Source organism: Ochotona princeps, chromosome 11 (genome assembly GCF_030435755.1).
Source record: "Ochotona princeps isolate mOchPri1 chromosome 11, mOchPri1.hap1, whole genome shotgun sequence".
Classification (NCBI taxonomy): Eukaryota; Metazoa; Chordata; class Mammalia; order Lagomorpha; family Ochotonidae; genus Ochotona; species Ochotona princeps.
The window spans coordinates 6,893,763-6,959,236 of record NC_080842.1 but is presented as its reverse complement, the minus strand read 5'-3'; the positions used below and the strand labels follow the sequence as shown (position 1 = coordinate 6,959,236).

The window sequence follows — 65,474 nt, the reverse complement described above, 5'->3', positions numbered from 1 at the left end:
ACAAATGTCACCCAAACTAGATACTTCCTATGATTCCTTTTGTAAGCATTCTTTCCTGCTCTTTCACATGCAGGGGTCTAGGGAAGCTCTGTCCACCCCCAAACTGGTGTGTTTAAAAAACATGTCCAAGGGCCCGGTGGCGTGGCCTAGTGGCTAAAGTCCTCGCCTTGAACGCACTGGGATCCCATATGGGCGCTGGTTCTAATCCCGGCAGCTCCACTTCCCATCCAGCTCCCTGCTTGTGGCCTGGGAAAGCAGTCGAGGACGGCCCAATGCATTGGGACCCTGCACCCGCGTGGGAGACCTGGAAGAGGTTCCAGGTTCCTGGATCGGCACGCACCGGCCCGTTGCGGCTCACTTGGGGAGTAAATCATCGGACGGAAGATCTTCCTCTCTGTCTCTCCTCCTCTCTGTATATCTGACTGTAATAAACTGAATAAATCTTTAAAAAAATTAAAAAAATAAAAAACATGTCCAGGAGCCTGTTGTGGGTCATAGCGGGTCAAGGCACCACCTGTGATGCTGGTATCCCATATATGGGAAAAGTCCCGGCTGTTCCACTTCCAATCCAGCCTTCTGCTAATAAGCCTGGGAAAACAGTGGAAGATGGTCCAAGTGTTTGGGCTCCTGCCACTCATGTGGAAGAGCAGGAAGAAGCTTCTGGCTCCTCTCTTTGGTCTGGCCCAGCCCTCACCATTGCAGTCATTTGGGGAATGAACCAGAGATAGACAATCTCTTTCTTCCTGTCACTTCTTGTCTCTGTAATTTTAGTTTTCAGAAATGACTAATTTTTAAAGAAGAAAATGGACAGAAATGCATGATATGAGTGAGAAATTGAACAAAGAGATAGGAATCATTAACAAGAAGAATGAAATGCAAACTGAGTGTAGAAAACTATAAGTCATGAAATAAAAAAACATAACTGAGAACTTCCACAACAGAACAGCCTGAACAGAAGCAGTTCTGATCTTAAGCATAACAGTCTTGAAATAATCCTGTCGGTGTGCCAGTGTAATGGCACAGCAAGTTAAGCAGGTGCTTGCAACACTAGCAATCTCACATCAGGGTCCTGGCTACTCCACTTCCCATCGAGCTTCCTGCTAATGCACCTGGAGAGGTAGAGGAATACAGTTCAAGTCTTGAAGTCTCTGCCACAGATATGGGAGAATTCAATTTGGTTGGATGTGGCTACTATGGCCACTGGGAAGGCAGTCATAGGATGGAAGATCATTCTTTTCCTTTGTGGACATGTCTCTCTATTGTTGCCTTTCAAATAAGTAAATACATTTAAAAAATATTTTAAGCAGGGCCCAGCACAGCAGCAGAGTGGCTAAAGCCTTCAGCTTGCATGCTCCAGGATCCCATATGGGCACTGGTTTGTGTCCTGGCTGCTCTGCTTCCCATCCAGCTCCTTGCGTGTAGTCCAGGAACGCAGTTGAGGATGGTCCAAAGCCTTAAATGCTGCACTTGTGTGGGAGATCTGGAGGAAGCTCTTGACTCTTGCCTTCAGATTGACTTAACTCCAGTCATTGTGGCCACTTTGGGTAAATCAGCAGATTGAAGATCTTTCTGTCTCTCCTCTTCTCTGTATATCTGACCTTCCAATTTAAAAAAATCCTTTAAAAATTCAAGCAAAATAAAAAAAGTATTAAAAATGAAGAAACTCCATGGGACAGATGGGATACATTACAATACATTATCTGGATAACTGAAGAAAAGAAAGAAAAAGGCGTTGAGAACCCACAGAATGAAATAATAGTTGAAAACTGCCCAAGTTCTCTTTTCTTTATTACATGCACGTTTATTTAACGTACCTTTCTATTTCAGAATAGTTTTACATCTACAAAATATAAGCTCCAAAATGTACAGTTCCCATGTGCCTCACACTCCACTTTCCCTGTTGGTAACAACTTATGTAGTACATTTGTCAAAGAGATTTGGACCCCCAGCCACAGGAAGCTCAAAGGACTGCGCCCAACTCAATCAGAAAAGACTTTCTCCAAGACATACTATAGTCAGATTACTAAAAGTTCAAGACGAGGAGAGGATCCTAAAGTCAGAGAAAGTCATTAAGCTATAGATGAAAGAATAGCAATTATCGCTTGAGTGCGGAATGTGTGGCCCAGGGGCCATAGAGAGCTTGTGAAAACATTTGGTCTGGCCCTGGCGAGCCAATGACGGGTAGGATTCAAAAGCTGTTAAATCTATTGCAGGCTAATTTTCAGGTGACATTTTTGCAAGTTCTGTGGATGATATAAAACATCCAAGTGGCCCTTGGCAGGCCCCATCCCTAAATCAGACAAACAGCAGATTGCTTAGCAGAAACCCTCAATTCAAAGAGGACGGGCGGATACAGTCGAGATTTTGGAAGAAGACTTCCGCCCAAGAACAGTTATATCCAGCAAAGCTATCCTTCGGAAGTGAAGCAGAATGGTGTTCCCCAGACAAGGAAGAACTAATGACGTGACCAGCCACATAAGAAACCCTGAAGGTAGTCATGCAAATTCACTGAGGAAAAACAAAACATCTCTGAACAAACACCATAAGTAACCCAGTCAAAAAAGGACAGGAGTTCTTATCCATCAAGTTACCCCTCAGATGTAAGTGGAACCCATTCCCAGTTCATAGTATACAGTTTTGCTAAGTGATTAAAAAAATACCCAATGCTATGCTGCCCACAGGAACATGCTTAACAGGAAAAGAAGTACATAGACAGAGTGGAAGCTAGGAAAACACTGCACTACACGGTGGAAGTCAAACCAGATGGGACTTGCCTTGCTGATGTCAGAGGAAACAGACTTGAAATCAGAGACTGGAAAGGGAGCCAGAGAAGGTCATGACATAGTGACTAAAGGATCACTTCAGCAAGAAACTGGAATAATTATAAACACATTTGCACCCAACACAGAACCACTGACATAAATCAGACAGGAAGAGACCTAAGGGAAAACACAGACTCCGATGCAGTAATAGTGGAGGACTTCAACGCCCTTGTCCTCAGGAGACAGATGGGCCAGACAGAATGTCAGCCAAGACACAGCGGAGCTGTCACAGGAACGGGTCCTGTGACACTGTACCTGAGAGCTTTAGGGTACGCAGCCCTCTTTCAGCACACCAGGCACTCTCGGGAATAGACCAATAACTAACCTACACATCAAGTCTCTGGAAAAGAAAAAAAAATCACACTGTGTATCAGATCACAAAGCAATACAACTGGAGACAAACCATTTCTTCCTATGCGTGCCGTAATGTGGCTGTTACTTTCTCTCTGATACGGGGATGGTGTTTCAGAGCATTGCTGAGATCTCTAAGCCGCATGCTGGGGGAGGCTGGAGTTGTATTAGAAGCCCGCCTGCCAGCTGGCTCTATCCACATATGTCACCGTGTTCCCACAGTCCCACAGTGAGTGGCACAAGTGTGAGGGGCCGAGTTTGCCAGCTTCCTGAGGCTTCCTGTTGACCTGGGTGACCCGTGTGATCTATGTTTTGGGGGCTCTGCCATGTCGTTCTTCCGGGCAAATGTGAGATCAGGGTTTCTAAAGAGAGGAAGCAAGCTCTCCGCAGTCAGATAAACACCAGCTCATTTGCAAGTTCCAGTTCCCTCTGGTGACAACGGAGTTTCTACAGTTTGGCTGTATGTTTTGTGACATGATGGCATGTGCTCTGTGAGGGGTCAGTCCTACTGGTTCATTCCTTAAATGTTCCTAATGGTCGGAGCTGGGCCAATCCAAAGCCAAACACCAGAAGCTTCTTCTGGGTCTCCCACACAGCTGCAGGAGCCCAGGGACTTGAGCCATCCTCCACTCCTTTCCAACCATAAACAGGAGTTGGTGTGAAAGTGGAGCAGCTGGGATGTGAACTGGTGCCCATATGGGGTGTTGGTGCCTCAGGTGGAGACAGCTCCCTTGGCCCATGTTAAATGAAGAAGTCAGCAGTGAAAAGCAAAATGCCCAGTGCCCAGCAGGAAACCAGGCAGGGGCTATAAACAAACAACCATCAAGCTAGATTGCCAAGGAGTTGTGAAGTCCTTAGAATGATGGTGGGCTGCAGTTGCTTGATTTTCCGGTGTCTCTCCTTTTTGGCCTTGGCCGTGTTTAACCCTGTGTGACCCACCCCCCCGGGCGGGGGGTGGTGTTTGGGGGACAGTACTGTGCTTCTCTGGCCTCTCTTCTGGGCACCTTCAGTAGCTCTAGGGTTCCAAGCAGCTGCTGTTGTGTCCCGGCTGTGTTCTCTTTTCACCTTGGTTACTGCCAAGTGCCTCATTTGCAGCAACACCGGCGAGATTAAAAACAGACTAAAAGAGCAGCTGCAAAAACAGAAGTCTTCAGCGCACTTTGCTTTTTCTTGCTTTCTTCTTTAAACTGATGTCTTGATTTTTCAACTCTCGAAGAAACACTTTCACGCTAAGTTGAGGGAATCTAGGAATCCAAGAGAAGTTAATGCATGATACGATTATTATTGTACACTTACCAGAAGCTACTAGAATCCTGAAAAGGGCACACTATACATTTCACAGGTCTAGAAATATTAGCTTTGTGGTTGGTGTTGTGGTGTATCAGGTTAAACCTCTCTGTGCAGCACCAGCATCCCATATGAGTTGTGTCCTGGCTGTTCCACTTCTGATCCAGCTGCCTGCTGATGCACCTGGTAGAGCAATGGAGGATACCCCAAGTGCTTAGGTCTCTGCACACATGCTGGAGACGTGGATGAAGCTGCTGGTTCCTGGCTTTGGCCTGGCTAGCTCCAGCCGTGTGGCCATTTGGGGAGCAAATCAGTGGATGTAAGATTTTCTCTCTTTCTCTTTCTATGTCTCCTCTACCTTTCAAATAGATAAAAATAATATCCTTACAAACAAATCTGGGGCCAGTGCTGAGGCATAGCGCCCTTATCCTCTAACTGCAGCACCAGCGTCCCACAGAGGTGCTGGCTCAAGTCCTGTAGGCTGTATTTGCTATTCAATTCCTTGCTGATGGCCTGGGAACATAGCAGAGGCAGACCAGAGTCTTGGGACCCTGTACCCACATGGGAGACTCAGAAGAAGTTCCTGGCTCCTGGCTTTGGATCAGCTCACCTCCGGCCACTGTGGCCATTTGGGGAGTGAACAAGTAGATGGCAAATCTCTTTCCTTCTTTCTGTTTTTTTTTTTTCCAAAACAATTTCTTTAAAAAAAAAAAAACTTATTTATTTTTATTGCAAAGTCAGATATATAGAGAGGAGGAGAGACAGAGAGGAAGATCTTCTATCCGATGATATACTCCCCAAGCAGCCGCAACAGCTGGAGCTGAGCCAGCCCGAAGATAGGAGCCAGAAGCCTTTCCAGGTCTCCCACGTGGGTGCAGGGTCCCAAGGCCTTGGGCTGTCCCTGACTGCTTTCCCAGGCCACAAGCAGGGAGCTGGATGGAAAGCAGGGCTGCCAGGATTAGAACCAGCACCTATATGGGATCCCGGCATGTTCAAGGCAAGGACTTAAGCCGCCAGGCCACTGTGCTGGACCCTCTGTAACTCTGACTTTCCAGTAAAAAGAAACAAATCTTAAAAAAATTTATTTAAAAACAAATTCATGGCACATCGTGGAATAATGTTGACGTGACATTCACAAATCGCTTGAGATGTTAAATACTTCTAATAAGCAAGCGAGAGAGGCAGGTTTTTCTCTCCAGGACTCTCTGTACCATCCACCTGCACTTCTGCATTCTGTCACACTCCTGGGAGATCACTTACATAAGAGCTTCCAAAGACTACAACCTTTCACCCACAAAGGCCCTCATGCTGGAAGGACATCCTCAGGCACAGAGCTGGAAGACCTTGACCAAGCGACCTTGCCATTTAGCACAGCTGGAAGGTGGCCAGCGAGCAGGGCCAGCTGAGGAGGTGAAGCCAGCATGCTTTTCTGCTGGGCAGACAGCATGGGCTCAGAGCAGACGGGTTGACTGTGAGACCGATGGGCTAAGCGAGCCACCCTGCCCGCTGGTGACTGTGGAGGACCTGCAGTTTTCTGCTGCACATAGGACGGGGGTAACCATCTCCATGAACACAGCATTTAAAGTACACAGATAAAAATGTGTTAACAATTCATACCAGCATATGTATCATATTCATGTTTCAGAGTTCACAAGAGCATTTTAAAAGATTTATTTATTTTACTTGCATGTCAGAGCCATAGACAGAGGAAGAGACAGAGAGATCTTCCATCCACTGATGTATTCTCTACATGGCTGCAATGACCAGGACTGGGTCAAGCTGAAACCAGGATCTAGGAACTCCACCTAGGTCCCTAACATAGGCGTAGGAGCCCAGGTACTTAGGTGCTACGTTGCTTTCCTAGACCATTAGCAGTGTGGCAGGATTGGAATGGAGCAGCCAGGACTCGAACCAGCACCCACATGGGAAGGCAGCATCACAGGCAGAGGATTACCTGCTGTGCCACCATGCTGGCCCTCATAAAACCTTTTAATACTTCACTCACTTTTCCCTCACTCCTATGCTGGCATTTTATTATTATCTTAGACATAAGGAAGTAGCTTCTTCAAGGTTCCTTGGTAACTTCAAATGAGGAATTTGAACTTGAGGCTAGTTTTCCAAGCCCAGAATCCCGTTACCATATCCTTCTCCTTAAGAAAATGTTTTTAAAAGCAAACAGCACCTCACCAATGTAAGGGATTGGTACTGATTTTGTGCAAGAGGCAGGCAAGGAAGCATGCGGAAATCGGTGAGAGACTGCTGGGTAGGTGGAAAACTGGAAGAAAACTTGACAGATTTTTGCAGTCCTAGCCTTAGCATGTTTTAAGAAGGCAAGTAAGTGCTGGGCTCGGCATAAAGGCTCAGTGACTAAATCCTTGCCTTGCAAGCGCCAGTATCCCATATTGGTGCCACTTTGTGTCCTAGCAACTCCACTTCCCACCCAGCTTCCTGCTTGTGACCTGGGAAAGCAGTGGAGAATGGTCCAAAGCCTTAGGACTCTGCACCCATGTGAGAGACCTGGAAGAAGCCCCTGGTTTCTGGCTTTGGATTGGTTCAGCTCCGGTCACTGTGGCCACGTGGGGTATGGATCAGGGATAGAAGACCTGTCTGTCTCTCCTTCTCTTTGTAAATCTGCCTTTCCAATAAGAAAAAAGAAAAAGCAACTGTTTAAACCTTACAGAGTAGAAACAAGAATCTCTTATTTTTTGGCATTTTCAAGACCATGGCTTTATTTTTCAATTTATTTATTTTTATTTGAAAGAATTAGAAAGCAGGAGAGAGAGAGCTATCTTCCATCTGCTAGTTCACACTTTCAAAGATTACAATGGCCCAGGCCAAAACCAGGAGCCAGGAGCTTTCTCTGGGATCCCACATGAACAGAGGCCAGAGCACCTGAGCCATCCTTTGTTGCCTTCCTAGGCCATAAGCAGGGAGCTGGATGGGAAGTGAAACAGCTGGGACTTGAATTGGAGTCTGTATGGAATGTTGGCATTACAGGGTGGAGGATTAGCCTTTTGATCCATGGCACTGGTCCCAGACCATGACTTTTTTTTAAAAATTATTTGATTTTGATAATCTTTACATAGTTGATGACCATGGCTTTCAAAGGCAGCCTTTTTTTTTTTTTTTTTTTTTTTTTAAGATTTATTCATTTTATTACAGCCAGATATACACAGAGGAGGAGAGACAGAGAGGAAGATCTTCCGTCCGATGATTCACTCCCCAAGTGAGCCGCAACGGGCCGATGCGCGCCGATCCGAAGCCGGGAACCTGGAACCTCTTCCGGGTCTCCCACGCGGGTGCAGTGTCCCAAAGCATTGGGCCGTCCTCAACTGCTTTCCCAGGCCACAAGCAGGGAGCTGGATGGGAAGTGGAGCTGCCGGGATTAGAACCGGCGCCCATATGGGATCCCGGGGCTTTTCAAGGCGAGGACTTTTAGCCGCTAGACCACGCCGCCGGGCCCAAAGGCAGCCTTTTTAAAGAGGTTTTTTTTTAAGACTTATTTATTTTTTTTATTACAGTCAGATATACAGAGGAGGAGAGACAGAGAGGAAGATCTTCCGTCCGATGATTCACTCCCCAAGTGAGCCACAATGGCCGGTGCGCGCCGATCCGAAGCCAGGAAACAGGAACCTCTTTCAGGTCTCCCACGCGGGTGCAGGGTCCCAAAGCCTTGGGCCGTCCTCGACTGCCTCCCCAGGCCACAAGCAGGGAGCTGGATGGGAAGTGGAGCTGCCGGGATTAGAACCGGCGCCCATATGGGATCCCAGGGTTTTCAAGGCGAGGACTTTAACCGCTAGGCCACGCCGCCGGGCCCCAAGAGTTTTTTTTAATTATATTTTTGATAATCTTTACATAGTTAATCAGGGTAAAAAGGTTCAAGGGCTATAGGGAAGTGGGTAAGACTATTATTTCCATATTGTTTCCTTCATGTATCTGAGGTAAACGGGGATATTGAGGGAGAAACCCCACCCAGTTTCCCACCCACCCCAAGTCCCAGATGTGGGGCATGCTCTGAGATACTTGCTCAAGTGGTTTTGATAGTTCACCAGTTATGAATCGCTGCCAGTCTCGCCACTCCAAGCACGATGAGGTCATTGAAGAATCCACTGATTGACATAGTCCATCATAGAGTCTCCATTTGCCCAGTATTTCGCTGCCAACATATAGCTGAGATGGTTGATTGACTTGTTCTGTCCTCTGTCTTTTCTTGGTTAGGGTTCTGAGTCCAGCATTTCGATTGGGGAGATCCCCAAAGAAACTTTGAGGTATTCCCAGATCAGATTCTTGTGTGTTCTAGCAAGCACAGGACCCGGCACAGTCCATCACCCCGATCAGCTGGTGTTTGCAATTACTGGGTTGGTTCTGTTTTCAGTCCCGACTTCCACTGGAACCAATGGGTGTTGCAGTCCAGCCTGGTTCTGCCCAGCACATACTCGGCCCTCACATCAACCAGTGGGAGCTGCAGCCTAGTCGGAGCAACCAATAATAACTCCCACCAGGCCCTCCCCCTACCCTGGTTTGCCAGTATGTGTAGCAGACTAGTCCAGTCTGTCCCACATCCCATTCTGCTCTCATACATGTCAATGGGTATTGAAACTTAGTTCCATCTAACCAGCTCAACTCTCTAGCCCTCACGGATGTTGTTGAGTGCCTCTCTGTCTAGCCACCCCAGCCCCTGTCCTAGTTTTTGTGCCCTCCCATGGGAGTGGTAACCCAAGAGGGAAGAGACTATTTCTCTCCCAGGTCGCTCTCACTCCCGGTTTATGCACTCTTCAGGTGGTTCTGTGGTTTGACTTGACAGAACTAAACCCCAGTGCCAGCTTCTGCCAGCTGATGCTGCGGCTAAGCCCAAACAACCCTTACCCACTCTTAATTTATGCTTGCACCAGTAGGAATAATCAGCCCAGCCTGGCTTTTCCCTGATCCAGTTCACATGAGGCGCACAGGTGTGGTAGCCCTGCTTAGTCTGGTCTGTCCCCATCCCAACTCATACTCTCCAGTGGGAGTAGCTGTCCAGCAAGGGGACCCCCACCTTTATTCCCCCTGCCAGCTCTGCACCCTCCCTTCCTGGTTCTCACACGTGCTGGTTGGGTGCTGCGGTCACATCCGGTACAGGCAACCTCACCTTGCCATTCCATATTGTGCACTGGTTTTTATCGCGACCGAACCTGGCCCGGCCCACACTCTGTTCTGGTGCTTGAATTTGCCAGTGGATAACGTGAACTGATTCAACCTGGTCTGACCCCGACCCATGCCAAATGTATGCCAGTGGGAAACTTTCCATGGCCTGTTCTGGGCTGTTTCCTTCCATGCTTCTTGCGCTTACCTGCAGGGGCTGTGTCCTGCCAGAGGAGTTGCCCAGGTTCCTCCATCAGAGCCTCTCCCAATGCCAGATTGCATATAGCAGGGGGTCCATGAGCCAGCCCTACTCAGTTCACCTCCTGTCCTAGCAAGGAACAGTGGCTTTTCCTGACTGGCCTTTGACCCAATCTGGTTCTTGCTGTTGGATATTTCAGCCCAGCCATGGCTCATCCATACCCACATACGGCTCACACATGGCTCAGTAGGGGATTGAGACCTAGCCTAGTCCGTCCCACATCTACCCTGGTCCTCCAGGATACCAGATGGTGTTGGGGTCTGGCCTGGCCTGGTGCATTCAGTCCCAGTCCACACTAGTTCCAGGAGAGACTACAACCATTTCCTGGTTAGAACACAGCCCCGATTCCAGCACACGCACCCCTTGGTGGGAGCCTCAACCCAGTTAGGGTGTCCCCTTACCAACAACCGAGCCTGTTCCCAGCCATAGATCACACACATGCCAGTGGTTGCTCCGACTCAGCTTGGCTCAGCCCCTCACCTGTCCCAGCCTCTGCCTTAGACACTATGGCTTAGCGTCCCTGGCTCATGCAGACCAGTAGGTGTAAGAGCCTAGCTGGGCATGATCTGTGCTTCATCTTGGTTTCTAGTTTCGCTTGTGGGCAAAGGTTTGCTCAGTCCTGCCAGTACATCCCGTTCCATTACCAATTTACACATTAGCCAGCTGTTGGAGCTACTTTGCCCAGCTTGTCTGACCCCTAGGTCTGGACCACATGTTCACCAGCGGTAGCTATGACTCGCCAGGGGAGTTTCCCCAGTTCCTCCACTTGATCCATTCCCAGACCCAGTTCTCATACATGCCAATGAATTTTAGGCCAGTGCCCGGCACAGTCTGGCCTTCCATTTGGCCGTGTATGAGCTGGTGAAAGTTGCAGCCCGGCCCACCCCCCACCCTATTAAGGATGCACATTTGGGTGCTGCTGACAAAGGCAGCTTTAATGAGCTGTTTTGGTGGGCCATTGCAGCGTTTCTTTACCATTCTTCAGGATACAGTGTAGTTGTCCTTACTTCTGAAGTAATATCCATCCTGGCTTGCTTGTGACCCTCAGACTCCTTGCCAGGCTGATGCCCGCTTTAAGGAGGCAGTCTCGGGGCAGAGCTCTTGCTCAGCAGTGAGGACACCTACATGCCACGTGGGTGTGCCTGGGCTCAGTATCCAGCTCTGGCTCCTGATCCTGCTGGCTACTAAGGTAAGCCGCTGGCAGGCAGAGTGGATAGCTCAAGGAGCTGTGGTCCTAGCTGATGTAGCTCGGGCTCTCGTGGGAGTGTGCATACTGAGCCAGCGTGTGGGTGCCCACCGTCTCCCTCTGTCTCAGGAGCAGGAGGGATGAGTGCTAGGATGTGGTGGGGATGCCAGCCTTTTATCTGAGTGCTGACTGGAGTCACATCCAGTTCTCTGTTAATGCATCTGGGGAAGTAGTGGAGGTTGGCCTGGCTGCTTGGATTCCTGCTGCCCCTGTGGGAGATGCAGTTGGAGCCCCTGGTTCCTGACTTCAGCCTGGCCATCTGGAGAGTGAATCATTTGGGAGCCGAGTATTTCTGTCTTTCAGATAAATCAATCATTTTATCATTTTTTTGGTAAAGAGTGGTCTGATTTTTGTTTATAAAATTCCTAGTTTATCCATTGCTTTCTTTTAAAAAAAAATCATTTACTTTACTTGGGAAGTCAGAGTTACAGAGAGAGGGAGATCTTCCATCTGCTGGCTCACTCCTAAAATGACCACAACAGCTGAAACTGAGCTGATCGGAAGCACCGCGCCCCCCCCCCCCCAGTCTCCCACGTGGGTGCAGAAGCCCAAGCACGTAGGTGCAACAGTAGAGAGCTGGATGGGACGTGGAGCAGCTGGGATCACACCCATCTGGGATGCAGGCTGCGGCTTAGCAGTGTGTGCTGCAGCGCCAGTCCCCACAGGTTGCTTTTTAAGGCAGGGCTCTCTCTCCCCTCCCCCACCCTAGGGCACACATTGGGGCTCAGGATGGGGAGTGCCAGGGAATGTGTGACATTGTCACGCTCAGCCCTCTGCACCGAAGGAGCTGTGAGGATCTCACAGCAAAGCCCCCTGGAACACCCACTGCCCTCCTGTAACTTCTTCCTCCCCCAAGGCAGGTCACTAAAGCTAGAAGTTCCCTTCCCAAAGGGAGCCACAAACACAAGCAGGTCCCCCGCTCAGTTTGCTAAATCACGCCTTTTGTTCCATTACATTTCTGCCCAGTTGCCAAGGTATAGATGATGGGGCCAGTGTCTGGCATCGTGATTAAGAGACTGTATCCCACGTTAGAATGCCTGAGTTCGAGTTCAGCTGTGCATCTTAAAAAGCAGACAGACACAAAACAGGCCATGGGGTTGCCCTTGAATCTCCTTCTTTCCTTCTTGAGGTTTCCAAGTCACTTAAGACCTGGATGAAATTGCTTGCTTTGTTCACTTGTTGCAGGAGCTCTGGCCCACTTCCCCTCACCCACGCCAGCATAAATCAGTGTGGGGGCGGGGCCCAGACGCTCCTGGTGCTGAGCTGAATATGGTGCTGTTTACCCTGCCTGGCTCCTGCTTCACCTGCCCCAGAAAAACAACTGAAGATGGCTTGGGCCTCTGCACCCACATGGTAGACTCACGTGAAACTCCTGGCTCTGGCTGGCCTAGCTCAGGCTGTTGTGAACACTGGGGGAATTAAACAGCAGATGGGAGTCTTCTGTCTTCCTGGGCTGGGAGTGGGCCTAGTAGCGGAAATGTGGTCACCCCTCTAATAGGCTGCAGCTCCCATCAGTGACAATGAGAACCAGGGCTGGGGGTGGGACAGGTGGGACAGGTGGTACCACCTACTGACAGTGGGTTGGATAGTGGGGTTGGTTGGGTTGAGCTAGCCAAATGGAATGTGGGATACGTCAGACCAGTCTGTTGCAAATGCTGTCACAGGCAGGGGCTGGAGGCAGGCCTGGTGGGGGTTTTTGGGGATAGCCCCAATTAGGTTGCAGTCCTTGCTGGTTTGCATGAGGGCCATAAGTGTGGTGAGCAGAGTAGGGCTGGACTGCAGCATCTATTGGTTTGTGTACATGCTGAAGCAGGTGATGGACTGAACCAGACCCCGCACTGGCTGGCACACATAGGAATCAGGTCCAGGGTCACCTCTGGTGATGTTTCTTTGGGGAACCCACCGATTGGAACACTGGACTTAAAACTCCAGCCATAAGGAAAAATCACAAGATTTGCGGTTTAAACATGGAGTGCACGTGTCAAAATTGGGCTCCTCAGCTGCTGAAGCCTGGGCAGTGGATAGCATGCTCAGATGCACATGGGACACATGATAGCTCATTGAGGCCTCAGAGGACATCTAGTACCATGGCAGAGAATGGAGGGCAGAACACAATGGACAACTCTCCTGGCCAAGCTTTGACAGCAAGTATCTGGGCAGAGACTCTGAGGCGGACCATGTCAGTCAGTGGACATTGGAGGAATTTCCTCAACCTTGGAGCAACGAAATCAACAGCATCTCAGAACTGTTGAAACCACGTAAGCAGTATCCTCAGAGCATGTTCCACATCAGGGACCCTAGGATGACATCGGGTGGCTGTCCTCATTCCCAGGTACTGCTGTGGTTAGGCTGCTGGGAGCAGCCCTCTCCTCTTCTCTCCCTCCTCCCCCCAGATACAGGAAGAAAAAAACATGGAAGTAGTTGTCTCATCCACTTTCCTCTATACCTTGACCCTTCCCATCTTAGTCAATGCTCCACATGTGCATACATCCTTCTCAACTAGGTAAACATCATCAAAACATAAAATAAATGTAAAAAAATAAAAAAAAAAAGCTCCTACTTGGCCCAGTCCTGGCCACTGTAGCCATTTGGGAAGAAAAAAGCAAATGGTAGACTTACTTTTTTCCCTCTCCTGCCCTTTCTCTGCTAGTCTGCCTTTCAAACAAAAAAATCATAGCTAATGTGATGGGTAATGTGTTGGCCATAATTTTCAAGACATGAGCTGTTATTCACATGGTTGTTTCTTTGAAAAAAGGAAGAAATCAACACAGGAGTCCAGGAATACTGGCTTCTAGGGTCAAAGTGGACACATGAAGCATCTTGGGGAACCCAGAGAAATGGTTCCCTCTTGTACAAATGTAGGTGTAGGGCTATGTTGTGCTGTGGTGGGGGAAAGCTGCCACCTGTGATGCTGGCATTCCAGGTGGATGCCAGTTTGTGTCCTGGCTGCTCCATTTCCCATCCAATTCTCTGTGAACGCATCTGGGAGAGCAGCAGAGGACAGTGCAAGTGCTCGGCTGCACCCATGTGGCTGATTAACAGGTTCCTGGCTTCAACCTGGCCCAGCCCTAGGTGTTGTGGCCATTTGGGTAGTGAACCAGAAAACAGATGACTTTTTCTCTGCTGTCCAAACAAATAAAACATACTTGGATTCATCAAAGGTACCCAAGGCACAGACTTTTTTAGTTGTTGAAGATTAGTAGGCTTCAGCCCCCAGAGGGGAGCAAGATCTATTACAGCAACAAGGGACGCTGACTAGCCTCAGATCCTGACACCTTGCAGGGTGTGTGTGTGTGAGTGTGAGTGTGTGTGTGTGTAGTGGGTTGCAGGCACGTGAGGATAGCTGACAGAAGGAATGAGATGTGGCAGGTGCCATCTCTCACCCTGTGATTTTCATGGCCTAAAGTGGAAATCAGACTGCAGTCAGGCCACTGGGCAGTTCACATCCCAATAGCCACGTTTACACACGTCACTAATTGGAAACTCCACCTCCTGGCTGAACTTCCCAGAGAATTTTGGAGGGTTTTATTCATTTTTAAAAGATTTGTAATTTTTATTTGAAAGGCAGTTACACAGAAGAGAGACAAAGAAATATCTTCCGTCTGCTGATTTCACTCCCCAAAGAGCTGGTCCCTACTCTTAGAACCTGACAGAGCAGGGCAGGACGCATGATGTAGGTGATTTGGTGCTGGATCTACTCTGAATGGGTTTCCTTGTCCTAGCTTAGTAACTAAGTATTAGGTTACATAGACAATAATCTGCCTAAACAGAAAGCACACCCACCTCCTCTACTGTAAAGTGAATGGCGTTGGTCATCCCCTCTGCTTAGCAGCCCTGTGGCTCATCAGTAAAATGGGACAAGCGTCCACTTATGATGTCAGGAGCGAACCAGAGCCGACCTGTTCCAATGGCAGATATGGCTTTATTCTCAGCAGGACGAAGTCCATTATCTTTGCCAAGGACAGGGAAGATCTGCATAGCCAGTCACGTTGATATCAGACTGCTACTACTAAAGAGTTGTAAAATGGCCCGCACAAAGCCATGGGCATAAGACAGACAGCATGGCCAAAGGCCCTGTATAATTACCAACTTAGATGTCAGTCTGGTGGGTGGGGGGAAGCAGCACAGTGGCTCAGCTGGCTAATCCTCCCCCTTCCAAGTGCCAGCACCCTAAGTGAGTATGGGTTCGTGTCCCAGTTGTCCCGCTTCCCATCCCGCTCCCTACATGTGGCCTGGAGGAGCAGTGGAGGATGGCCTGAAGCCTTGGGACCCTGCACCCACATGGGAGACCCAGAAGAAGCACCCAGCTCTTGGCTTCAGATTGGTTCAGCTCGGGCTGTTGCAGCCACTTGAGGAGTGAACCAGGGGATGGAAGATCTTGCTCTCTGTATATCTGAGTTTCCGATAAGAATAAACAAATATTAAGGAAAAATCCATCTTTAAATTCTCAATGTGTGGAATGCTCAGCTTCACAAAATGAATCAAGTACAGAACATTCTATAAAGAACTGATCAGCATCAGCATTCACTCTGAAAGCTTTAGGGCAGACCATCAGAGAAGGAAGCCCAACGCAGCTGAGGGTACGGAGGGTCATGCATGCTGGCTGCTGGGGCCTTGCAGTGAGGCTGGCTCCTGTGTGATGGTTACGCTGCGAAGAGCCCAGGTGCTCAGGGAGGGCTGCCCTGACAGCGAAGCGCATCCAGCGATGGCTGATGCAGTTCACTAGATGGCTCCGGCACAGCCCCAGGGAAGCTCCTAAGCACACCATGAGTCGAGGGCTAAGCCACACCACTGCCCCCTTCCCTCCTGGTGGTGGAGTGCAGCTTCCCTTAAATGTAACTATGCAACCTGTAACCCTGGGAGTCACTCAGCAGGGTGTTGGCAGACACCACACTGGGACGCAGCCTGGTGTGTGCACACAGAACAGGAGCTGCAATCTTGAGGGATGGAAGCCCCACTGTTCAAACTGTGCCTCCTGGACCAGCAGCCTTGGGGTCCCCGGGAATGGGGAACCTGGCCCACTGCAGGCTGCCAGCACCAGGTCCCACAGCTGAACAAGGTTTCTAGGTGTCTGGTGTCAGATTAGGGACTCAGGCACTTCAGGAGGTCACAGCCCAGCCCCCTTCCCTGACTGCTTAGTGCCATGCTGGGGACCTAGGCTCTGATCTGACTCAGCATTAAGCACCTGCTCTATTGCTCAGGCGCAACAGAGCTCCCAGCTACTGCAAGCATCCAACAAAGCTCCCCATTGCATAGGCTCTGTTAGCCTGTGGGATCTTCCAGTGGTCCGTTTGGCACACTGTGGGCAGGGCATTATTTCTGCCTCTCCCAGTATGGATGTTTCCACAGGTAGGACTAACCTGGACTGTCAGGTCTGGTCATGGTCTGGGAGTTTTCCAAGATAGCACCGTGCTGTCTTGGAACTGTCTTACTACTCTGGATCGCAGCCCCTTTTGCTTGAACCTTGCCACCTCCCCCACCCGACATGTTCAAATCTCATGAACAGATGAATGGGGTGAACACGCTGGAAGGCACAAGGCACTACTGGAGTGTTTATCTGCTGACCTTCCAGCAAGCAGGAAAAGGCAGGAGTGTAGGTAGCTTCTCACCACATTCCACAGAATTAATGCCTCACTTGTTGTCCAACAGCCTCCCTCTAACTCACTGAAGCTGATCCACATGAAGTCAGCATCATCCGTGGCCACTGACATGTGACATGTTTCAAAGAGAAGCTGCTACTACAGTGACAACATGGGAGAACATGGCTTGGGGCCAAGGCCAGCCTGGCCTTGAGGCCCAGTTTGTGGGCCCCCAGAGACAGCGAGGGTCACAGTTCAACAGCAGTGAGCGTGTGTTTCATTGGCTCAGGCTAGAGCCGCACAGACCCTCCTTCTTGTACAAACTTGGAGAGTAACAAGGATTTATTGGTTTGGTTGGGGCTGGAGGTTCAGTATGACAGATTTCAAACATAGTAACAGAAGTTCCAAAGGTTAGTTCCCACAACCCAGAGGGCCCAGTTGCGTTCATCTCTGTATTCTTTCCACTGGGAGGTAACAGGTCGATGCATCCTCTGGCTGCCTTCAGAGGAGAAAGGTGCCCGGCACAGAGCAATGGCCCCACCTGCTGACGCCAGCCAGAACGGCAGGCAGCTGGGCAGGAGCCTCCATCAGTCCCTTTCAAGGGAGCCACACAGTTCTGTGGAAAGGTCAGAGGTCTGCAGAGCCTCATCATCATCGTTGCCCCTCACAGAACGGTAGGTGGGCGTCTGGTATCCCTGCCCAGGGGCCCTGTCTCCGTGCCGGGGATTCACAGCTTCAGATTAGCTGTACAGCACCAGAAGCGACCAGAGGTGCAATGGTTTTGTAGCGGATCAGGTGCTGCGAGCCCTCCTCCAGGTCGATGACGTAGTCCCTGGAAAAATGGGAGGAGAGGTCACCTGCAGAGCCTGGCCGCTTCTCGGGGGAGAGGGACAGAGGGAAGGGCTGGAGAAGGGGGGATCGATGCAAGACACTCACCTCTGCTCATCAGACTCAGGCTCCACCAGGATGTTCTCCTGTCGCTCTTTCACTCTCAGAAACACGTATGAATTTAGGTCGGGCTTGGGCACTTCCAGAAAAACAGCAGCAGTGTCAATCAGAAAAGGCTCGGCTAACACGGACCATGCAGGTAAGACTGCGGGAACGTCAGCTCATCAGGGGCGGGGTGACAAGGAGACCTGGCTCCTTGGAAAATCACGAATGACTTCACACAGAGATCACTCGCTCCACAGGGGACGGATGCTCAGAATGTGCATGGCATCCTGCTGCAGTCACTCCTCCAAGACATGAGGCCACAGCAGCTGTGCATAGTACCACACCCTAAGCATACCACCTACACACCCCTGTCCACAACAAAGCAAAGGTAGGTAGGTGACTACAGGCACAGATGAACAATCACAATCAAATGCCATCTCCCTCATGCAGCTTACTGGAGTGGGAGGATGAGAAGGCACCATGGCCGTGTAAGAGCAGAAAGCAAAGGGCAGGAGGCCAGCACTGCGCTGTGGCCATCTGACAGGCAAGCTAGCTCTTACTGATGAGCTTTGCTCTGGGCAGTCCGAAGTGGATACACCCCACAGAGGGAATGAGTCACAGCCCCGTAGGCACAAGGCGGGGCTCTGGGAGATGTTACCACACTATTCAGAACAGCATGGAGTTTACAATTTATGAGCTGCTTATTTCTAGAATCTTCCACTTAGTATTTTTAAATCTGAAAGGCAGCTACTGAGAGAAAAGGAGAGACAGAGAGGTCCTTTGTCTCCTGGTTCGCTCCTTAAGTAACTGCAACAGTCAGTCTGAAGCCCAAGAGCTTTGTCTGGGTCTCCCACATGAGTACAAGGATCAAAACCTCTGGGCCCTCCATCCTCCTCCATTGCCTTCCCAGGCCATGAGCAGGGAGCTAGATGGGAAGTGAAGCTGCCAGGTCTCAAACCAGCACCCATATGGGATGGTAGCAATGAAGGCAGAAGCTCAGCCTGCTATGCAATGGTGACAGTCCCCTACCAGTATCTTTGCTGTGCGCAACTGCAGGGACCTAAAACTGTGGAAAGTGAAACTATGGGTAAAGGGAACTGCTGTGCATTGTGGAGGATGCTGAGTAAGAAACACGACAGCTACTGGCTCCAAAATGGAGCTGCTTGCATCAACCCTAACAAGCCAAACAAGCTGAGGGGTTACAAGAAGGTAGTTTCCTATGCGTGACTGCCTAGTTGACTGGCAGGGGAGACTGCCAAAACCACACACTTCCTCAGTCACTGCCAGCTGATACAGAAAGCACCCGGACCAAGGATACCTGCTGTCTGCTCAAGCTCAGACCAAGGTCACCCTGGTTACCAGCTGCTTTGGTCAGGGAGGACTGCTGCAACACATCTGCTGTGATCTTCTGCATTTCTGCCTTCAGAAACTTCCTTGGTGCTCACGCTGAGGTGTAGCGGGAAAAGCAGGTGTCACATAGGGGCACTGGCTGGAGTCCCGGCTGCTCCATTTTTAAACCACCTCCTTGTTGATGGCCTGAGAAAGCAGCAGGAGATGGCCCAGGTCCTTAGGAAGAAGCTCCTGCTGGCCTGGGGCTGGCCACTGCAGGCATCTGGGGAGTGAATCAGCAGATGGAAGACCTCCTTCTCTTCGTATCTTGCCTACATACCTCCCCCTTCATATTCTGCCTTTCAAATAAGTCATTTTTTAAAAATAAAGCATTTGCCTCACTCACTGAATGTGTTTCATATTTGCTACGGCATGGATTCCCCTGGTGGCCGTCTCCCAGTGGGTATCCTCCTTTGGAGCGTCTCACTATTGTTTACATGCACGTGGACGAGTGTGACCTGCAGACTCCTGGTGAGGCCAGGGCCCAGCAGTGCAAGATCCTCAATGACACGGGGATGCCATGGAGCATGTACTACGAAGGAAAGGTGTGCCTGAAAGGTGAGTGGGCCTGGGTGGGAGCAGCAGGGACGCACACAGAATCAGGCGTGATGTCTCCTAACACATAACTTCATATAAACGAGTGGCAGGAGGAATCAGACAGCCTGGGTCAGGATGCTGGGGTGCACAGGTTGAGAAGTGTGCAGGTGCCCTCCCTGACCAGCAGCCAGCTCAGGCCAGGCGGGGTGTGAGCAGGGCTCCTTCTCCTCTCCCTGGAAGTTCTGAGAGCATCGATTCCCAGACACTTTGCAGCTCTGAAAAGCCTGCTCAGCTTCCCGCTGCTCCTTCCCAGCTGTCACTGGCGTCTGACAGGCTCTTGTGGCCTCACAGGCACCACCTGACCCACTAACGGCAGGCCTATCTATCTCACTGCGTAGCTTCCACTCCACAGCCTCGCTCTCAGCCCCAGAAGGCAGCAGGACAAGAGCCATGTGAATGTTTCAGGACACAGGACAGTGTCCCCATAGTGCTGGGACAACGGGCCTGACTTGGGAATTCCTAGGCCTGCCTTTCATGTGACTCAATCAATGGGATGAGATGGAAGCAGGAACAATCAGCCCACCTGCTCCAGTCCCATACCCCAAAACTTTGAACTGCACGATTGCCTCCGGCTCACTCTTGTGATGGCCAACATGTCTCCCAGGACCTGAGAGTGGGAAGGGACCCCGAGACTAGTTATCCGCGAGGGCATCAGGGTGGGGCCTAGGGCACTGGGACTGTGTCCTGGGAAGTCTGCATCCACAAGTTTGCTTGAAATGCTGGATGCAGTGTGTAACCTGAACCCCTCCTGTTTGCTGCTGGTCTACATCCATGCGTCTGCATGACTGAGCAGGAGGAATGATGGCACGTCCACCTTGTAAGGATGGGCCCTGCTCACCTGCGCGGAGGAGGTCCACTTTTTGTAGATTGGGCGGCATATGCTTTAAGGCCACATTCTTGAGGTAGCTCTCTGTGCTGGCCATGTACCTGGAACACACAAATTCCAGGTGCCTGAGTTCCCCCCGCTGCCAACAGTGCCCAGGGCCATAATAGCTCTAAGGTGGGCATCAGGGATAAACCGGCCTCCCTGCTCCCCCAGACTCACGCTCAGAACCAGGACCAGCTGGCAGCCCCCGGCCTCTGTGCCCACTCACTCTTTGGCAAAGACTAGCTCTTCCAGAGACAGGCTGGACGGCTGCCCCTCAGGCCGTGACTGCTCCTTCTCCAGGATGTGAGGGAAGAACTTCTCTATCTGTGAGGATGGAGGAGGAGCATGCTGAGTGCACCTGTCAGGACTCCAGGGCCAGGCCCACCTGCTCTATGGGCATGCTGGGTCTTGAAGCTGCAGGGGAAACTCTTCCTCCAGGGGACTTTGTTCCAGACTGCCAGAAGGCAAGCTGCCCAGAACCCAAAGACGCAGTGAAAAGGCTCCAGAAAGGCAGAGAGCTGATAAGGGATGGGAGACTCCCTGTCTTTCCCTCTTTCTGTAAACCTGCCTTTCAAAGAAACATCTTTAAATATATATATATATACACATACATATTATATATATATTTAAATATATACTTTATATATTTAAATACATATCATATATACTTATATGTATATATAAGAATATATACAAAGGAGTGGCTCATAATCATTCACTGCCATCTTCCTTTTGACAGTGGCAAAATGTTCACACCTTGGGGCCAGCACCATGGTATAATATAATAAGCCTTCACTTGTGATACCAGCACCCCATATGGGCACCGATTCAATTCCCAGTTGCTCCATTTCCCATCTAGCTCCCTGGTAATGTGCCTGAAAAAGTAGTGGAGGAGGCCCGGTGGTGTGGCCTAGCGGGTAAAGTCCTCGCCTTGAAAGCCTCGGGATCCCATATGGCCACCGGTTCTAGTCACGGCAGCTCCACTTCCCATCCAGCTCCCTGCTTGTGGGCTGGGAAGGCAGTCGGGGGCGGCCCAAAGCCTTGGGACCCTGCGTCCATGTGGGAGACCCGGAAGAGGTTCCTGGTTCCTGGCTTCGTATCAGCACAGCACCGGCCATTGTGGTCACTTGGGGAGTGAATCATTGGATAGAAGATCTTCCTCTCTGTCTCTCCTCCTCTCTGTATGTCTGACTTTGTAATAAAAATAAATTAAAAAAAAAAAAAAAAAAAAAGAAGAAAAAGAAAAAGTAGTGGAGGATGGCCCAAGTCTTTGGGCCCTTGCACCCATTTTGGAGACTGGGAAGAAATTCTTGGTTCCCACCTTTGAATTGGTCCAGCTTTGGCTTTTACAGCCATTTGGGGAGTCAACTAGTAAGTGGAAGATCTCTCTTCCTGTCTCTCCTCTCTCTATAACTGCCTTTCAGATAAAAGTAAATCTTTTTTTAAAAAAAATGAATCAACCAGCTGAGTTTATGAGACCAACACACACTCTACCCTGGCACCATGAGGCAGCTCCAAGGGGGAGCACTCACCTCCTGGATGAACAGACTGTGCAGCACCCGGCCCCCTAAGCTTCCCACATCAACCTCCTGTGCCCCTCCACTCTTTAGGTGCCCTGACAGAGGGTTCTCAGCAGCACCTGTGGCCTGCAGACGCTCCCAGCCCCAGCCAACTTCCTCCCAGGACTCGCAGTGGTGCTGCCATAACACCCAGGGTGGCCACATGTCCAACCTTCATGAGCCGACACCGCAGATAGCTGCTGAGGACGAAGCGGATCCTTTCCAACTCCATCCGATGGATGGCGACCTTCAGGTCCCCCTTTGGGGCTCTCCTGAGATTGCTTTCCTATAAACAGAAAAAACTCAGGTTTATAAGAAACACATTTAAGGTCCAAGGACTGAGTCCTGGCAATGCCATGGACACAAAGATTCTGTGTGAGTCCAGGGAAAACCAGAAACTCTTGGGAGTTTTCACTTCAGGACCTGCCCTGTGGCATGGAGGGCAAAGCCGCAGCCTGTGATGCCCACATCCCATATGGGCACTGGTTTGAGTACCAACTGCTCCACTTCTGATCCAGCTCTCTGCTAACACTCCTAGGAAAGCAGTGGAGAATGGCTCAAGTCCTTGAACTTCAGTATCCACATGAGAGACCCAGAAAAAGCTCCTGGCTCTGACCAGGCCAGGCCCAGCTCCAGCTGTTGCAGCCTTTTAGGGAATGGACCAGCAGATGGAAGACCTCTCTGTCTGCCTGATCCCTGTCACCCAAGCAGGAGACCCCCAAAAAACCTGTCTGCTCTCTGCCTCAGCCTGCCCTAGACCTGACTATTACTGACATTTGGGGAGTGAATCAGAAAATAGACTGTCTCTCACTCTTTGTCACTCTGCCTCTCAAATAAAAATAAATTTTTAAAAAACAACGTATGACATACGTATAAACCTTAAGCAGTCCTCATTTACTTAAATAAAGTGACTACTTGCAGAGGCCCTGGATGGAGTCCCATTTAATTGTAAAGATGCAGAGATGCCTAACGGGCCTACAGTTACAGTGTTCACATATAAGCTGAGGGGCTGGTATGCTACCACCTGTATCGCTGCCACTCCACATGCACCCCAGTTCAAGTTTCAGATGCTCCATTTCTAGTCCAGCTCCATGCTAATGCAGCTGGGAAAGCAGAGAGAGATAGCCCAAGACCTTTGGTCCCTGCACCCACACGGGAGACTCAAATGGAATTCCGGCATCCTGGCCTTGGCTTGGTCCAGCCCTGGCCATTGTGGCTATTTAGGGATTGAATGAGTGTATGGAAGATTTCTTCCCTTGCCTTTCTCATAAATGAATCTTTAAATTGAGAAACTCCTGAAACATTACCAAGCCCCTCGGAGCTGATCATGATTTAGGGGTAGGGGTATAAGGCAGGAGTGTGAGGAACAGGAGGCCTGACTCGCTCTGCTCAATTAGCTCATCTAGGCAGAGCCTAGATGAGGCCAATGGTGGTAGCTTTCTAGATGCCTCCAGATATTTCCAGGAAGTCTTCTGCTTGGTCAGTACAGATAACCAGTCCAATTTTAACCACGATGATGCTGAGGGGCTGAACCAAAGCCAACAGCACTACTGTCCCCGTGGCTGTGGCTTTCTCCTCCGTTACTGCTGCCCAGGCCACTTTTACCATGTGATCCAGCTGCTCCATCATGCAATCCACGATCTCACACTTGCTATCCAGCAGCTCGGGGGCAAACTTCTCATTCAACCAGGCCTGGGGAAGAAGAACATGGAGACAGTGCATCACTCACAAGGCTCCCACCTCAGTAGCCACAGACAGCTCGGGCACAGAAACCCGCCTGCCCGTGGAAACACTGTAGATGTGCTAAAGATAAACAAAGCTGCACGCAGTTGCCCCGGTCTCCCTCAGAGCAGGTTGTGCCAACCAATCGCTGTGGCCATTAGCCCCACCTGTGGTCGCCTGGCCACTTGGCACTCCCTTCAGCAGTGACCACCCTACTCTGAGAGTAATACTGCAGGAATCTATGTGTCTTCCTTCTGCAGCTCAGAGCATTCTGCAAACACTGCCCCATTCCTGATCACAACCTGTGAGAGGAAAGGCACATGGCTATCCTTATCTTCTGATAAGAAAACTCAGATTGGGCCTGGCTAAAGTCCTCGCCTTGAACGCCTGGGATCCCATATGGGCGCCGGTTCTAGTCACGGCAGCTCCACTTCTCATCCAGCTCCCTGCTTGTGGCCTGGGAAAACAGTTGAAGACTGCCCAAGGCCTTGGGACCCTGCACCCACATGGGAGATCTGGAAAAGGTTCCTGGTTCCCGGCTTCGGATCGGTGCGCACCGGCCATTGTGGTCACTTGGGGAGTGAATCATCAGACGGAAGATCTTCCCCTCTGTCTCTCCTCCTCTCTGTATATCTGACTTTGTAATCAAAAATAAATAAATCTTAAAAAAAAAAAAAAAGAAAACTCAGATTGAGGGGAGACACTGTGGCGTAGTACGCTAAGCCTCTGCCTCTGGTACCACACCCATATGGCACAGGTTCATGCTCTGGCTGCTCCACTTTCTATCCAGCTCCCTGCTTGTGGCCTGGGAAAGAAATGGAAGACAACCCAAGTCCTTGGCATCCTGCACCCACATGAGACCTAGAAGAAGCTCCTGGCTCAGGAGTAGCTCAGCTCTGGAGTGAACCAGCAGATGGAAGAGCTCTCTGCAACTCTGCCTTTCAAATATAAAATAAATCTTCTAAAAAGACAAAAACACTCAGCCTGAGTGACATACTGATGGCTTTGCAAAATGAGGGCTCCCCATGGAGGATGTCACCTGGCCAGTGTTAGTGCAAGAGACCATGACTCTACCTGCTGCCCACATTTCATTACAGGAAGGCCAGTTTAACACAGTCGATCAGGCTCAGCCTATTTTCCCCTCAAGCCCTGGAGTTGCTGCTTCTCCAATTATCCCCCTCCAGCCAACCCTTCAACTCTGGGCACTGCTGCTGTCCTGAGCATTATCAGGTGCATGGATGCCAGTCACAGGGTGGTAGGTACACCAAGTGAGCCAGGCAAGCAACAGGCATAGTGAGGGAAAAGGCCAGACATTCTGCAGGATTCATAAAAAGGAGGCATGCTGGGCCGGGCATGGTAGTCTAGTGGCTAAAGTCCTTGCCTTGCACACTCAGGGATCCCAAATGGCGCTGGTTTGTATGCCGACTGCTCCGCTTCCCATCCAGCTCCCTGTTTATGGCCTAGAAAAGCAGTCAAGGTTAGCCCAAGGCCTTGAGACCCTGCAGCTGCATGGGAGACCCAGAAGAGGCTGCTGGTTCCTGGCTTCAATCGGCTCAGCTACAGCCGTTGCAGTCATTTGGGGAGTGAACCAGTAAACAGAAGATCTTTCTCTCTCTCTCCTTCACTCTGCAAATCTGCCTTTCCAATAAAAATAAATAAATCTTAAAAAATTCAGTGGATGGACAGCATCTTTCTGTTAATAAGTAAAATGATGATCCACAAAGTAATTCTTTGGGTTGAGCACAGGGTGTCTGAGTTCCTTGCAATTAAAGGCAAACATTGGCTTTGTTTTCAGGGACTTGGGTCCACACCCTGCTCTGCTGCCATCATTGGACCTTGGGCAAAGGTCTCTCCAGCTCCAAGTTCCCACGAATGATGCAAGACAGGTGGTCCGACCACACTGCCTCCCTGAAGGATTACCGCTACTAAATGCCAACATTAGTGGCTGCTGCTTGTGTATCAGGAAGCAGTAGGCACTGTACGTATCACCTCATTTAATCCTCCTGATACTCTGGTGAAGCAGCCACTGATCTCTATACCTACAGTGAAGGCAAAGGGTAAGTCACGGCGCCAAGGCATTTCAGTGCAGACAGCCTGAACTGCCGGCCCTCAGAGCCTCGGGAGAGGGACCTGCAGAGAATGTAACCCTGCTGGCTCTTGGGCAATGCTACAGAAACCATTGCCATCATGGCCGAAAGAACTAGCTCAGAAATGAGTTGTGCAACAGGTTAAGCGGTTATCCGAGACACCGGCATCCGTAGCACTGGTTTGAGTCCTAGCTGGTCCACTTCCCATCCAACGCCTGTTAAGGCACCTAACCAAAGGCAGCAGAAGATGGCCCAAGTGCCTGGGCTTCAGAACCAATGTGGGAGACCTGGACGGAGCTTCAGCCGCTGGCTTCAGCCTGGTCCAGCCATAACGGTTGTGCCTATTTGGGTGTCACTCTGCCTTTCCAAAAAAGTAAGAACACTGAAAATACAGAGACCAAGCAACCCAAGACAACACAGTCCTGAACCACGGAATGCTGTCTCAGAGAACAGGGAGCCATCAGATTAGAGTGGAGCTGTTGGGTTCCCGTGACAGCGGCTGCAGGGTCCTAGTCCAGGTGTCCCTCACTCGGTGGCAGGCTGGTGTAAACAAACTCACCACACTGCAGCAGGACCACAGCACACAGGCTTGTGCTCATCTGTGTTTGCCACAGGCTCCTTCTCTGGTCATTTCAGTGTACTTCTACGTAGCAACAAAACAGTGTGACCTGCAATGCCAGTGGCAGGCATTTCACGCCCACCCACCTGCTGACCACATCAAGAGTCTGCCACCAATGGCCTCCACCTTCCAGGCTGGCTTAACACTGTACGATGTTTGTACATTGATGAAATTGTCTAATGACAGGCTCGTTGCTAAGCAACACACAGCTGTCCCTGGGAAGGAAACAGCAGACAACCAGGGCTGGTTATATTGCAGAAAGGTTTTGAAACCCATGTACTGTCTTTCATCGACCCCATTTTTCATGAACTTTCAGCAAGTTCACATACATAAATTTCTTTTGGGGGGGCACCAATAAAGTGTTATCCTTCAATTCCATTTCCTATGAACTTTTTATTATTTCATTTTTTGAAATGCCATTTACACAGCTTGTATTAACTTTCTGAAGTCTCCCCTTATTTCGACGAACTAAGGTGCAGCACTTATATGTGGGGACCGGTGTTGCGCCCACTTGATGCACCCGGGAAAGCAGCAGCAGATGGCCCAAGTGCACAGACCCCCGCCGCCCACGCGAGAGCCCCACAAGGAGTTCTGGGCTCCTGGCACAGCTCTGGCATTCGAGAAGCGAACCATTCTCGATCTTTCCATCTCCCCCTCTCAAGTTACCAAATCCTAAAGAGCTCACACGTCCTTGCCACACCTTCAGTCCGGGTTTCCTGGTCTGCTCGAGGTGCCCCCCCATCCCCCGCTGCCCTTTACCGACCAGCCTTTATCAAGTGCTCCGAGTTGGAACCTCGGAGGTTTCTCAGACTACCTACTCCTCTTTAAAAAGCTAAGGTTCGGCCTCAGTTCCCTTAAATCCCACTTTCTAATTCCCAACATCTGCACACAGCGGGACTAAGAACAGCAGGAAACCCAAGAGGCTAAGGAAGGAGCCGGGGCCCGGGCCGCTTCTGCGTCGCGCTCACCTGCTCCAGCCGCTCAATGAGCTCCGCGGGGGTCAGGATCACCTCGTCACTCTCCTCATCCGAGTCCTGGACCGCGAAGTCCAGCTGCTCCGCCATCTCCTCGGCAGGCCGCTACCCTCTGAGGATCAAACAACCCAGAACGCCCCCCGAAGAGGCGCTGGCCAGAAGCCCGCCCCTCCCCCGACGCGGCCGGTACGGGGGAATTCTCCCGCTTCCCCGGCCCCGCCCGGGCACCTGCCGGGACAGCGCCGGACACCCGGAGCGGCCGGCGGCCGGCGGCACCACTCCCGCGACGCCGCGACACCGAAGCTGCGAGAACGACGCCGCCGACTTGCGGAAGCCTCCAGTTCTCCGGCGCCCGCGTTCCTCTCAGAAATCTCCCGCCCGGGCCAACGTCACCGCGCACGCACGGCGCCGACCAATCACGGCCTGAGGGGAAGCTTCTTCGCCCCGAGCGCCGGGGGGGCGGGGCCTCGGCGGCGGCGCGTGCGGACGTAAGGGGGCGCCGGGGAGCCGCAGCTGCCGGGTGGCCTGAGTGCGCGCTCCCGCCTCGGCCTGTGGGGGAATGGTTTCTGTCGCTCTCTGCCTTCGTGGCGCTTCCTGAAGGCGCGTGGGCTGGAGACAGCCACTTCCGGCCGTAGAAGCCTCCGGGCCGGAGGGTCTTAACTGTTAGAAATGCAGATTCCGAGGCGCCACGTGGACACGTAGTGCAGCAAAACCCGCGGTGATGGCGATTGGTGATGGTGATGGTGGTTGGGATTTGGGGAGGGCTGTTAGGGTGTCTGCCCCAGTTGAGGGACTTCTCCGTGTTTTGGCTTCAGAAAGTCTGATAAAAATAGGATTAAAATACACCTTTGAGCATCCATACAATCCAGGATCGAGGTTCAGGCTACTCCACTGCGACCTGGAAAACAGCTGAGGATGACGCAAGTGTTGGACTCCTGTTCCCACATAGGAGACGAAGAAGTCCCTGGCTCCTGGCTTCAGCCTGGCCCAGCCTCCTCTCTCCCCCTCTATAACTGCCTTTCAAATAAATTTTTTGTTAGCTAATAAACAAAAAATGAGGGCTGGGCGCTGGTATCCCACTGGGTATGAGGTTGTGTTCTGGCTGCTCCACTTTCCACCCAGCTCCCTATTACTGCTCCTGGGAAAGCAGTGGAGGCCCCTGAGCCCACATGGGAGACCCAGAAAACACTCTTGGTTCCCGCTGGTGTGCATGAGAGCCAGGGCTAGGGGCGGGCCAAGGACAAGACCCTGGATGAACAAGGCTGCAGAACCCTTCCACATATGTGTGGATTGGGTCGTGGGTTAGGGTGTGCTGGGCTAAACTGCAGCACTCACAGGTGTATATGGGAACCTGATTGGGATGTGGCATGGACCAGACTAGTCTGCTGCACATACTGGCACACATAGGAGCTGGGGCTGAGGGTAGGGCTGATGGGGAGTTGTTAGTGGTCACCCCAACTAGGCTGCAGTCCCCACTGGTGTGTGCAAAGGTGAGGTCTGTGGCATGCTGGGCTAGGCTACAACCAACTACAACCACCAGTATAAGGATAGCCTTTATGGGTGACAGACTGAACTGGACCCTGTACTGGCTGGCACAAGCCAGAGCCAGGTCTGGGGCCACCCCAGGTGAAGTGTCTTGGGGGACTCTCCAACCAGACCACCTTGATTGCTGATGCCTATGCCTTAGATGGCATGCCTAGGTGCATAAGGGGGACATGACAGGCAGCTCATTTGGGCCTGCAGAGGAGGTCGAATGTCATGTAAGAAAATGGAGAGTAGAACAAGTTGGACAACTCTGAAAAAGCTTTGGCAGCAAATATCTGGGTGAGTGGATGTGCTGGGATGGACTCTGTCAGTCAATAGACCTTGAAAGGATTTTCTCAACCTTGGAGCAGCAAAGCTATCAAAATTACTCAGGCAGTGCCCTAAAATATTCTTCTCCACAGTGGGGTTACTAAGATGATCTCAAGTGGACAACACCCCTCCCCCATCCTCAGGTATTTTTGTAGTTTGGCAGCTGGGAGCAGACTCCTAACCCTCCCCATTACAGGAAAAAAAAAAAAATGGAAAAAAAGGAAAATTGGAATCATTTGTCCCATCTACTTTCCCCTATGCCTTGACCCTCCCCACCCTATTCAGTGGTTCTCATGGGCCTGCATTCTTGTCAACTATGTAAACAACATCAAAAATAAAATAAAATAAAGTAAATAAAGTAAAGTAAATAGGAGAAGTGGGGCAATGCTGGGTTAGGACATGCCCTGACACCCAGATAGGGGGTCTACAGATTGCCCAGGGAGGGGTCTGAGGGCGTATTGGAGTGGGAGTGGCTGAGGGCATGTGGACACGGGAGGAATGACTTCTGGGGTCTTCCACAGAGTGGGCCACTACGCTTGAAGGTAGGCAAGGGAGCTGAGACAGTAGTTTAGAGGGGTTGAAGTTGCAAGGCATGTCTGGGTCAGGCCAAGGCACCCGCCCACGTGGGAGACCTGGATTGGGTTAAATAGCAGTGCCTGGCACATGTAAAAGCTGAGGCTGGGGGTTGGGAGCACACCTGACTGGGCTAGGTCACAGTATCTGTCTATGAGTGTCAAAACGAGGGGTGGGCCATGTCAGGCTAGGACATAAGAGAACTGGATCTGGGAGCAGATTCTGTAGGAGGCTTGTGGGCTTGCCTCCACGAGATTGCATACCTGTTGGTTTATGTGGCAAACTGGAGGTAGTGATGGACCAAGCCAGAATTCACCTGACAGAAACCCACCTGACGCTCATGAGGGCTGGGGCTGGGAGGAGGCCAGGCTGGGCCAAGCTGCAGCACTGCCAACAAATGTAATGACTGGGACTGAGGGCAGGCCATGCCAAGCAGGGCTGCTGCCCCTTCTGGCACATGTGGGATCCAGGGCTGGGAGCAGACCTGGTAGGGGAGCTTGGGGAACTCTCCTGCTAGGCTGCAGTTCATGCTGGTGAGCACAACAGCTAGGACTGGGGAGCAGGCTAGACCAGGCTGGGCTGCAGCACAGCAGCAGAAACATGTGAGCTGAGTTTGGGGGTGGGTAAGGCAGGGTCAGTCCACAGCCAGTATGGGGTGCAGGCCAGGCTGGATTGAACTGCAGCACCCACCAATTCATATAAGGACTGGAGGTGGGCTAGCCTGGGCCTAGTGAGTGCTGCAACTGGGCTAAGCCAGGCTGCAGCACCTGCTGGTGAATGCCAAGATGGAGGTAGACCATCTTATATTGCACTGTACCCACTGGTACATGTAAGACCCGGGGCCAGAAGTGGACCTATTAGAAGAACCTCCAGGACTGCCCTGCTGGACCTCTGGTTTCATGGGTAAACATGAGACCTGGGACTGGGGGTGGCCGAGGCTGGACACACAAAGTCACAATGGGTATAGGCCAGTCCGGCTAAGCCACAGCACCAGCTGGTAAGTGCCAGGACTGGGTGTAAGTCATGTCAGGCTGGACCGCAGTACCCCCTGGCAAGTGTAAGATATGGGGCTGAGAGAATGCCTGGCAACTGAACTGTGGACATTTCCCTGCTAGGCTTTACCTGCCACTGGTGAGCATGAGGATCAGGGTTGGGGGCAGGCCAGACTGGACAAGGTGACCATACCTGTAGGCGTACTTAAGGACTGAGTCTGAGCTAAGCCACAGTATCCATGGGTGTGCCCAAGAGCTGGATGAGAGGTAGGCTGGGCGGGGCTAGGGTGCAGCAAAGGCTGGCATGCACAAAGACCAGGCCTGGGGATAGGCTTAGTGTGGGTTATTGTGAATTGCCCTGACTAGGCTGTGGCACTCACTGGTGTGCGTGAGGACTGGGTCTGTAGTGGACTGGCTGGGATGGGCTGCATACTCATGGATTTGGTTCATGGTTGGGGTGGAACTGACCAGGCACCTGCATCAACTGATATGTGCATTGGCTGGTGCAGGTGACAGGCCAAATCTGATCCTGCACTGGTTGGTGTATGTAAGAATCAAGTTTGAGGTTATCCCAGATGAGGTTTCTTGGGGGACTCTCCAACTAGACCACTGGACCTAGAGTCTGACCGCATGTATCTTCCAACCTTGGCGTCTGTATTGGGACTGAGCCCCTCAGTTGCTGATGCCTGTGGAGTGGACAACATGCCCAGATGCACGTGGAGGACACGACAGCTAGCTCATTTAGGCCAGAAGGGGATGTAGACTGCCTTGTCAGAAAGTGGAAAGCAGAACAGACTGGAAAATTCTATCCAAGCTTGGCAGCAGGTGTCTGGGCGTGTGGATGCACTAGGTGCATTTGAAGGTGAAATTGATCAACCAATAAACCTTGGTTAGATTTTCTCAACCCTGGAGCAATGAAACCAATAATGTCTCTGGATTATTAAAACCACTTAAGTAACATCATTGGAACACTCTTCCCCACATCAGGGTCTCTAGGGCATCATCAAAGGACCATCTCCCATCCCCTGTGTGCTGATGTAGTTTGTCAGCAAGGAGTGGGCCTTACTTTTCCTTGCCTGCAGACACAGGAGAAAAAAACAAACGTGTCTTACCCATCTTCTTCTTCCCCAATTTAATGCCTAACCTTCCCAACATGAATTTAATGCCTACATGGGCATGCATACCTCTGAACTATAAAAAAATGTTAAAAAGAAGATTAAAAATAAAAAAAATCAGCACATAAGCGTGGTACTTCAATACAGGCATTCATTAAACAATGATCAAATCATGGTAATTAGCATATTCTCCTCAAACCTTCATCTTTTGTGTATGGTGAGGATACTGAGGTCCCCTCTTCTGCAGCCGTGCAGGATTCCCTACATTCCTGCCAACCCTGGGCAGCCTGTCATGCCACGGACCCAGAGCTTCTGCCTCCTGCCTCAGTGTAGCTTTACACCCATTGATTCATGTCCTCACCCTCCTGCCCCCAGCTCTCTGAACTGTTCCATTCTCAACTTCTAGGAGAACATTTTTTGGTAAGATTTACTTTTTTTATTGGCAAGGCAGATTTATAGCAAGGAAAGAGAGAGAGAGAGAGAGAGAATATATTCCATCCACTGGTTCACTCCCCAAGTGACTGCAATGGCCAGAGCTGAGCCGATCTGAAGCCAGGAGTCCCCTTGGGGTCTCCCACACAGATGCAGGGTCCAAGGCTTTGGGCTATCCTCCGCTGCTTTCCCAGGCCACAGGCAGGAAGTTGGATGGGAAATGGAGTAATCAGCACACGAACTGGTGCCCATATGGTATGCAGGCAGAGGATTAGCCAATTGAGGCATCACACTGGCTCCAGAGAACAGTTTCATTAGGACCTATGTTTTAAAGATCTATTATTACTATTATTATTTGAAAGGGAGAATTACAGAGAGGAGAGAGAGAGAGAGAAAGAGAAAGAGAGAGAGATCTTCCATCCACTGGTTCACTCCCTAAATGATGTAGCAGTCAAGACTGGACCAAGCTGAAACCAGGAACCTGGAACTCCATCAGGGTCTTCCGAGTGGATGAGACCCAAGCACTTGGGCCAGCTTCCTCTGCCTTTCCTAGGTGAATTAGCAGGGAGCTGGATCAGAAGTGCAGCAGCTGGCACTTGAACTGGTCCTCCCATGAGATGTTAGCATTGCAGGTTGCAGCTTAACGTGCTAGGCCACAATGCTGACCCCAGTAACAAAAAATTCTGTAAGTCTCTAGGCATGTACATCCAGTTTTACATTATCATCAGCCCCTCTGCTGGGGTCCTGGTATAGTCCTTGCGTTGGCAGACTGGACACTCAGCATCAGCCATGAGGAGAAGGTGTCTGTGTGGCTAGGACCACAATGACCTGCACCCTTGCTGTCATAAGTGAGTCATGCAGACAGCAGCAGAGAACGAGGCCATATGACAGCCTGTCTGCTGGGCGTGGGGGCTGGTGAGTGTGACATGGCACAATGGATGGGGGCCCTCCCTCAGCTCATCCTCACCACAGGGGTGCTGACGGAGGGGTGATCTGTCTTCTAGAACACAGAGCGGTGAGGACCACAGGACGGTAGGAGACCGACAGCCCCGGCCACCATCCCAGCTCGGGTCTCATCTGTCTGGCTAGTTGTGTGTCTGTTCCTCTCTCGATGCCTCCTGCCTAAGGTGATGCTCCACGGCAGGTCCAGCTTTCTGCATGGCTTGCTGCCCCACTGGCCTTGGACCAAGCACGTCAAGTTAAACACACACACGACCGTCCAGGCTTTGTGCTTCCTAGCATCTGGGCTGTTTGGGGACAGTACAGATGCCCCCATCCGATCCAAGGCACACACCTTCTTCCCGGCCTGTGACGGAGACTTGTTTCATGAGCAGCTGTGTCTCACTGTGCCCACCAGGCCTTTAATTGGGATGAAGAGGTCTGGTCACATCCATGCTGCCACATTGCAGCGAATTGCAGAATCAGGGCTCTGGTAGCTATCTACCAAGCCGTTTGGCCTTGGGCGGTTCCCAGAAGTCCTTAGCTACCATTGAGTGCTCATTTCCTGGTAAGCAGTGGGCTGTGAGAATTGGAGGCAAGAGCAGACAGGAACAGAAAGAGGCACCACCGCAGGTCTGGTAGCTAACACCCACGCCCTCCTCTCCTCAACACTCTCCTCCCAAAGAATTCTTTGAAGGGAAACAAACAAAAAAAGAAGCGCCTCAATGACAAAATTCTGTAAGAAGCCGAGGCACAATAAGTAAGTTATTACCAGCTCAATTTGTGCTTTCCTGTTGCTTGGATATTTTAGCCAAATGAAAGTGAAACTTAGACAATTCTGCTAATTACACTGTAGAAATTTAACTTGATAGTGACCCCTTATGGAAAATTGTTGGTAGTGTCTATTTTATTTATATATATATTTAATGCTGGCCTAAAAATTTACAAGCTGAATTTTAAGCTCCCATAGGGTTTCCTGGAGGAAGGTGGAATTCCATGGAACTTCCCATCTGCACCTTTGTGGAGTGCGGGTGGGGCACAGGATATAAGCAGGGGAGTTATACCCTTCCTTTGCTGGTGGGATGTTGTGTCAACTCCTTTTCAAAGAAAACCCATGAACTGTTGGACTCCTGAGTATTCTGGAAGGTAGGTGTGCTTATAGTGGGCCCTCCCCAGAAGATGTTCTGCAGATGAACACTGCAAAACACTCCTTGTTACATGGGCACTTTCCCCAGCTCTAGCAGGGGAAGAATAAAAGCCTGGGTAGACGAAAGCCGGGTACTGCACCGTGGCAGTGTTGGCATGTGTATCGTCCTTCCACAAAGAACAAATGAGCTCGGCATTCCCTTGCCCCATGTTGGCTGGCATCTGTACTTCTCTCTCTGGTGACGCTGGCCGGCAAGCGGCCCAATTTGCTTGACCTACTCAGGAGTGGTAAGCTTTGCTATTACCTTGTAGCAAGGACCCCCTTGAGTACAAAGTACCATTGCACAGTTCATGAGCTTCTTTGAGAACTCTGAAGACACTATAAATGAAGCTGGCCCTCAAGTGGAACTGAGTTTGGGAGCAAAGCTCTTGACCCTCTGGTTTTGATCACAGCTCGGCTTACTGTCACGTATCAGCCACTCCAGGGACATGGAGTGAAGGTCACAGTCACAGGCTGATTCATTATTCACCTACTCAGATGTTTTGCATGTGATCCCTTCCCTCTCCTGCAGATTTCAGATCTCGAAGAGTAAGGTCCCTGGCCAAAGTCTTCATGGCTGGGGGTTGAGCCACAGATGCACACAGGTCACTCTCTGCTAACGACCCAATTGTCTCCTTTACTTCATTGATGCATTCACTCATTTTACAGTCCCAAAAGTACAGGCAGCACCCGGTGTGATGACGCTGGACTGAGGGCTTGGGGCCCACATGAAGGCAAGATGCAAATCCTGCCCTTGGGAGACTGAGGACTTCAGCTGTGGTGTGGTGGGAGAAGTGGAGAGAGAAGTTGAGACGCAAAGTCAGAACTAATAGTCTTGACTGTATGAAATGACAGCAAAAAAACCAAGCTGCTATTCTTGAGAAACTGTCGGCTTATGTCAGGCGCTAGGGACAAGAGGAGCTTGACTGAGGTGAAGCAATCTTTTTTTTTTTTTTTTTTTTGACTACTAGCTATATATTTCACTTAGTTTCAAAGCTCAGGAAAGAAAATTGAAGTTGAAAATTTAAAAATGATTTATTTTTATTGGAAAGGCAGATCAGATTCAAGGAGAGGAGAGACAAAGATCTTCCATCTGCTGTTTTGCTCCCCAAATGACCACAACAGCCGGAGCCATGGTGACACAAAGCCAGGCACTTCCTCCAAATCTCCCATGTGGGTACAAGATCCCAAGCCTTTGGGACACCCTCCACTGCTTTCCCAGGACATAAGCAAGCAGCTGGAAGCCAAGTAGAACAGTCTGGACACAAACCAGTGCCCATCTGGGATCTCAGTGCTTGCAAGGTGAGCATTTAGTGATTGAGCCATTGCACTGGGCCAAAAGCCTAAAATCTTATATAGGAAAATGTTATAAAAGTTGGAATAAGACTATTTATTATCTTAGAAGCCATTTCCTGCAAATGTTGTTTAAAAAGCTCATTTCTGGCACTGTGGTGTAGCAAGCCTCAGCCTACAGCACCAGAATCCACACGGACACTGGTTGGAGCGCAGCTGCTCCACTTCCGGTTTAGCTCCTGGGCAAGCAGTAGCAGATGGCACAAGTGCCTGGGGCTCTGCACCTACATGGGAAACCCGGAGGAAGCTCCTAGCTACAGACCAGCCCAGCTCCAGCCATTGCACGTTTGGGAAATGAACCAAAAAAAATAAATCCACTCCCCAGGCAGCCGTAAGGGCCAGAGCTGCGCTGAGATCCAAAGTCAGGAGCCTGGAGCCTCCTCTGGGTCTCCTGTGTGGATGCAGGGACTTGAGGCTTTGGGCTGTCCTTGACTTTCCAGGCCGCAAGCAGGGAGCTGGATGGGAAACAGGGCTGTGGGAGCAGAACCAGTGCCCATATGGGATCCCAGCCTGTGCAAGGCCAGGACTTCAGCTGCTAGGCTATCACGCTAGGCTCAAATAAATTCTTTTTTTTTTTTTTTTAAATATTTGACTTTTTAAAGACTTATTTTACTGAAATTAGTGGGGGGGGGGGGATTTGGGGAGAGGGCAAGGAAAATCCCAGAGCCTATGGAATTGTATCATAAAATAAGAAATGAAAAAGTTTGGGCCCGGCGGCGTGGCCTAGCGGCTAAAGTCCTCACCTTGAATGTGCCTGGATCCCATATGAGCGCCGGTTCTAATCCCGGCAGCTCCGCTTCCCATCCAGCTCCCTGCTTGTGGCCTGGGAAAGCAGTTGAGGATGGCCCAAAGCTTTGGGACCCTGCACCCGTGTGGGAGACCTGGAGAAAGTTCCTGGCTCCTGGCTTCGGATTGGCACAGCACCGGCCGTTGCAGCCACTTAGGGAGTGAATCATCAGACGGAAGACGTTACTCTCTGTCTCTCCTCCTCTCTGTATATCTGACTTTGTAATAAAAATAAATAATCTTAAAAAAAATGAAAAATTTTGAAAATACAAAAAAAAAAAAAACCATGTATTGGAAAGTCAGATGTAGAGCGCAGAGACAGAGAAGGATCTTCCATTTGCTAGTTCACTCCTCAAATGGCTGCAACGGCTGGAGCCGAGACGATCCAAAACCAGGAGCCCAGAGCCTCCTCCAGGTCTCCCATATGAGTGCAGGGGCCATCCTCTGCTGCTTTCCCAGGCCACAAGCAGGAAGCTGGATGGGAAGTAGAGCAGCTGGGACCTGAATTGGTACCCATATGGGATCCCAGAGCATCCAAGGCAAGGATTTAGCTACTGAGCCATCGTGCTAGGCCCCTAAATAGCTCATTGCTTTGTGAATACATTTTTGTGTTATATATCTTATACAAATTTTAACATACACATTAGACTGACATGAGGTCCTGTGATGCCTTCAGAATATTAGTGTGGGGGCAAGTGTTTAGTACAATACCCTGTTTCCCACTGCAGTGCCCCGTTTCACCCTTGGCTACCCTGCTTCCGATTGGGTTCACTGCTAATACACGCCCTGGGAGGCAGCAGATGATGGTCTCAAGCGTTGGGCACCCTCGTCACCCACCTGGGAGGCTCCTAGCTTGGCCCAGTCCTGGCAGTGGCAGGTGGCTGGGGAGTAATCCAGCAAATGGAAGCTCTTTTCCTGCCTTTCAAGATAAAATGAAAGACAATCAAGAAGAAAGAGAACAGAACACCAGCCTGGGCTGGTCCAGAGGGGCCCCCATGGCACCTACCTTGATGAGCCACATGCCTTCCAAGGTATGCTTAGGGTGACACAGCGTGGGCAAGTAGTCCCTGTGCGATGTGGTCACAGCAGCAGAGGAGCAGCCCTGAGCAAGAGGGACCTCACTGCGCTCAAGGCCATGGTAGCCACTACCCGGAGGGGTGGCTGCAGAGGGTCCAAGACGCGGCCATCTTCCCCTCCTCCTGCCCCCGACACAGCTGGCTGGTCAGCACTGACTGCCTTTGTGGAGCCAAGCACAGTGCCGGAAATCCTACTTAACCCATCAGTCCAAATTAACCACACAGAGACAGTCTCTGTAAGAAAAGTTTTACTCACGTGTTAATATTTCGGCAAAGTTATTGCAACAGGTTTAAAAGGCAGACAGACGTTCTAATACAGGCCGTGAAGTGTCACAAGAGTTTTGTACAATTAAAGTATTACAGACTTGGGGTTGGGGGGTGTTACCGAGGAACTAACGGACCCAGAGGAGAAATGGAGATCTGAAAGGTTAGATCCAGTATTAGCACCTACAGCATCTGAGAGGGAACCTTCCACTGCCTTCCTTCTCTCCCCTGTCCTTGTCCTGCTTACCTGTCATCCAAGAGGCCAGGCTCCCTAGCCCCCAAGGAGGGCAGAGCAAGCCGCGGGGCTGAGCGTGTGGCCTCAGGAGGGCTCCGGCTGGGGCCCCCCTGGCTGCCCCACCCCATCCTGAAGGCGCTGCACACTGAATACTGTGACAGACATCCCTGGCTCCTTTGTCCACGAGGGGTTGGTACAAATCAACAATGGTCAGTCTCAGTCTTACCAAACTTTTGTCTTCTCATAAGTTATATTTATAACAAACTATCATTAAAGATTCATTACACCTTCGGGGGACACAGCAGGGACTGCTACGCGTCTGGCGGTTCAGCCTCCGCTTTCTTGTGCTTACTTCTTTTGGTCATGAACAAGCGATGCATGCCATGTCTTCCCAGTGTTCAGGGTGAGGCGACAGTAATGTAAAGACGCTCCAAGGTTCTGGGGACTGCATTAAATACTGCTTTAATTAGGAACAACTGTTCTCATAAAATAAACATTGTTACACATTATTTTCTCAAGGAGCTTGGATTCCAGGAACTGAACAGCAGGGCTAGGCATTGCGTGGCGAGTTGTGGAGGCAATGGGAGTGCCCTGCGGCTGCTTGCACAGCAGAGCTGCTCCGCTCCCCACAGGACCCCAAAAGCAGCTGCTCTGCCCACCTGGAGGCCTAGGTCTGTATGCCAGCCAAGACACAGCTCGCCCACATCCTGGGCTACCTGGGAACTGGCCCAAGGCCTAGGCACGGCCCACTGTGCTCGTGTCTGGCAAGAAATAAGCCTGGCTTTGGGTGGACCACATGCATGTTTTAGTAAATGGCTTCAAATTAGAAAAACTGACACGCTTCATTGTGTTTTCTGAGACTAATCGCTAAGATTCCACAGTCCTACATACGGGGAGACGCCAAGTGGCTGCTGAGCGCCTAGAGTCACCCCAGGCGTGGGGCCGGAGGAGGTCAGTCCTGGGAGTGAGTGGCACTGTGGCTCCGGCAGCAGGTATGAGGAATGATGCTCTGGAGGAGGGCGGGGGCGCTCCGCGGTGGGCCGGCTGCAGGGGGATCTGCAGGCAGAGGGGAAAACCAAGGTTTGGAGAAGGATGCTGAACACAAACATCGACAACTGGTCTCATCTGTCAACTCAAAAGCGTTGGGCCACATGGGCAAGGCCATGCCGACCCAGTGTTCCAGCTCCTAGTTCAGATCCTGCCTTGCACTGAGTGTAGATGAGCACAGGGCCCGCCAGCCTGAGGCCAGGTCCTATCTGTCTGAGTCTCTAACCAAGTGTCCTAAGAGGGCGTATGGGCAGGGTTGGCACCGACCACAAACCCAGGCGGCTTCAACAGCTCCTGCTGGCTCCTGAACCTCGGGCAAACAGAAGTCTGTGCCTCAGAGTACCTTATCAACATCCAGTAATTAGAATGGCACTGGCAGATGAGGAAGTGCCAACCAATGGTAGCTATTTTTATACCACCAACTTACTGTGACAGAATAAGCACATACTCCATTTTTTTAAAACAGAAAGACAGTAATCTTAGAGACTGAGAAAACATCATCAATGTATAAGAAACAAAACAGGCACTAATACAGATATACAATATACTGAAAAATCAAAACTTTTTAAAAAGACGAAAATCTTGCTATTTATAGTTTTTTTTTCTTTAGAAACACAAAGGCCATCCCATGGCATAGTCATTTGGCTGTTCAACTGCCCATCCAATCTCCACAGAAAGCTTGGGCAAGCTGTGGGAGAGCTGAACATATAACTCTTTAATAGCCACGCCCCCCACCTGCCCCCAGATCTCAGTCCACACGTTTCCTAGACTCAAGAAACATTTAGCTCTGAAAATGACATCTTGTTGAACCAAAACATTTGTATTCATGAGATTGTCCAGAGTTCTTAATGTAAATCTGCCAGCTCCTAGCTCCCGGCTGTTGACTGCTGACAGGGTGGCCTGGGGCGTGGGCTCGCCTCCAGCCCTGTGCCACCTCAGCAAGGCACTCTACCGAGCAGCTGTGGGGGTGTGGCTGCAGCTAAGCAAACCAGCCACAGCTCAGGCTCCTGGCTGGCAGCTTGGAAACCGTGAACAATGAAGTCACACTCGTGCTCCGAATGTGGCTTCCTCAAGAGGCAGCATCTGGAGCAGGGGATGGCACCAGTTACAGCCCTGGTCCTCACTAGTGCCTTAGGGTGCAGCCTAGGAGGGCAGCAAGGCTCACATCCCTCAGCCACCAGGACAGGGACAGACACTGAGAAAGACAAGGGGAGGATGTTTAGAATCATCTGAGCAAACTCTCCAAGTGCCTGCTACTCTAGGAACCTGGAGTAAAGTATGGCATTAAGAAATAGGGAATGGGATGGGCCCGGCGTCGTGGCCTAGTGGCAAAAGTCCTCGCCTTGAAAGCCCCAGGATCCCATATGAGCGCCGGTTCTAATCCCAGCAGCTCCACTTCCCATCCAGCTCCCTGCTTGTGGCCTGGGAGAGCGGTTTAGGACGGCCCAATGCATTGGGACCCTGCACCCACGTGGGAGACCTGGAAGAGGTTCCTGGTTCCTGGCTTCGGATCGGCGTGCACTGGCCCGTTGTGGCTCACTTGGGGAGTGAATCATCGGACGGAAGATCTTCCTCTCTGTCTCTCCTCCTCTCTGTATATCTGGCTGTAATAAAATGAATAAATCTTTAAAAAAAAAAAAAAGAAAAAGAAATAGGGAATGGGGCCTGGCATGGTGGCCTAGCGGCTAAAATCCACACCTTGAATAAGCTGGCATCCCATATGGGCGCTGGTTCTATTCCCAGCAGCTCCACTTCCCATCCAGCTCCCTGCTTGTAGCCTGGGAAAGCAGCTGAAGACGACCCAAAGCCTTGGCATCCTGCACCTGTGGGGGAGACCGGGCAAAGTTCCTGGCTCCTGGCTTTGGATTGGCTCAGCTTCGGCCACTGTGGTCACTTGGGGAGTGAATCATCGGACGGAAGATCTTCCTTTCTGTATATCTGACTTTCCAATAAAAATAAATCTTAAAAAACAAAAACCAAAAACAGGGGTCCGTGGTTGGCCACTCATGAATTGCAGGACCCTGAGAGAATTGGTTCCTGTTTTCACCTTAGTCTGCTGATCTCTGGATCTCTCTGGAGGGGAGGACGACTCTGTGGGGTCCTTAAAGAGGTGGAGGTACTGCTTGCATAGCATCAGGCATATACTCAGAGCAGGTGCCCTCGCTATAGCAGACTGTGCTGCTTATCAGCAACTGATATCTGCACACATGGTGGTTTAAATAGTGACTCATTCTTATTTATTTAAAGGGCAGAGAGAGATTAAGAGATTTACCTGCCACTTGTTGGTGCACTTTCCAAATGCCTGCAACAGCCAGGGTTGGGTCTGGCCAAAGATAGGAACCCAGTCCAGGCCTCCCATCAACATGCTGTGCGAACCCAGGTACCTGGGCCCCAGGCTGAGCCTTGGCAGTAAGCAGAACCCTTGCACTCTGCTGGCAGATACGGGCATCTTCACCACCATGCCAATGCCCACCTCTAAAATACCGGGTTCTGTCACTGACAAGCCTGTGCCAATACATTCATATGCCAGCATGCCTATGTTATTCCTGTTACCCACTGGTTTGGTTCTCAATGACTAGCCCGCCACGTCAGCATAAACAGAGGAATGCAATGTGCCATCCACCTACGAGGCAAGGCCTCTTGCACAGGGCTGGAGGCTGCTGAGATGCAACATGTCAAATGGCGACTTGCCGCAAAACATCCCTCTTATTAAAGCTGTTTGTCACAGAGGCATGGGCACTCCTGAAATGACTCACTTATGCAAAACCCAATTTCGATTTCTGGATTAGTTTTAAATACTAAAAATAGAACAAAACAAACTTCTCATGCTGGCATCATGGTTCAATTGGCTAATCCCCCATCCTCCAGCAATGGCATCCCATATGGGTGCTGGTTCATGTCCCAGCTGCTCCACTTCCTATCCAGTTCCCTGCTGTAGCCTGGGAAAGAAGCAGAGGATGGCTCAGAGCCTTGGGACTCTGGACCCATGTGGGAGACCCAGAAGAAGCTCCTGGCTCCTGGCTCCTGCCTTTGGATTGGCTCAGCTCTGGTTGTTGTGGCATTTTGGGGACTGAACCAGCGGATAGGTGATCTTTTCCTGTGGATCTGCTTTTTAAAAAAACCTTAAACAAAACAAAGCAAGACAAATCTGCGACATATGGTGATATTCTACCACCAAATGGAACTCGGGTCACACTCCTGTTTCCCATGCTGGGCAGGTACGGTGGGCAGCGACCACCGCCTGCCTGTATGACCTAATGACACGTACTGTGAAACTGCAGGCAAGCCATCCAGCTCACAGTTACCTTTACATTGGAGGGTTTATCTTCCACTGCTCAGGCCTCTGTCTTCATAAATGGTAATTTCAATCTACACAGCATGGCTGTTAAGAAAGTACACAGGAGAGCACAGCACGGACAAGCCCCACCCCAGCTCATCCCCAGGACCTAGGTCTCAGTACTTGGAACTACACATGATAACTCTGCTTTCTCTACACGCTTGCTGGGAATTTAAGAGATGTCACTATTTGTAGCGGTTCACCAAGTTCCTGCAAATGTGAAAGCTTAAGTTTATGTTGGTGCAAGGAACTTCTAAATCCATGTGGTTGGTTCAGAATGCACAGCTTCTGGGGACTTTTCATAGCACCTTTGGGTTCCACATACAAGAGTTCTAAGGATTAATGTTTTTGTGTGTGTGTGTGTGTGTGTGTGTGTGTGTGTGTGTATGTGTGTGGCAGGGCAGGGAGGAGAAGGGAGTGTAAGGGGAAATTGAAATGGCTGCTTTCCATGCAGAATTAAGGGGTTCTTAGCCGAGGATCTACAGAGGTGACCGATTCAGAGGTTAAAACAAGGATGTAGAATGTTGGGAAAGCTTTGTTCCCTCCTTGGGAGAGAGTTCATGACCCTTTGGAGCTTCAGAACAGGTGCTTCACAGTGCAATAAAGCTGCTGAAATAATTATCAGCCACAAGGCCTGGGATTCTGCAACCTCAGCTTTAAAAAAAATTTATCTACCCATTACTTCATATTATCAAACTAAATTAGTCTCTCTTCTTTTTGGCAATTTTCGTCATTAAATTTGAGCAGTGATTTTCAAAGCTTACTGCCTCTAAAAATATGCACCGTGTGTCAAAGGTAATGAAACCATACATGTGGCAGCTGCGACAGACGGGAGCCTGAAGGCTGAACCCCAGGAGGCTGCACTTCGTCGGGATGACAAGTCTCCCCACACAGGGTGGGTTTACACATTTCAGAGGGTCTGCAGCTGAAACACAGTCCTCACACTGCCCTGCTAGGGCCATATGATGCCCCGGAAGATGGTAAGCAGAACCCTAAACTATCTGGAGGTTGTGGGCTGCACAGGGAGGGGGAGGAGTGTGCCTCAAGGAAGCTTGCCGAAAGGCCAGCAGCACGCAAGCCACCCTGATATTCCCCAGGCGAGACCTTAACCCCTGGGACTAAAAAGATACAACTCGAAGTCCTCTCTCGATGGGGTCTGTCAGCAGGAGGCCTTGGGGAGCGTAGATCTTCTCATTCTGCTCTTGAATGTACTTGGAGACTTTCTTGAGAACCTGATGAGGTTAAAAAAAATCACCAGTTTTATTTTGAAACAGATTGCACCTGATCTCCCCGTGAATGTCAGAACCTCTCAGTTTGCCCAGCAGGGAGGACCCCTCGGGTCCAGGACTCAGCCCCTGCGTTACAGCCCCCTTAAACACCGTGGTTGCTGCTGCTGCTCGGGCTTCCCTCTCTCCCACACCAGCGAGAGTTGCTGGCTGTGCCTTACACACTGGAGACTTTCTCCTCCCCTTGCCCAGGCATGCCAATGCCAAGCTGAGCCCTGTGGCGGCCTGCAGACAAGGTGGCACAGCCGTTGCACAGCCAGAGCTGCTTTCCCGTGCAGCCCTGCAGCTGGCCTCCATTTAGAAGTTCAGCATTAAGCTTGTGAAAGTCAAAGCAAACGTAGACAAAAACCAGATAGCATCCAGAGGAACTTCTGGAAATTGCCAAATCTCCAGCTTTAATTAAGGGCAATTCAGGGACAGATAAGCGGGAAGAAAATAAATCTTGGTAGCTATATCTGAAATCAAAGAGCCCCATGTTTCATTTCAGGCTGGAGTCATCATAACCCTTTTCTGGCTGCAATGTTCAAAGAGGCTTTGATCCAGCTCTGTAAACGGCTGTTTCCTTAAATTCACACTAGCAGTGCAAGACAGTCACCAATGTGAGCACAGAGGAAGGGGAACAAGTGCCTCACCGCAGCGAGGCGGGAGCTGAATCAGACCGAAGCCGACTTCAGGGCTGGGCGCCTGAGACATCAGGGCACACCGACCAGGGGGAAGGCACAATTCAGATGCCCAAGGCACACTGATGAGAACTGAGGGATTTACGGGACTGGTTTTCTCACTGTAGGGAAATAAGTGACACAGTGTGCTCCGGTTCTGCCTTTGGGGCTCACACCGCCACCCGCTGGAGGGGTAGGCTGAAGAGAACACTTCCGGCTTCTGTTACTGTATGCGCAGAATCGTATTTCTACAGGGGAGAGTTATCTACCCAATCACCCAAAGCAAGGCACAAGTCACTCCTGTTTTGTCTGGTGCTCATGAGCAGAACCCTGCCACGACTGCTGGGCACTGGAGACTGGCACTCTCCCTAGAGAAGGAACAGCAGCCCGGCAAGGTGCCCCAACCCCAGGCGGAATTCTCCACCTGTGCTCCTATTTCCTCCTAGGCTGCCCCAGAAGCTGGAGCCCCAGGCCCTCTTCACCCTGGGGTTCACTGATACTGGGGTCTCCCTCAGAAAAATGCCTGCATGGCTGGTTTCAAAGAAAGGAGTCCATCAGGACACCCTGCTCCTCCTGCGCTGGCTTTCCTTGGCCAAGCTCTTTTTTCTTTTTTAAAACTTTCGGATTGTTCTTGTGTACTTGGGTATCAGTTCACAAGAAAACAATTAGTTGTCTTTCTGCATGCGCTCCAAAACTTCTTTCCCTGTGTTGGTGAAGGCAACACTGTCCTAAAGGAAATGCTTGCAAACTCTTTCTAGAATGTTCCACAAGGGAACACATGCTGTAGTCCAGAAGGGACTAACATGTTCTCACCCCATGGCACCTGATGCTGACGGGGTAGACATGTTTTATCATTCTTCTCGGACGGATCTGGGTCACAACAAGCCATAACATTGACCAAAACCATCACCGTTACTCTCAGTTCTCACCCAAAACCTCCATTTGTATAATATTTACAAAAGGGGGCATTATGACACCTCAGGAAAGACTCCTGCTCTCCCTGAGTGTCTGCCTAGTGAGGCCCAGTAAGAGCAGGGGGACCTGGTCCCTCAGGGCGACCTTTGGTGGATGGCTGAAGGGTGAGGCAGACGGCCACTGAGGAGCGCCATCCACAAGCCCACTGTTCCCTAAACGTAATGGGAGCAACAATGGAGAAAGAACACTGAGGGCTTTATCTCTGGAATCAACAGACAGCACATTATAGGGAAAAATGCATGATTGTTCTAGTGAGCCTTAAAGGGCCTATTTACAATTTCAGAAAATCTCTCTCACGTGACAAAGTATAAGCACTATTATAGTTGGTTTAGTGCTTTCAGACTGGAAATTTTTGAGTGTTTAAAACAATAGTGACTAAATGACTCAAGTAAGAAACAGATTTCTGGTGTACAATCTCGGGGGGAGAGGCGGTAGGTCTGACATTTTCACCAAGAACACGGATGCATGTTTTGAAAGTGCTCTTGGGAGCACCTACGCATGTTGCATCTTAGTTATCACTATCTCGGCTAACTTCACGGGTCCCAGCCCACCACGTTCAGCTCCTGACCAGGCAATGCCCCAGCCCGCTCCAGGTCACCATCTCTGGATGACCGCTGCCTTCAGCGCCCCGCTGGCCTTGGCTTGCCCATCCATACATCCCTCTTCCCCTGCAGCCATCAGGTACCACCTGGACTTCTGTGACAGCATCCTAGTTTGTTCCCACACAGCCACTCTCCTGCTTTTGTCTCACAAAACAAATGGGTGCTTTAAAGCAAAAATCTGACCATTTCATTCTCCTGCTTAAAATCCTGCTAAAAAACAAAACAAAACAAAAGAACTGCTTCTTGACTTACTCACCTGAGAGGCAGAGTGCTCCCATAGCCTGCTTCACTCTGCAGAGGGTGTCTGTCTCCAAAGAGGTCAGGCCGAAACCTAAACCTAGAGCTGGGAGCTCACTCTGCTCTCCCGGGGAGCGGCAGTGACCCGATGACTCCAGCCATCACCTGTGGCTTCCCAGGGGTGCTGCAGTTGGGGTGGAACTGGGACTCAAACCCAGGGACTCCACCATGAGACGGGCATGCCAACTGGCGGCTTCACCTCCCTGAGAACAGCAGTCCCCTCCTGCCTGAAGTCTTGGGAGTGGCTGCCTGTGGCCCAGACAACAAACCCTCACCTTCTCTCCAGGGCACAAGGGCAGCCTCCTGGTGCAGCTCCTGCCTTCTGCTGCCAGTGGACCTCCGGCCACAATGGCCTTCCTGCCCCCAGTGGACCTCCGCTCGCTCTGGCCCTCTTGCCACCCAGCCTTGCCGAGTTCCCAGGCCCCGGCCCATGCTCAGCCCTCTGCTTGGCAGCTTCAGTGCCACTGCTCCACTCTGAATCAGGCCTCTCCTGGGATTTCCTAACAGGCCGATTTTCTCCCCCTTCCAGGCACCTACCGCAGTGCACAGGTTTGTTAGGGGCTCTCCTTATCATTATCAGCAGTTAGCGCTAAATTATAAACTCCACAAGGCCAGCAAGTATGCTTGCCTTGTTTAGTCAACTGCCGGGTAAACAGCTCGGCACAGAATAGACTTTCATTAAGGATTACCAAACATGGGACTCTCCTGGCCTTTTCATTCACTGAAAGGATTATGAAAGAGAAACTACTAACACCAAAACCCAGACTTAAAGTTGACACTGGTCCTCACTAACTTCTGATTCTGAAAGTTAACAGGAAGACTGGGCCCAGCGTGATAGCCTAGTGGCTAAATCCTTGCCTTGCATGCGCCGCTGCTTCACTGCCCATCCAGCTGCTTGCCTGTGATGTGGGAAAGCACTCGAGGACAGTCCAAGTCCTTGGGATCCTGTATTCATGTGGGAGACCTGGAAGAAGCTCCTGGCTCCTGGCTTTGGATCAGTCCAGCTCCTGCTCTTGCAGCCACTTGGGAGTGAACCAGCAGATGGAAGATCTTATTCTCTGTCTCTCCTCTCTGTAAATCTGACTTTCCAATAAAAATAAACCTTTAAAAAAATGTAAAGGTCATGGCCACAGGGTCAGGGATGCAGAGGGTATTCTGCTTGCTGGCTTTTCCAGAAGGCCAGAGAACCCTTAGCTTCCTGGCACTACTGCTTTGAGAGTGAGCCAAAGCCCCAGCGAGATCAGAGCCAGGCAACATCTACTGCGAGAACTATTCCATTCATTTCCCTTATCACACACAGGCCACTTGGTCAGTCTCTGGGGGGAATCTTGAGGCACCCACCTCAGGTCCTGCCTGGATTCCCTGGACTTCTCCATGCTTTCTAATCTGAAACCTTGAAAGGGCAGCCACTTTCCTTAACCAAAAACAGAAACCACACTGCCCTGACCTGTTGGCATTTCCAGCCCCTCCTAAATGGCTGGCACCACTGGCCCTCCCAGTGTCCCAAACATGATAGGACTTTTCGTTGACACCAGTCTTTATGTTTACTCCATTTCCCCGTGTACTTTTTGAAGTCCTCCTGTATGGAGTATGGAGAAGGATATGAACCGCTAATTATCTGAATACACCCTTTTCTGAGGTAGAATTACAGTGACGATCAGATACACGTTGGGATGCTAGCGAAGCACACAACAGCACCTTCAGCCTCTGGCTCAGAATGTTCTAGCAGCAACTGCCGCTGCTCTCCACAGATGACCACAGATGAGGGGTAATGCAGCCCAACTTTCTAAACAGTGTCAGGAAGTCGTGATGTACTAGGGCTTCACTGGGATGAACTATTCTTTTAGCACATACTCACCCACTCAGGGTCTAACAATATAACCAACACATCGTATTAAGCATCAAGAAGCATAAAAAATGGTTAGTGTACTGTCCTTGATCTTAAGAAGAATATACACAGGAAGGCAAGTGAGACAGGAACGTTAACTGCTATATTCCCAAGTAGAGTGCCAAGGGTCAGAAAACAGACTTACAAAAAAATATTGTAGGGGCAGAAGAGAGGAAGAATTCTGATTACAAGTGTAAGGAAAAGTGAGACAGAAGTGGGACGCAAGGGCCCATGGGAGTGTGAACCACCCAGACAGTGCCCACTGGTCAGCAAGCTGGACTGGAGGAGGAGAGCGAGCTGGAGGACAGTCCGCGCAGGCGTGCACTACACGGCAGCCCCTGGGAAGACGCGCAGGGTGGCTGTGGGCAAGAGGGTAGTTTAAAACAGCAGCAGGGAAGCAATGGGAAATGGGTCTACTTGTCCAGGGGACAGATGTAAGGCACACACTAGGTCTGTGGCAGAGGAAACGCGAAGTTAACAGCAGCAGGTGGGTGGAGATGCCTGGGTCTGACAGCCGATTAGCGTGGCCCTGTGCTTCCCTTCCCACACCTGCAGACGGTCCTGAGAAGGCAGCGGTGCTGTGTCAGCAGACGGGGAGACACCGGCTACTCCCAGCCTTTCAGGCTGCTGGATAAAGACTAGGGCTGAGCTGGAGGGCAAGCCTGAAGACAGAAGCATGGCGTCTGGGAAAGCTGAGTAAAGGCAAACACGCAGATTCTCCACCCAGCCCCAGGTGGAACACACCAGCTTGCACCTGCTTGTAAGACGCGGAACCGGACCAAGGAGCAACAGGAGCCCTTGGACGATTAGTATTATAAACAACAATAAGGATTTGATGGCAGGGGCTGCCATGCACACACAAGCATGCGTGACCTTCACCTTGACAGCAGCTGCCCCCTCTCCCCAGATGGTTAATGTTACAAATGACAACAGAGATGTGAGGTAGAGGCTGCCATGTACACTCGAGCGTGTGTGACCTTCACCTTGACAGCTGGTACCACACACACACAGCACACACAGCCTTTACCTTCTCCATCATCCTGGGGTTCTGTGGGCACGGAGGCGGCCTTACCTTCTCATAGTGAGTCTCCATGCATAAAAAGATGGTGTAGGCTGTGAGACAGGCCAGGCAGCCCTCAAGGTAGGACTGGCCCCCCAGCTTCTCGGCCTCTGCATAGAGGTTATTCAGAGTCCGGACTGTTTCTTCAAACTGCTGTCTATCAATCTGGAAGGAAGAAAGATTTTGAAAGTTAGGACCCAGCCACTGCAATGTACACAGCTTGGAGGGAAGGACAAAAAGGCGCATGCTCTGCCTTCGGCTCAGAGAGTCTCTTCTGAAGCAAAGACCCCACACTGCGGGGCAAACTCGCAGTCTGACAGTCCAACGCAAACGGAGACGCACAGTCCTCCTGCTGCCACAACTGCTGTCACTCGGCTCTCACTTTCTTCTTGAGGCTTTGCTGACTGAAGTCTCCATACACCGTCCCGGGACTCTCAAGCAAGGGCTGTGGAGTACTACGATCCTTTCAATAGTCAACGGAACATGGAATTAAAGGCAAACTTACTTTGGTGTAGAAACATTTTGAAACCCATCATGTGGGATGCATGTCATTCAACAGTATTTTATACCAGAATAAATTTACCTTTTATTCCATGTTTCTTCAAACTTTTTCATGCCTGCGAGGAAGCCACGCTAATCTCTAATATCATTAGCCACGCTAATATCATCCCAATTTTAGTATATGTGCTGCTGAAGTGAGCACCTATGCCAACTGCCCTTGCATATGTCACCTTAATACTTCCACTCTTGGAGGTAGCCTTCTCTCACAAAACACTCCTTTAGCCCTAAAACTTACAACTATTTACTTCGGGATTCCCTTTTTGATCAAGTCTTTCTTTACACAGAAACAGACTTAAACAACAAAATACACATTAAGAAACAAAGCAGGGCCCGGCGGCATGGCCTAGCGGCTAAAGTCCTCACCTTGAAAGCCCCGGGATCCCATATGGGCGCCAGTTCTAATCCTGGAAGCTCCACTTCCCATTCAGCTCCCTGCTTGTGGCCTGGGAAAGCAGTTGAGGACGGCCCAAGGCTTTGGGACCCTGCACCCGCGTGGGAGACCCGGAAGAGGTTCCTGGTTCCCGGCACTGGATCGGCGCGCACCGGCCCGTTGCGGCTCACTTGGGGAGTGAATCATCGGACGGAAGATCTTCCTCTCTGTCTCTCCTCCTCTGTGTATATCTGACTTTGTGATGAAAATAAATAAATCTTAAAAAAAAAAAAAAAAAAAAAAAAGAAACAAAGCATACCCAAGAGCAGAATTTTTAAAGGTACAGTGATCACTCCTGGGCTAGAAGCCGTGGTAATTACTTTCAGCTCTGTGTGGAAAGCTAGCAAGACTCCACAGGCCGGCTGGTCCTTGCCAAATGTTTGCAATGAGCCCTGAAGCTGCAGCCCTACTCTGTCTCCCAGAATACTCACAGTTGGGTGGGGGAGAGGCAGCTGATAACAGGGGTACAGCCCTCATGGACACCCCTCCTCCGAGACTGATCCCCTGGGAACTGTTCTTCTGGAGACAGACCTGGGTCAAGCAGGCACTGAGGGACCTGGTCACGCCTGCAGGTTTCCACAAAGGGCTGCAGAGCCCCAAGTACACTGGACTTGCCAGTTCCACCATGAACTGATAAGAGTTCCACGCGTCAAAGCCACAGGCTTCTACCCACAAACTCCTGGCTTCCTTCAGGTTAGAACTGGTGATGAGGCCCAAACACAAATGTTCACTGTTCCCAGACTGCAAAGCTTCCCCAAGGAGGCTAAACATGGTCACTTAGAGACATGCAAGGTCTGAGTTCCAGGAACTTGCGAACGGAACCCCGACCCTCCCTCCCTGACGGAAGGATCTGGGTGGGCACCTACGCCTTTCCTAATGTTTTGAGGCACCCAGAACATGGGGCTATGGGGTTCTTCCTCCATCAAGCTGCCTGGCCCAATGTTCTCCCACCAGGAGACTCAGCCCCAGTGGGGGAGCAACCCTAATAGTACCAGGTAAGCAAGAGACAGACAAAGCAAGCAGGAGGGGGAGAAAGTGAACCTGCAATTGAAATGTACTCTCTACAAAGAAACAGCAAAATACAAAACAACCAAAGCTTTTCCAAATGATTAAAAACACAAGCTAGTATTTTAACCCAAACATTTAACAAGGGGAGTGTATGGTCAAAAGCACTGTGTGACATTGCACTACAACTAATTCAGGGTTAAAGGAAGCCCAAGTGACAAGGAGTGCAGAATCTAGAAACATCTATCTGTCCCAGGAACCAGGGGAGCCCAGAGCCTACACTCTGTACTCAGCAAGAAGCAGGTCCTCACTGCCTTCACCCCAACACCTGGTCAACTGAGGACAAAGTTTGACTTCAAAACGTATGGACAGGGCCCAGTGAAGTAGTTTAGTGGTTAAACTCCTTGCCTTGCACGCACTGGGATCCCATATGGATGCCGGTTAACATCCCGGCTGCTCCACTTCCATCCAGCTCCCTGCTTGTGGCCTGGGAAAGCAGCGGAGGATGGCCTAAAGCCTTGGGACTCTGCACCTGCACAGTGGACCAGGAAGAACCTCCTGGCCTCAGATCACTCAGCTCCAGCTGCTGAGGCTACCTGGGGAGTGACCAGCGGATGGAATACCTTTCTGTCTTCTGTCTCTCCTTCACCCTGTAAATTCAACTTTGCAATAAAAAACAAATCTTAAAAACAACAAAAACCTATGGACAAAGGAATCTTGTAACATCCAAGGAGTTGTTGGCACAAAAACAGACACTCTGACTTGAAGGCATGCCAATGCAACTCACAGGTTCCCTAGCCCCACGCTAAAGGTGGTGTCTGAGCATTTTAGCAACAGCGTGCAGCAGCCCGAGCAAGCTGCCACCTGCTCCCTCCCTTCCTCCTCAAACCCCTGTGCACGGGTCCACCGTCTGTCAACGCTGAGTTAACTTACAACAACACAAATGCACCTTTCACTAGCCCACCCACCACACCACCCTGCCAGGCGTGCAAGGCCTTCAATGCACACTTATCTAAGCTGCACCGCCCTGCAGACTTTGAGCAAGGGCCACATGTTTCTCTACAGACTCACCATGTCCGGCTACATCACCTCCCCGCTTCTAAAGCACCGGGAGTCACAAAACTTGCTCCCAGCTAACCAGTAATCCACTACTGAAGAAAAGGAAACCTCAACACACGCTGTCCGCTGCCCCCCCCCCCCCCCCCGTCTCAACAGTTACAGTGAGTGACAGTGAGTCCCCAACACACAATCTCCCCAGGTTTAGTCTCTACAGTAGGATATGTCCTTACAACTAAGACACCTGAATAAGGCCCGAATGAAGTGCAAACAAACCCGTTCCCCAGATCTTCCAAAGGACCCACTCCTAGGACGCCGCTGTGTGACACAGGCCACAACAACAGGTGCCTCCCAGCAACCACGCCTAGGAGGGACCAGCTGGAGACCCAGGGCAGTCGCTCTGCGACTTCATCCCTGCTGGTCAGGTTCCTGTCCGGGCACACCTCGGCAGTGACCATCTGATGACTTGTGCATGGCAAGGCAGCAGGACACGGCTCACAGTCCGCGGGGCGAGGCGGCCCGGCAGCCTCAGGTATTTGCACGGCCTCGTCCCTGCAGTCACCTGGGGTGGAGCCGGGGCCCCGGGCATACCAGAACCTCAGCCCCCGTCTTCCTGTGCCCCTCCGCGAAGGTGCACACCCCTGGCCTAGGCCCCCCTTCCCGGCCCCGGGATCCCTCCCAGGTCCAGGGGGAAGGGCAGGCCAGGCTGCGTACCCGGTTCTCCAGCTCCGCAGGGAACTTGGTCTGGAACTGGCAGCGTGTGCCACTGCTGTAGTCTCGCTGAATGAACACTTTCCCGGACACCGGCGCCTGCTGCGGCCTCATGGCGAGGACTGGGACCGGCCGCGCTGCGGGTTCGCGGGAGAGGGACAGGGGGGACCGCGGGTCAGCTCCCCCGACCGACCGGGGCGCGCCGGCTCGCCGGCCGCCTCGGGCCCGCCCGCCGCCCCCAGCTGCCCCGGGCCGCCTCCGCCCCGCTCCCCTTGGCCCATGCCGGCACGGCGTGGGGAAGACCGTTCAGCTCGGCCCCACGCAGCCCCCGCGCCCCCTCGCCCGGCAGCCCGGTTCGGCCCGGGAAACACCAACCCGCCTCCTCTGCCCTCCAGCTGCTGTCGCGCCGCCGGCACCGCCACTTACGTCCTGCCGCAAAAGGCCTCTCGGGCTCGGCCTCTTTTCCTCAAGGCTCGGGCCGGCCCGGTCCTCCCGACCGTAAAGCAGGGCTGCGCGCTGCCGTGCGGGGCGTGGCCCGCGCCGGTCCCGCCCCCGGCTCTCCGGCAGGAAGAGGCAGGTGCGGGCGGAGGACGTCGCTGACCGGGAGGAGTACGAGGGCTAGGCGGGCAGGAGTACGAGGCTGACCGGGAGGAGGCGGGCGGGAGGACGGCGCTGACCGAGAGGAGGACAGCACTGACCGCCAGGAGCCGGCCGAGCCGGGCGTGTCCCCGCTGTGTCATTTCCCTGTGTCCGACGGCCCCAAGCGCTTGTTGTCGTTCTTGGCTGGCTGCACGTCACATCGCGTGTTGCAACTCAAAGGCCAAACAAGACAGAAAGACCTGCCCACCTCCAAATAGTAATAGTAATAATACTGCAGAATAAATACATAGTAGTATAAACAGGGAATACATAAAATAAATATTAACATAATAACAAAACTGTCCAAACACACGTATTGGGAAGTAGAAAGCAGATTTTTCATATATGGTTTTTTTTCATTTGAAAGAAATCCATCTTAAAAAAAAGGAGATCCATCTGCTGTTCACTCCTCATTTGGGCCAAAGCAAGGCGATGAACGGTGGATCAGAGTCTCCCACCTGGGTACAGGGCCCAAGGACTCTCTGCTGCCTTCCCAGGCACATCAACACAGAACTGGATCAGAAGTGGAGCAGCCCGGACTTGAACCAACACCTACACAGGATGTTGGCACCGGCTTAACCCACTGTACCCCAAAGCTGGCCCTGAGGATACCTTTAAACAAGTAAAACAGTCTCTGCCTTCAAACTCAGTCTAATAAAATACACAAAGCAGGACAATTTTTAAAAAAGATTTATTGATTTATTTTTTTGTAAAGTTAGATATACAGAGAGGAGGAGAGACAGAGAGGAAGATCTTCCGTCCGATGATTCACTCCCCAAGTGACCACAATGGCCGGTGCTGCACAGATCTGAAACCAGAAGCTAGGAGCTTCCTCCAGGTCTCCCACGTGGGTACAGGGTCTCAAGGCTTTGGGCCATCCTCCACTGCTTTCCCAGGCCACAAGGAGGGAGCTGGATGGGAAGCGGAGCAGCTGGGACTAGAACCAGCGCTCATATGGGATCTCGGTGCATTCAAGGCGAGGAGTTTAGCCACTAGGCCGTTGCACCGGACCGATGTGTCTTCCTTTAAAAAAAGTGCTGGGGCTAGCATTCTGCGGCAGAGTGGGTAAAGCAACATTCCATAAGGGTGCCAGTTCCAAACCCAGATGCTCCACTTTCTTTTTTTAAAAAATGTATTTTTAATATTATTTACATCATTGAGAGGGATGCACGCCCATGTGGGCCTCTGATTGTGGCAGGGAAGATCAGATATGGAGAAAGGTGGGTACAATACATACATGTTTCACTCTTTTTTTTTCCCCTCCTGTGTCTGCAAGGAAGGCAGGGAAGGGGACCACTCCTTGCTGTCACACTACATCAAGTGCTCTAATAAACCTGTCCTGGGGTGACACTCATGCATGTGTCAGCATGACACCGCCTAAAAGTTGTCTGAGGCTTTGGTTCAGTCTGTCACCTGCACCAGGCAATGCACATACTGGTGAATGGCTGCTCCACTTATTTTTTTTTTTTTTTAAGATTTATTTATTTTTGGGCCCAGCACGGTGGCCTAGCGGCTAAAGTCCTCGCCTTGAACGTGCCTGGAATCCCATATGGGCGCCGGTCCTAATCCCGGCAGCTCCACTTCCCATCCAACTCCCTGCTTGTGGCCTGGGAAAGCAGTTGAGGACGGGCCCAAAAAAGCTTTGGGACCCTGCACCCGCGTGGGAGACCTGTAGGAAGTTCCTGGCTCCTGGCTCTGGATCAGCACAGCACCGGCCGTTAGGGTCACTTGGGGAGTAAATCACTGGATGGAAAATCTTCCTCTCTGTCTCTCCTCCTCTCTGTACATCTGACTTTGTAATAAAAATAAATCAAAAGATCTTCATCTGCTGGTTCACTCCCCAAATGGCTGCAGTGGCCAGAGGTGAGCTGATCTGAAGCCAGAAACCAGGAGCTTCTTCCAAGGTTTTCCATGTTCGTACAGGGTTCCAAGGCTTTGAGCTGTCCTCGACTACTTTCCCAAGCCACAAGCTGGATAGTAAGCAGGGCTGCCAGGATTAGAACTGGTGCCTCTAATGGGATCCTGACGCTTTCAAGGCTAGACTTTAGTCACTAGGCCATTGTGGTGTGCCAGGCTGCTTCACTTTCAATCCTGCTGATGAGCCTGGGAAAGTAATGTGGAGGGACCCTTGCACCTACATGGGAGAGCTAGAAGAAGCTCTTGGCTCCTGACTTCACTTTGGCTCAGCCCTTGGCTGTTGCAGGCATTGGAGATTTAATCCAGCAGGTGGAAGATCTCTCTCTCTTCCTCTCCCTCTGTGTAACTCTGCCTTTCAAATAAATAAAAGTAAATTTCTTAAAAATTTTATCTGATTTCCTAGCTTTCGCTTTACCGTTTCCCTTGGTCCATCTTTAGTTAGGAACTCCCAAGTATCTCTCTATCTGCTCCAAAAACTAATCTTGAAGCTCCTGCCTCATAGACTTGGTCCCTGCTTGGGACGCTAGAACACTATCCAGGCAACTGTTGTATCTGACCTTGGGTTCAGCCTGGAGGGTTTTCCTCATTCCACCTCAGGTCTCTCGTTTGTTGCCATGCCACCCTTTCATTGTCCCAGGCTCCCACATTCGCTGGCTCTGCAGCTCTCTCTGCTCACTGGTCCCTCAGATCCCATCTTCACTTACTATACCATCTCCCTCCTGCTTTCTTAGCTTCCATCACTCTTCTTCCAGTACTTATGTCAGTCCTTCACCAGGTCACTCATTCATTTGCCCAGGTCATTCACATAGCAGTTGACATTTGTTGATGGTTCTGGGATGCCTGGGACTATGCCAAGCCTGGCAAGACAGTCATGGAAGAAATAGGCCCTTAATTGTTCACAGAACATCAGAAGCAATGCTCTTTGATAGTACACAGCAGACAAGACCTCTCTAACTAAACACTTGACAAGGTCAAGTGCTTTGTCTCCTTGAATTCCGTTTGGTCCCACTGAACACTATACTACACTGAGAGGCACTCACTTGCTTTTCTCTTGGGTCAAACTGCAGTATTTGAACCCTACATAGCATATTTTTCTGTAACAGATTCTCGAGAAATGTTTGGAAAACAAACTCATTCAGCAAACATGAGCGCTCACACTCATAAGAGCCAGGGATGGAAGGGTGAACAGAGCTTCCTGCTGAAGCCCATAATCTTGGTGGGAGGGTGGGTAGAGGGACATAATAAGAGTTGGAGAAACTTTGGAGATGGGACTGGATTTTAACAGATGGGAAGGTTATAGGGCATGCCAGTCCCTGTGCCCAAGGGAGTGGTGGGTTCCCCTAAGGTGAGTAGAAGCTGGCTGTGTGCTTGGATGTGGTAAGGTGGGGTGAGAGGTGCTTAAGAGAGATGGAAGGTAGCCATAACCACTCTACTGTCTACATATCCCTCAATGATCTCATGTATAAGACAATCTCTACTACGAAGCCTTGGTCTTTTTCTGTGTCTGTGATATTCAGAGCAAGAAGAACATTAGTTGGTGTTGGATGGTATCAGAGAATTCCTCTAGTCTCTTTGTTTTCCTCAACTCCCTTTTGTTTCCCTGTGAAAATAAGCTAGTTCTTCAATAGGAGTCCAGTTCTGTATTGCCAATTCACATTTGATTTTGCTCCGTAAAACTGTCTTCAGCCCTAATTATGGGTACCTCCCACCCTGCAGTTCATTTCTTGCCATTGGATACTATCTGTCCTGCGCTTTGCTCTGTCCAAGTTCTGCCACTTCCCCCCAAGTCCTTCTTAAACATCTGAATGGGAGTTGGTGCCACAGAGTAGCAGGCTAAGCCTTTGTGGTGCTGGCATCCTATATGGGAGTTGGTTTGATTCCCGGCTGTTCCACTTTCAATCCAGCTCCCTGCTAATGTGCCTGGGAGGCAGCAGAAGAGTTCCAAGAGCTTGGGTCCCTACACTCATGTGGGAGACCTGGAAGAAGCACCTGATTTCAGGTTGGCCCTGCTACAGTCATTGCATCCATCTGGGGCATGAATTAGCAAGTAGATGGAAGATTTTTATTCTCCTTGTCTCTCTGGAACTCTGCCTTTCAAGTAAAAATGAATCTTTCAAAAAAACAGAAGATATTTTAAAAATCTTTTTTTTTTTTTTTAAAAAAAAGCTTTGAACTGAATTGAAAGATGCCCACGTCGTACAGAGAGGCCTCAGCTGGGGCTTGGGGCTGTTTCCTTTCTGAGCTTGCAGCAGAACTGGGTGGGCAGATCACAGGCATCTTCATTTTCACTTCTGGTTTCCAGAGTGTGCTGAGCACCAGGGTCATGTCTGGGTGCCTTTCTTTCGAGCTGCTTCTCAGAAGCTCATTTGTCACCTTGCATGTTTTGAGATACCATGATTAACCCAGCTGCAGGGACAGCATCTGTTCCCACCCATCTACATCCCATCATTCCAAACCACCTGGAGCCCCATTTCCAGAAATAAACTAAATACGATGCTCACCTTGGGGAGAGATGCCTGTGCCTGCGTTGAGGTCTTGCTCACTTCATGAGAGAGCAGAGCAGCTGGAGCATGGTTATTCAGAGGATCCTAAGGCTATATAAGGAAGGTCTTGTGCATCTGCTGAGGCAGGTGCCTGGCAAGGAAAGAATGTTTAGAGGTTCCCCCTCTGCACCAGTCCGGTGCACAGTCACAGAGCAGAGTAAGGCTGGACTTGCGGGCACATGGCCTGGATGGCGCATGGGTTCCGCTCTTGGAGGGCCCTCTGCTTGGCTCACTAGCCTTGCACTGCCGCCTTGGGATTCCTAAGCATTTTTGAACATGAGGCTCTGTGTTTCAGTTTTGCACTGGGGCCTCAGAAATTATGCAGCTCATCTCTGCTGGAAGAAGTAAAATGGCATGTGGTGGGAACACATCACTGGTAGCTAGAATGGAGTACTAAACCCCGAATCTCTAAGGGGCCGAACTAGAGGGAAGTTCAAGACAGTGAAAAAGACAAAGAAGAAAATAAACACTCTTTCAGAATATAATTCCTGAACAACTTTCAGCGTGGAAGTTAAACATCAGTCGGCGATGCTCCTACCCATCGTGGGGTGCTTAGGTGTGAGGCTCAGCTCCCGGTGGATGTAGACTCCAGAAGGCAACGCAGATGGCTCAGGTGACTGGGTTCCTGCCACCCAGCTCCTGGTTTAGGCCTGTTGGGGAGTGAATCAGTGGATTCAGACTTTGTCCCTGAGCCTCTTAAATACAAAAGCAGACAAGAAAATAGCTTCCTCAGATTGGAAGGGGCTGGAGAGCACTGGTTTCTCTGTACCCCCAGGGATGGAAACTTCTTGGCTTTCCCAGCAGTAGCTTTGAGAACTCCCAGTTTTCCCTCCAGGATGAGCGCTAACCCAATGCAGAGGCATCATCCTTGGAGGGGTTTGTTAGGAATGTGGGAACCGGGGCACCAGTGGGTGACGAATGAGGTTATCTATACCCCTGTCAGCCTTGGCGAAGAAGGGGCGCTTACCCAGAGCTTGGCGGGGTGGGGGAGGGATGAAGTTAACATCTTTTTAATATCTGCTCCTGGAGACTCATTTACAGAGGGAGTGTGAGCTGGACACCCCAGGCCAGAAAAGAATCAAGAGGAAGAATGATTGAAGGGAAGACTCGCTGCTTCCCCATCCCCATCCCCAAAACACCACCGAGGAGCTGGCAGATGCATTCTATTTTTACAACTCTTTAAAAGATTTATTTATTTTTTTTGGAAAGGCATATTTACAGAGAGGAGAGACAGAGAGACCAATCTTCCATCAGCTGCTTCACTCCCCAGTTGGCTGCAATGCCTGGAGCTGAGCTGATCCGAAGCCAGGAGACTCTTCCAGGGCTCCCAGTTGGGTACATAGGCCCAAGGCCTTGAGCCATTCTCCACTACTTTCCCAGGCCACAAGCAGGGAGCTGGATGGGAAGTAGAGCAGCCAGGACTTGAAGCAGTGCCCATGTGGGATGGTGATGCTATGGTGCCAGCCCTGCTGGAGGCTGCAAACACAAGACCGTTTGCTTTCCCAAATCATCTGTTCACGAGTGTGTGAGACACTTCAATGTAAAGCTTGCATGAAGTTCCCACCTAGCCCTTGACAACCAGTGCCTGATGCGCAGGCTCCCTTCTCTGACATCGTTGAGGTCACTGGCATGCGAGTCCCATGGTGAGGCGCAGAAATCACCACGTAACTGAAGAATGAAGTCAAGAACCATTCTCACAGTTAGACTGGCAACCACGGATACACTGCACATTTTTGCTGCAAGGCAGCTTTCTACTCAGGAATGTGCTCCAGCAATCCCACGTGGTGTGAATGTTTTTTTTTTTTTTTTCTTTCTTCCCTTGCAGAAGTGGGAACGAAGAAGCTGGGATATAGAGAGGGGGACCCTCGGGTTGAGGATTCCCGAATGGGTGTGAGTAAGTGGGAGTGGACTGTCAGACCACATGCTCAGGGTTCAATGGTATGAGGAGGAGGCTATCAGAGAGCAGGTGTTGGCTGGAATGTCGTGTGTCCTGCCAGGTGAGACAGGCCTTCTTCCAACACTTCCGGGGGCAAGAGACTCCTCCCGAGCCATGTGCATTCCGAGAGGCTTTGCTTGAATTTAAAGATTTGTTTATTTATTTGGAAGGCAGTGTTGCAGAGAGGGAGGGAGAGACAGAGACAGAGCAGGGAGTAGGGGCAGAGGTCTTCCAGCAAGGAGAAATGGACCATAAATCAGAGACCAGGGGCCATGTGGAGATGTGAGATGTGCTGTCAGGGAGTTCCTAGCAGTAGGAGAGTTATGGAATGGACAGACCCTCTTCTTGTGCCTTGGGTGGGAGCCTAGCTCTGTCAATTCACACCATACCTCCTGGTAAAATGCTTGCTGATGCTCCCTGCTGCCATGCCAGGTACCATGCTGGACCCTGGGGGATGCTGCTCCCTGGGTGGCCGGTCCCACATCCTGGAGCTCACCCTGAGGGTGAGGGCTCTGGCCAGGGCCCAGGCTGGCAGAGTGCAGCCTGTGAGTGCCATATGGACTCACCAAGGGTCTACAGAGCCAATCGCCAGGTCAAAGACTGGGGAGGTTGCAGAAGGCTGGGCGGCCCTGAAGAGGGGCTGGAGCGAGCCTGTCTTCCATCTTCAGGTGTTGCGCTTGGAGACTTGTCTTTATCTTTCACATTCATTTGAACTACATGTTGACTATTTTTTTCAATCTCAGTGGATTGACATTTATTATCTGATCAGATTATAAAAATACCAGAACAGGCACCTCAGTTCATCCTTGTAATAAGCCTGTTGATCTGGTTTTCTCTGTTGCCAGCATTGCCACCCTCTACACAATGGGTAGTCTTTTTCTTCATCCCACCTCGGGGAGAAGACAACTTGAAGGGCCACCGGAAGTTATTTGCTTCTTTGAATTGTTTCCCAACGGTGTGGATCTCATGAATCAGATCCTTCATGCAGATGATATTGTATTTATCAAGAGAACTGGCAATCAGGGTGTTACCTGTCAGGGCGATTTGCTTCTTGTTGATTTTGCCATAGCCATGCTTGTAGATCAGCTCATTCACTGACTTTAGATTCAGGTAGCCCCATGCAGTAGAGTTCCACAGTCCTCAGCACGGAAGCCCTGTGGAGCTTCACAAAGATCTGGTGAAGGCGAAGAAACTGCAGCACTTTGTGGACTTTGGGGCTCACACCACTGATACCTCTGATCCTGATGACAAACGCCAAATTGGGTTCTGCAGGGAAGTAGAAGTTGCCAGCTTTCCTTGCCATCCTCGCCATCTGAATTTCAGTTCTGAACATCTGCCTGTACTCTTTATGATAGTGCTTGGCCTTCTCGTAAGTCAGCTTCCTTCTCGCCTTCCGGAGCATCTTCTGGGCAAGTTTCTTTCACAGGTGCTTGATCTTCAGCTCTGCAAAATTCCTCTGCTTTTTCTCCAGCGTTTCTGGCACAGCAGGAAGCTGTTTCTTTTTCTCTTCGGCACCCTCCATGGTTCCAGCCAGAAAAGAGCTATTTTTAAAATAAAGATTTGTTTAGAGCTGGTGTGATGATTCAGTAGCTAAATCCTTGCCTTGCAAGTGCCAGGATCCCATATGGGAGCCAGTTCATGTCCTGGCTACCCTGCTTCCCATCTAGCTCCCTGCTTGTGTCCTGGGAAAGCAGCAGAGGATGGCCCAAACCCTGGGGACCCTGATCATGTGGGAGACGCGGAGGAAGCCCCTGGCTCCTGGTTTTAAAAAAATATTTATTTTCGTTGAAAAAACAGACTTACAGAGAGGAGAGACAGGGAGAAAGATCCTTCATCCACTGGTTCACTCCCCAAATGAGAGCTGAGTCTCATCCGAAGCCATGAGCTCAGTGTTTGCCATACGGGCTCAGGTCTCAAGGCTTTGAGTAACCCTCTGCTGCTTTCCCAGGCACATTAGCAGGGAGCTGGATTGAAAGTGGGGCAGCTGGGACACAAATCGGTTCCCATATGGGATGCCAGCACTTAAGAGAATCATGAGCTTCTTCTCGGTCTCCCAAGCTGGTGCAGGGTCCCAATGCTTTGGGCTGTCCTCCGCTGCTCTCCTAGGCCACAAGCAGGGAGCTGGAAGTGGGGGCTGCTGGGATTAGAACCGGCACGTATATGGGATCCTGGAGTGTGCAACGTAGGACTTAAGCCACTAGGCTACCGTGCTGTGCCCAAATTTCAGTTTTAATTTATTCTTCTTACCTTCTGTCATATTCCTGACTTTGGCTGTTAATTTTGTGGTATTACTTAAATGTAATATTGATTAAATTTATTCTTTTTATATATTTTTTTAAAAAGAGGAAGAATAAAAAAAATCAGTTAATGAAAGCATAGGAAGAAAAACCTGAACAGACACCTCGCTAAGGAACACATACGGATGGACTGAGTCAGCAGGTGTGAAGGCTGCCATGTCGGGTAAAATAACAGCAAGATGCCCTAACTGCTCATCTGGATGGCAAAGGCATGCCTGCAGACTCTGGAAGCAGTGGATGTTGATGGGGTGTGGAGCCGAGGGAACTCACACTCACAGCTGGTGGGAATGCAAAATGGTATGGCCACATTGGAGGATACTCTGATGGCTTCTAAAATCCACCTTGCCCGTTGGATTGAGCCAGCACACTCTTGGTGTTCACTCCAATCTGCTGAAAATGAATGTGCGCACAGAACCCTGCCTGTAGACGCTTCGCACAGCTTTACTCTGACATGACTGAATGGGGCATCCACCAGGTGTCCTTTGGGACATCAGCCAGGATGGGGACCATGGAGGGAAACAAGCAGTGAGTCTCAAGCCACGGGATGACATGGGAACATGTAAATGCATGTGAGTGGGTGGGTAGGAGAGAGCGGTCTGAGAAGGCTCTATGATGCATGAGTCCAGCAGCTCTGTGACCTTCTGGGAAGGGCAAAAGAATGGAGGATTTAAAGAACTCTTGGTCTCTAGGGATGAGCAGAGGAGGGAGGGGGGCTGGCAAATAGGGCCAAGAGGGTTTTAGGGCTGTGATCCTGTCTGTGTATTACTATGTCAAAACTCAGGAGCGAGCGAGCAGTTCCTAAATTGCAGACCCTGGGTGACAATGCAGTGTCCACAGAGATGGGGGATTTATAAGGATTCTGTCCTTTCTGTTTGCTTTTGCTGTAAGCTAGCCACTCTAAAATGTAGTTTTATTGATTAAAAACAAACAAAAACAAACAAAAAGACCAAGAATGAAGAACAAGGATTGTTGTTGTGGCAAAAATTGTGGGTAAGGTTGTTGACTGAGACATCGACATCCCATATGGCTGCTCCGCTTCCCATCCAGCTCCCGGCTAATGCTCCTGGGTTTAGGCATTCAATTCCTCTGTTCCTGATTTTCTTTAACATAAAGTAGTTGTATTAGGATTAGTGCTACACATTAAAAGCATTATAAGTGGCTTATCCTGGAAGAATCATTTGCCTTGTGCCATGTGAACCTGCCCCGCCCCAGCCCCATTGAGAGTAATAGAAAGAGCAAATTTTGACACAAGTTTTCTGTAGCTGTGCTAGCCATGTGTGTTTCTTTGTAGCTGCTTGTCCAGGAAAGTCACTGTGTAGAAACACCAGTAGGCATTTAGTGTCCTTCCTGTAATGGCTTCTTGAAGTACAGAACATAGATGCTAACTGTAGAGCAAGGTACTCCTTCCGAGTAGCTGCGAAGTCCTCAGTGCATCCTCCATATCTGCTAGAATGCTCGCTTGCTTGCTTGGCAAATGAAGTTATGCTTACATTACTTGGCTATAATCAGAGTAGAAATTTTAATAAAAACAACCTAGCATGACTGTTAAAAAAAAAAGCAGGGAAAGCAGCAGAGGATGGGTCGAGTCCTTGGGCCCCTGCATTCACATGGGAGACCTGGATGAAGCCGCTGGCACCTGGCTTTAGCTTGGCCAGCCTTGGTGTTGTGGCCATCTAGGGGACTGAACCAATGGATAGAACATCTCTCTCTCTCTCTAGCTGTGACCTTCCAATAAGTACATTTCAAAGAGACATCAGTACACAGCACTTTATGTGTAGAGTTGTGGGTAAGACTGGCCAAGTGCTTTGGGTTTTGTGCCTCTTCTTCCCACTCCACAGCCCCCTCAGCGGCACTCCCAGCCCTCCTCCTCTGTTTCTTCTTTCCTTCTGTTCTTTTACTCTTGACTGATCTTTCTAATGTCAGTGTCCCGCGATGGTGTTTCTGCCTTTATTCCATTCCCAGAGACTCTCCCTGACTTTCCTGGTGCCGGATGAACTGCTAACTGCATCTTTGGTTCTTCCCGCCATTGGCTTCCTATGTCCCCCCAGTGGCTGGTTGGTGCCTGCTGAATTAGTTCTCTCCTTATCCTGCTGCCGGGTGGCTTGAATATGCATGTGTTCACCATCTCCTAACAGGCTACCTCTTAGACCCAGAGCCTTTGTAAAGCAGCGACAAGTGGTCTTTTAACGACAAACAGAAGGGTCCTCTTGGAAACCAGTCCTGCTCAGTGAACCGACTTGCCTTGTTACAGCAATCGCAGGGAAGACAGGCTGTCTCATCTCACTTCTTCCCTTTGCGGATGGGGAAATTGAGGGCCAGGGAAAGAGCGTGGCTTTCCAGGGGTTCTGACTGCAAGGCTGGGACAACGCAACAACGTGGCTCAGGAGCCCAGAGTGCCGGCTCCTGCTCCATTTCCATCAGCAGGGGCTGCCCTGCGCAGGGCCGTGGGATGTGGTGGCCTGGGACTCCCCTTGCGGGCAGCTGGCTCTCCCTTGCTTGTTTCTTCTGTCTGTCTCTCTCTCTCTCTATATATATATAGATAGATAGATATGTGTGTATATTTTCTTTGAGATCTCATATCATATTCTTTCAAAGAACATATGTCAGCAAGCACGGCCAGGATTGAAGATGCCTGTGTCCCCCACCTGTCTTCCAGGTGAGCAGAGGCCCCGGAGGATGGGGGCCACCCAGGGTGCAATGAGCGTGCTGTGACAAGTCACTTTGGCATACTTCTGAAGAAAGGAAGGACCTCTCTTCCTTAAGACCCTGGCCCAGCCTGCTCTTGCATAGGCCACATGGGAGCCTGGTGACAGGTGGAAGTAGAACATAGGACATGGGGAAGGTTCTGGAAGCATGGCTAATGGACTTCCTGCGAAGACGATCCAAGGCCTTCCAGATCATGTCCCCGCGGTGAGAGATAACAAAGTGGAGGTCGTGCTACGCAAAGGCCAAGAAGTGCACATTTCTATCGGCATTGGCTCCTTCATTCCCCCCACAAAGGAAAAAAAAA

General features: G+C 50.7%; 2 protein-coding genes and 1 pseudogene across 3 annotated transcripts; all 3 read right to left on the bottom strand.

The window, feature by feature from the left end:
• Positions 1 to 16,976: 16,976 nt before the first annotated feature.
• GINS4 (GINS complex subunit 4) lies at positions 16,977 to 27,602 on the bottom strand. Its single transcript, XM_004592725.3, has 7 exons — positions 27,408 to 27,602; positions 23,617 to 23,703; positions 22,184 to 22,297; positions 20,679 to 20,776; positions 20,423 to 20,511; positions 17,602 to 17,692; positions 16,977 to 17,497 (listed from the first exon to the last, which is right to left on the bottom strand). The coding sequence occupies exons 1-7, from the start codon at positions 27,501 to 27,503 to the stop codon at positions 17,401 to 17,403; spliced, it is 672 nt and encodes a 223-aa protein (XP_004592782.1). The 5' UTR covers positions 27,504 to 27,602; the 3' UTR covers positions 16,977 to 17,400.
• Positions 27,603 to 39,068: 11,466 nt separating this feature from the next.
• GOLGA7 (golgin A7) lies at positions 39,069 to 53,669 on the bottom strand. Of its 2 annotated transcripts, none has more exons than XM_058669795.1 (6): positions 53,559 to 53,669; positions 53,136 to 53,269; positions 49,382 to 49,534; positions 43,733 to 43,834; positions 42,571 to 42,634; positions 39,069 to 39,274 (listed from the first exon to the last, which is right to left on the bottom strand). In XM_058669795.1, the coding sequence occupies exons 2-5, from the start codon at positions 53,244 to 53,246 to the stop codon at positions 42,587 to 42,589; spliced, it is 414 nt and encodes a 137-aa protein (XP_058525778.1). In that variant the 5' UTR covers positions 53,247 to 53,269; positions 53,559 to 53,669; the 3' UTR covers positions 39,069 to 39,274; positions 42,571 to 42,586. The 2 variants fall into 2 exon arrangements, with proteins under 2 accessions (XP_058525778.1, XP_004592783.1); XM_004592726.2 differs by having other exon boundaries at positions 53,508 to 53,624.
• Positions 53,670 to 60,920: 7,251 nt separating this feature from the next.
• Positions 60,921 to 61,689, bottom strand: LOC101518650 (large ribosomal subunit protein uL30-like; annotated as a pseudogene).
• Between the last annotated feature and the right edge of the window lie 3,785 nt (positions 61,690 to 65,474).

Excerpts from the sequence above, each read along its gene's own strand:
- GINS4 (XM_004592725.3), bottom strand. The coding sequence starts at position 27,503 with ATGGCGGAGCAGCTGGACTTCGCGGTCCAGGACTCGGATGAGGAGAGT. Across the intron at positions 20,777-22,183 it reads TGCGGTGTCGGCTCATGAAG|ATAGAGAAGTTCTTCCCTCA; the intron begins GTTGGACATGTG and ends CCATCCTCACAG. Across the intron at positions 17,498-17,601 it reads CCTGAGTCTGATGAGCAGAG|GGACTACGTCATCGACCTGG; the intron begins GTGAGTGTCTTG and ends CCATTTTTCCAG.
- GOLGA7 (XM_058669795.1), bottom strand. The coding sequence starts at position 53,246 with ATGAGGCCGCAGCAGGCGCCGGTGTCCGGGAAAGTGTTCATTCAGCGA. Across the intron at positions 49,535-53,135 it reads CTGCGGAGCTGGAGAACCGG|ATTGATAGACAGCAGTTTGA; the intron begins GTACGCAGCCTG and ends TCTTCCTTCCAG. Across the intron at positions 42,635-43,732 it reads TCGAGAGAGGACTTCGAGTT|ATTGAAATTACCATTTATGA; the intron begins GTATCTTTTTAG and ends CATGCTGTGTAG.